The sequence below is a fragment of the Primulina tabacum genome, chromosome 14 (genome assembly GCF_025594145.1).
Source record: "Primulina tabacum isolate GXHZ01 chromosome 14, ASM2559414v2, whole genome shotgun sequence".
NCBI classification, from domain to species: domain Eukaryota; kingdom Viridiplantae; phylum Streptophyta; class Magnoliopsida; order Lamiales; family Gesneriaceae; genus Primulina; species Primulina tabacum.
In genome coordinates this window covers 19,634,597-19,699,695 of record NC_134563.1, presented here as the reverse complement: position 1 = coordinate 19,699,695, position 65,099 = coordinate 19,634,597, and the positions used below count along the sequence as shown (strand labels likewise).

Sequence of the window (65,099 nt, the reverse complement as noted above, 5' to 3'; positions counted from 1 at the left end):
GAGTACTTGATCTGCTCTTAACTGGAGCATTGTTTCTCCAAACCGTCTGGAATCCTTCATTTTTGGGTTCAGAAGTTGTCCTGAATCACCACGCTTGCTGTGAAACTGGATTGGCAATTTTCGGTAAAATGCCTCTCTTAGTCTTTGTGATCACATGGTGTTGTGAACACTAATTTTCTAGTCTCATTTTCTTGAGTATAGGACTTGAACATCTGTAGGAAATTATTTCCTAACAATATGTCAGCTCCTGTATCATAAAAATAGATTGGTGGTGTTTTTACCTTGTACCAAGGTGTTTGTCCAGCACCGCCAATCATGATTTCTGTCATCTTAATCCCTTTACATAAGATTAAGATTCTTCTGGAAAAATCTCTTCCAGCAATCTTTGGTAACTCTTCTTCCAAATTATTTGGAAAAACACCTCTTTTTGCTGTACAGATTCCAGCACCTGAATCAATATAAGCAGCAAAGTCTTCTGCTTTATATTGTTCATACAACATTCCTACTGGAATGTAGATGGAAAATGGACTTGTGGTCATTGGATTTTCCACATCTTATCCTCTGCCATAAACTTCCATTCCATACTCTAGACGTCTCCAAGGTTTATGTTCCTCGAGAAACTCTAGTCCAAGAATCAGTCGATTTGATTCTTTCCCTGGAATTCCTTGAATATGAACTTCCAATTCTCCGATATTAATCAGTCCTTGGTAAGTTCCTATCGTAGGTTGTTCCAAATAGTATATTGAATTACAAGGAAATTGATTCCTTTGCTTAGTAATATCAAATACTATTTCGGCTTCCTTCCACCCTTCTGGGCATCGGAGTTTTACTATTATAGAAAAACCTTTTAGCTCCTGTTGGGTTTCTATGACAGGCGTTTTTCCCCATCTGTAACTTGTAATTATATCTCCTTGAAAAGATAGTCTTCTTGATTCCAATCTAAGACTTTGATTCCTTTGTAGAATCGGTTTGTCTTGGATCTGGATATCTGTTTCCTGTATTAAAGGAAATTCGACTCTTTCTGGATAAATTGTCTGAGCAACTTTTCCGAATATCTCAGGGATTTCAATAAACTCATTTCTAATAAATAATTCAGAATGATGTGTATTAGATAGAGCATATGAAATTTGATAGGTAATAGAATATGGCCTATTACCTTCTTTCATCAACCTTTTTTCCTTGAAATTCTGATGCAATGTCAAGGCTCAGCTGAAATCTTGATTTGCCAGGTTGTAGGCTATCCTTGGATAGATTACTCCTACAATCTTTCCTGCACAGAGATTTCCTGAAATTGTTCCCAGTACTGAATCTTGTAGATTCCCCATTCTTTTATCGCATATAGCAATATCAATAGGTGAATCTATCCCTTCTTTGAAAGTAACCTTTATCATAATTTGGATTGCTCCAATATGAATCCAGGACATAGTCCTTGCTACTTCTATCTTGAGTTTTTGTAATTCCTCCTTAATTTCTTCGGAAGGAATTAACTGCATCTTCATTCTATTTCCTGTAAGTTCCATCGAGATTGACATTTCCCTTCTAGAAACTTTATAGATTAGATGATGCTTTCTGTTCCTTAGGCCAAGACTTCCTAAGAACTTTTCTACCTGTCCTGCAGAGAATCCTTGATATCTCTGTAGGCTAGGATTTTCTCTCATGATCCTTTGGACCATATTATGAGAGATTGTTGGCTGACTGAAAAACCCAGACAAATCTTCATGTGTTTCGTGTCGAAACACCTCATCCTCAGTCAGATTCCGATTTTGTTCCATCAGATTCATCCTGACTTAAGACTTCTTCTTCTTCATATATACTTTCATCCGAGGCAATGTCCTCGAATCTGTATACCTGAATTAGATCTTGGTAATAAACTGCTTCTTCAATATCCGGGGTAGGATCGAAGCGTTTAATACCTCTTTTTTCATTTTCTGGACAGTTGGTCGAAATATGACCTCTTGCTCCACATGTCCAGCAATTGCAATCCTTGAAACTTTCATTGGCTCGAGTATGAGCTCTTCTAAAAGTTTTCTTCGTAGGTTTTCTTCCTGTGCTTCGAGATGTACTCGATGCTTGGGATGATATCCTACTCCTTGATGGTCCGCTTCTTTGTCCAGATTTATAAGATCCGTCTTTCTGTCTAGACCATACAGTTCTTGGCTTCCAAGAACTTCTTCCACTTCTAGCATAAGGATGAGTCCTAAAACTTTTCCTCTTATGCTTCTGTGGTTTACTTCCAATAATTGTTGGAAGATCATTTTCTTTACAATACAGAGGAGTTCTTTTGTTGATACCCCTTAAGCGTTTATAATTCTTTTGTAATGCTGCCATATGGCACCATTCTGCCAATTTTTCTTTAAGGAAAGAAGCTCTTCGTGCCAACGTATCTGGATTTCCAGGTAGGTATTCCCTTATAAGCATTTCTCTCCAAGGGCTTGGCATTTTTGCGAAGAAAAGCTGCATAGCTATATCTTCTTCGACTCTTGAATTCCTATCGATATTTAGTGAATAACATTATATATTAATCCACTAAACATATACCGTGTAATTCAAGACTATACAGAGCCTGAGTATATTTCTTCCTCTTCTCTGTATCCTGACTATTAAAATAGTCTACCCCTATAAATTGTGCTTTAAATAGGGTAGCCATTTTTCCGGCTATCTCGCTCAGAGATTCTCCGGCCAGGACCGACTCTTTCATTTCTAATGAAGTCATGTCCCAAGCAATTTTCACTGATCCCATTAGACTCATTTCTAAAAGTTTAATGAATCCTTCTTTGTTGAGATCAAGTGTTCCTGCTGCAATTCTCATAGCAGACGTCCAGTCATCTATGAGTTCTTCCCTGTTTTTAAAACCTAATACATCAAGGTTAAGCATAACCCCATAAGGATGTATCGGATCTAAAACAGTCTTCCCGTAGGATGTTTGGTGCAAGGGAATTTGACTTCTCCTTGTCCTTGTACCCGCTGGGTATGATCCTCCACCAGTATGGAAATCAGATTGTGATTCTCTCATGTTAACATTCTGAGATCCCACACTTTCCCTTGGTGGTTCTTGAGTAGATGACCAGGTTATACCAGGTATTTCACCTCCTGCTGTGTTCATCGTTAATCTACAACTTTGAGATTTGCAAAAGATTCTGCAAGCTCTTGTAGATCCTCCAGACCAATCCTTTCTAAAGTTGTCATCAGATAAATTTCTTTTCTGAGAGATTTAATTAGATTGATCATCTTTTCTTCTTCAGTAAATGGTTTTGACACCACTCTGGCATTCCCTTGTTGATGTAACAAAGGTTCGGTGCCAAATGATGGTGGTAACCAACCTCCTGAAATTCTTCTACTAGAACTTTGTTGTTGTTCTAGTTTTTGAATTTTTGTTTGAATATCCTTTAATATTCCAAGAATTTCTTCCTGGGTTTTAAGGATTTCTTCAACTCGTTGGGGTACAAAGTATAGCATGTTGCCATAATTTTGTACTGTTTTCTGTATTTCTCTAAGATCTAAAGAGAGCTTAGATGAGTCTAGTACTATCTCCAGAAACTTATTTGCTTGAATCATAAGTTTATCTGAGAGTTTACCTGAGGGTGCTGTTGCTTCCCTTTCTGCTTCTTATATCTAACAATAGTTAGATTAACTTGTGTATATTCCAGAATATTGGAATAAATCTTGTAAATTATTTTTCTCGAACCTAAGTTTGGATTCATAATTTTTTCGAAATTCTCTTCTCTTACAATTAGTTACTATTAAAAAAAATAAAATTTGTGTTTGAAATAAATCAACCTTTAGCTCTGATACCATTTGGGAAAACGCGAGGATAAATTAAACTTAAAATAGGAATAAAGGTATTTTTGTCCATTTTAAAGTATTAAGGAAGTTTAAAGAAAGGTTTTGAGGTGTAGGGAGTTTGGGTAAAGTTGAGTTTGGGATTTGGGGATTTATGAGCAATTTACCCTTTGATTAAACTGTGTATACCCAATGATAACATCAACGTAAATTAAATTTATTATGATTTTAATTATAGCATGTTAAAAGTGCTTGATTGATTAATTTAATATTTATAAACTTTGAGCTCGATAAGATAATTAATATGAGAAGATGATTATACCCTTTGTTTCTTCAGGATTATGTTCATTTTTAAGATAAAGAAAGGGAGAGAAGATAATTATACCCTTTACTTCTTCAGGATCGTGTTCATTTCTAAGATAAACGGTGTGTGTGTATTGTGGATTTGAAGTTAAACAAATCATTTGTTGTATTGTGGACGAGGTAGATTGGAATTTTAATATAAACTTGACAATGTCATCAAATGTAATGCTTAGATGTTTGTAGTAATATACTTGGTTAAATCCTTTAATATACATATTATTAAGCTAAAAAATAGAAGAGATTATAATTGTTTGTAGTAATATACTTGGGACAATTATAATCTCTTCTATTTTTTAGCTTAATAATATGTATATTAAGGATTTAACCAAGTATATTACTACAAACATCTAAGCATGAACTTTTCATATTCAACCACCAAGGAAACCGTCCACCTTGGTGTTAACTGAGGAAGACAAAAACTTCATGCACATAGGTGAGTTAACCCCAGATAGAGCCAATATAGCCCCAGGTATTCCCCACAAAGAATCCCCACAGATCAATCCCGAGGCAACCGCAGGTCCATATTCCTTCGCACCCTTCTTATTCTGCCTCTCCCATAAGAACAGAATCAAGCTTCCAACACACATATCTATGGCGAAATACGCCCCAAGATAGAACGGTATTGCCATGCACATCGGGCTCGGTATGAACTTGTAAATCTTGATGTCACATTTCTTCAGGATTTCAATCAGCACATTTATCATCACAGCCAAGACAAAGAACACAATCATCAGGGTCAAGCAGTGCTTAGGCAGTGAGGAGAAACCTTCGACTCCTAAAATAGATATAGCACGATACATCATGGCGAATGGAGCAGGATACGAACCATTTTGATCCCCCACGTTGTAAGCTTTGTAGAAGAACCAGAACACGAGAGGCGACATGATGCAGCCCAGGGACGTGCCATAGACTTGGCCAAAAAACATAGAGCGAGGGGATGATAGAGTTAAGTATCCAGTCTTGAAATCTTGCATCAGATCGGAGGCTGTGGACACAATGCTCATCATCACACCGCAAGAGGCGAGCCCAGAAATGATCCCACCATGTTCTAGGCCGACCCACGAGCTGAAAATGAGGATCGCAAGTTTTCCATAGTTCGACGCCAAAGACCAGTCTGTTAGGCCACAACCCTAGGCGTTGCAGAAGGCTAGAATGGGTGCAACAGCGTACGCTACAAGTACGTGGTACCATTTTAGCTGATGAAATATCACAGGTATTAATCCGACTGATAAAGCTGCCAAAACGATGTATCCAGTTACGGCAGCTGCATTTGGGATTTGATCTTATAGAGAATCGAAAGAGAGTTATAATCCAAGTACAACTGTAGAACCGATAACTTCGGGACTCCCATTGGACATAGGAGACTAGTTTGCATGAATATATATCAGTTGACGTATGAAAATATGAATTCATGATTAATGATAATTGACTTATTAAATCAAATAAAATAAAACCGTATTGCATTAAAAATCAAATTATATATGAGAAGAAATTAATAAAAACACGCCATAATAAATAATATAAGCAAAAATTTGTGTGAGACGGTCTCATGGATCGTATTTTGTGAGACAGATTTTTTATTTGGGATATCCATGAAAAAATATTACTTTTTATGCTAAGAGTATTACTTTTTATTGTGAATATCGGTAGGGTTGACCTATCTCACAGATAAAGATTTGTGAGAACGTCTCACAAAAGACCTTCTCATAATATTAATCTTACACACACACGGAAAACTATAGAATAATATTTTTCACACCCAAAAATTAACGCGAGTCAACAAATTTTTTTTTAGATAAAAATTAAGTTTAGAAGAATGGCGCTTGCAATTTATTTTAATTAGTAGAGAAGCTGATTAGTTTTGTGTGTAGGCACAATCGTACTAGTCTTTTATCAAATAAACATGATTCAAGAATGAATATAATATTTTAATTTAATTATTTAATGTGATAAAAACTAAAGCTTTAGTGGTTGGTTTATTTAATATAATTTTGAGAATAAAAACTAAAAATAGTAGAGGGAAGAATAATTAATGCGGCACCGTTTAGGACCAAAAATATCCAAATCAAATTACAAAAGTACTCAATTTTTACTTTTAAAAAATATCATAAAAATTTATTTTCTATAATTAACATATCTTATCCACTTTCAAAAATATAAAAAATTATTTATGTTTATCTATATTTTTAAATGACTATATTCACCCCAAACAAAAAATATGAAAAAAAATCGTAATTAGAAAAAAAATTATTATCATGTTTTAAAAATTATTACAACTGTAAAAGCACACAATGTACGGACTGATAATTGTAAAAAACAAAAAATCGTATAAAAAATAATATAGATATGTTTTATAATTTTTTACACAAAAATGTTTGCGACCTAAAAATTACAGTAATAGTAATAATGGTGTAACGCCCAAATCCCTAAAAAAAAAACTATATTTAAAAATGTGGGGCCGATCGACTTTTCCAGGTAACTTTAGCTCTCCAGCAAAAAATGAGATTTGAAAATTTACGACGACGCTAGACCAAAATTGTATTTCAAAGATATAAAACATTATTATTTTATATAATAATAAAATAGGGTATCATATTATTTATGATAGTCGAGATACTACAATTAACATATTTTTACCTTTCAAAAATTAAAATTGTTTCCAAATATAATTTTAGAAACAATCAACTACTTTCCGATTTTTAAATAATTTTATCAAGAATATTTTTATCGATAATACTGATATACATATAAAAAGTACCTAGGATGACATTTAAACTTCAAAACATTAACGAAAAAATGCATATAATAATTTGATTATCAGAAAATTCACAATCAGTAAATGCAGCGAAATAACAGGTTGAGCAACAGGCAAAGCTCGTGTACATTGTCGTAGCGACCACTCCTCCGCTAGTCTAGTACGGTATACTAGTAAGCTCATAATTAGGAACTAAAGACATACTACGTTTTACCTGCCTACGATATCTCTCGAGCTAGTCGCAGTTCTGTATCATTCCAAAAATTTCCTCAATATACATATCATATGACAAATGTAAGGCCCGGATTTCCTACCTCAAATCGCATGTAGTAATTAATAAAGATAGTTGAGTACTCAAAAATATAGTTTTATTTCTAAGTGTGTCCATGTTTAATTTAAAATTTGAATACAAACTTTTATTTAAGATACTAAATACCTAATATCATTAATTAAAACTTACAATAATAAATAATTACATCTCGAAGTTCTACCAATTGATGTATCAAATAGTCTTCTTCTTCGACAATCTCTTCCACGTAATTAATGTATTCATCATTATCTAGATCATTACCTAAAGACACATTATTCAATACACTCCTGCAATAACGACAAAAGGTTTCACAATAACACATACACTACAAAAAAAACGCTAAACGACAACAGATAAAATTCGTTGTCATAGGCCAACGACAACAGTTTTGCAAGAGTTTTAAACCGTTGTCCTTTAATACCAACCACAACAGTTTCGTAACGGTTTTAAACCGTTGTCATTTAATAACAACAACAACAGTTTCGCAACTGATAGATTTAATTTAATTGTGGTGATGATAGTCAAAACCAATATATCGTGTTAGTAAAACCAGAAGATAGTATAAAAAGAGGAGTTCTCGTATCGCCTTAACAAAGTAGTACTCTTCGAGTACATATCAATTTAGAAAAACAGAAGCAGAACTTGACTTCTACTGAATTAGAACCTAACGATCTTATATTAATTGTTACCGTTACTTTACCAAGTACAAAGTATTAAATGCATCATTAATGCTGAACAAAGTCATTTAATACGTTTTACCAAATGTGGTATGAAACAACACTGATTGTGTAGAACCCGTAAATCAGTAGACGTATAAGCCATGCATAATTCTAGATTTTTTTTAAATTTAATTGACTTCATTGCATGATTATTTTAAATGCATTTATTTGAAGTTAATTATTTTATTATTTCAGTTCAGTAGTTTGATCTTTAGCATTTCAGTTATTTCAGTGAGGCCGGACCGGAGTTGGAGTTTTGATATAGAATTTAAGATTCGCGAAATATTTCCAGAAGTTAATTTAGCCAGCAACCAAGTTCATTTAAGTTAGAAAGGGAGGTTTGAGGATTTAATTTAATTATTTGAGGTGATTAAGAAATGAACTAATTTAAGTTATTTAATTAAGGGGTTAGCTCACTAAAATTATTTAAAGGATTAGTAAGGCTTTCAAGGATTATTAGTTGACTAGATAATCAACATTTCCCTTTATTTTATCATGCATTTTTCGGCCACCCTTAGTGCTAGAAGATTCATTTTCCAACTCATCAACTTTGACCAATTCTTTGCATGTAATTAGTAGGATAATTCTAGGATTTTTGGGAGCACAATTTAATTAATAAATGGACATATCCTAGACTAGAAAATAAGCAAAATTTCGGCCACTACCTCCTAGAAGCATCCACCAACTCATTTGATATCAATTCAAAATTTAAAAATTCAAAGGGGAGTGGACTTGGTCTTGATTCTTCCTTATATTGTGCACCCTTCTCCTCACCCCTCATAACCATTTTTCCCCCCCTCTCCTTTTCTAAAATTCAGAGTGAATTCACAATCATTTTCAGTAGAAAAATCGTGAGGTACCTAGCCAAAAAGAAGAGAGAAAAATCGAGAGCAAGGTAAGGTAGAAAAGAGAAGCGCTCCACCTCCTCCGTGCCGCGTCGTCGTTGTTTCGTTCGTTTTCTTTCGAAACGAAACCAGGCATGTCTAGATTTCTTTCAAACCTCAATCAAGTCATATTATCATTTATTTTTCAGTACATGATCATGTTTATTCAAGTAAAAATCGAGATCCATGTCAAAACATTTTGAAACCACACATGCAGAATTTTCGATTTCCTTGGCAAGCTTCACGGTTTCTTTAGTTTTGTGAGTTTCAGGTATTGGATCGACTCCAGGCTCCCAAGGCGGCTTTTATACATGTAGTAGGATGCATTAGGACCATGTTGGTCCATTCAAACCAGCCCCATACTTGCTGGAAAACCGAAATGACAGCAAGTTCCCCATAAGTGCAGAAATGTGATTCGAAAATTCAGTTTGGATGTCAAGGAGGAAGGATCTGATCTTGGCTGCCCCAAGGGCCTTTAGCCATGGTTGGATCACTTCCCTAGCATGTCTAAGACGTGACTAAGTTGCCCTTTTGGTGGCTTGGTCCATGGCCCCTCGGTTTTTAATCAAAACGTGAAAACAGCCCCCTCCCCTCTCGGCCCCTTTGGTTTTGACAGCACATGTACTTCGAGTTGGTTAGCTTGGTGTGGATCTTGGTTGGCCTATGGCCCTTAGCCACGGTCCATATCATGCTCCTAGATGTCTAGATCGTGCCATGGTCAATCAAATGGCCACTGGAACGACGCAAGACATCGATCATAGCATAAACACTACACACGCACGCATGAGGGCCCTCGGTGAGAACTTTCGGGTGGTTGCTGGAATGAGGCGAATTGTGGCTGGCCTAGGGCCCTTAGCCATGGTTCAAATCATTCCTTGGGACGTTGTGGAGAGGCTTTGGTCGGTGGTTCAAGCCCCAATGGCCAAAAGTCTCGCAAACGACGCGATGCAAGCTAGGTCGCAGCTGCTGGAAATTACAGCAAGTTGCTGTGTCGGTTCAGAGGCTCGTTCGAGTTCTTGGTTGACTTTTAGCCCATGGCCTTGGACTGGACAGTGCCTCATTGAGTTAGGAAGGTCATGTTTTTGACCGTTCGTCATTTGGATCATTTTTGAGGTCGTACGAGAATTTACGGTGCAATGTGCCAAATTGACTCTCGAAAGAGCGTTTCGTGTTTTGGCCTCCATTCCACCTAGATTTCGACCCTATCATTTTAGGAACGTTATTTTATGATTTTTCAGCGTATTTTAATCATGACTATACGTCGGTTCAGTGTCGGTTCAGGTTGGCTCGGAGTCATGATTAAATGCGAAGTCATTAGGCGTCATAGTCACACCTTTTGAACGTAAATTGCATAGTTGATCAAGTTTAAGCTATTGCATAATTTTCATGCCATAGTTAGGTTGCAGCGAGCCTGGGAACGATCCAATCCAATCCAGTTGGTAAAATTACAGGAATTTTCATTATGCCAGTTAATTATTTTACGTGCATTAAATAGAAAATGATTATTTTTGAGATTTATGCGATATGGCTTGTGGTTCATTCACTATGTGGGAGTGTTATTTTATACGGTCGCCAGTGACCGATCAGTTCAGCATGGTATCACCCGGTCGCCAGTGACCGGCCAGCTCAGTTCAGTTTCAGCCTCCTCGGTAGCCAGTTACCGATCAGTTCAGCTTAGTGCAGTGGCCACAGGCGTAAAACATAATCTCAACAGAAAATTTTACCAGATATTTCAGTACAGGCTCCAAGGAGCAAATATTTTTACAGTGATTTCCAGTTCAGTTATGCACGTATTATAATTGCTCAGTACAGATTATCTTCAGTATGCCTCAGGACAGGATATTTTATCCCATGCATATTTTAAATTCAGATTTTTACTCGTTACCTGCGATTTATGCATGTTGAGTCTTTAGGCTCACTAGACTTGATTGTTGTAGGTACTGATGAGGCCAGGGCCGAGGGCGGGGACCAGTGAGCCAGCTTGGGTCGGCAGTAGTGGCACCCGAGGACCTCAGTGCAGCAGTTGTTATGTTTTTCCGCAAACAATTTTTATTAGTTGATGGATATTTTTAAATTGTGATTTTTGGAAAAATTTATTTTCTTCCGCTGCAATTATTTTGAAATATTGAACTTGTTTCACCAGTGATTTTATGAGCGAGGCCATTAAGTTCTAAAAAAAAAAATTTTTTTAATTTTCCGCAAATTTTCAAGCAAGTAGTTCGAGGGCCTTTGTTGATTGTTTTGAAGCTTTTTTCAGGAACCTTTTTAGGTAATAAAACTGATTTTATCAGAAGTCAAAGAAGCCGTTTTGTTTATAGACGTTGGATTCAAGACTTCTATAAATACACAAGATCAACGACGTTTATACGTTACTGATACCGAAACAACATTTACATTCTTTCATATACGAACGTCGATTTGAGCATTCAGAACTACTTATCATCTTCAAGCTCAATATACAGAAAAGCAGCACACGTTTCACTTTAATTATCTGATCTTTTGAGATCATATTGTGCTAACTGTTTTTTACTCTCTCTACAATCATATTCAAGTTATTATATTTTTGAGAAGAGTTTGTAATCTGGAAAAGAGTCTTTTCCAGAACGTTGCTGTATTCGTATTATCGTGTTGAGAAACTAAGAGTTTCAGTAGGCGAAGGATAATTCCTGCTGAAGTGGGTGTGTACAAGTGTTGTACTGTAAAAACCAAAGTCTTTTAGTGATACCTTCTGGAAACAGAAGAAGGGGAGATGTAGAAGATTTTATCTTCGAACTTTCATAAACAACCATTGTCTACTGCCTACTGTTTTATGGTGTTTCACCATACTCCATTGGATCGTTTCCGTAGTATTTATTGTGATCTGCTGGATTTACTCTCAAACAAGAATATCTATAATTTCTAACAGGATTCTAGCACCCTTTGCAAAAACGATCGTCAAAGGAAAGAGTTTATTCACCTCCCTTTAAACTCTATTTCGATCCCCAACAAGTGGTATCAGAGCAGATTTTTCTTGTTTTATATTTATAACAGATATGGCACAATTCAGCAAGGTTCCTATGTTCTCAAAAGATGAGTTTGATGACTGGAAGATCCGGATTCAGGCTCATCTTGCAGCTCAAGACGATGACATGTGGTTTGTCATCACAGATGGTCCTTTGAAGATCTTAAAATCTAACACTGTTGTTGCTGTTACTGAGGGAGCACCTCAGATGGTGGAGAAACACAGAAGTGAATGGACTGGCAAAGATAAAAAGAAAGCCAATCTTGATAATGTTGCGAAGGATATTCTGTACAAAACTCTCGACAAAATTACCTTCAGCAAAATCAAAATGTGTTCTACTGCTAAAGATATTTGGGAAAAACTCATCCAAATATGTGAAGAAAATGAGCAGACGAAGGAGAATAAACTGTCTGTATCAATGCAGAAATTTGAGAATCTTAAGATGAAAGCTGGACAAACTCTGAATGAGTTTGATGAACGGTTCAGCAGCCTGGTTAATGAACTAGCAGCTCTTGGGAAAGAGTATGACAACAGAGAAATATCACCCAAGGTGATGCGAGCTAACCCATGGAATTGGACGTTAAAACAATGGCTATGAGAGTCTCTAAAGATCTAAACAAGTTGGAGCTACATGATTTGTTCGCTGACTTAAAAGCCTATGAGTTCAAACTGGAAGTGAGAAGCGGAGAAGAGCCATCAAAAAATCTACCTACAAAGGCTCTTGCTGCTACTACTACTACTACTACTGCTGATGCTACTGCTGTAGCTGTTCCGCAAGCATTACCGGTTACCATCATTGAGAGCACTTCTGAAAAGACTGCTGAAAAAATCAGCAATGATGCTATGTCTCTCTTTGTGAAGAAATTCTCCAGATTCATGAAGAAGAATCATCGAGCCTACCAAAGCCCTAACCGGAACTTCAAGAAGGATTCACCACCTGGTGACATGGAGTGCTTTAATTGTGGAAAGATCGGTCACTTTATTGCTGATTGTACGAAGCCCAAGAAGGATGACCAGAAGAAAAAGAAATACACGAGGAATGACAAGAAATTCAGAAGAGACCACAAAGCACCACAAAGCAATGATTGCTGAGAAAAGCAAATCTAAATAGGCGGACTCTAGCTCTGAGTCTTCTGACTCAGAAAGTCATTCCAACGAAAGTGATGCAGAAGAGATCAAATGTCTCATGACAGATATTGAACCAACCTCGACATCTGGAGAGGTACTTGACTTTGACTCTGACGAATTTACACGAACTGATTTAATTAAAGCACTGCATGACATGGTGGAATAGTACTCAAGACTTTCTCAATCATTCGAGGAAGTTAAGATCGAAAATCAAGATTTAAAAGATCAAATTAGTAAGTTCACTTGCTTGTAAGAGAACAACTACAATGATTTAAAAGTTGATATGAGTAAGTTTAGAACTGAGAATGAAAGAGTGAATGCAGATTACCAAACAATGAGGTCTGAAAACCAGAAGCTATCTGTTTTGGTAAACGCATGGAACATGTCTTCTGTTTCCTTAGAGAAGATGCAAGAATTGCAGAAGCAATCCGGTGACAGGAGTGGTCTTGGATTCAACAATATTGAAAGCACTTCTGAAACAAGTACTAAGCCAGAGCTGGATAAAGGCAAAGGAAAATTCATTCACTTTGTCAAATCCAGTGTGGTATATGAACCTAAAGCACTAACTGTTCGAGTTGAAAAGATTGTAGATCAGACGAACAGAAGGAAGCATTATGGTCTGGGTTATGTTGAACCTAAAGGAAGAGTTCACCAGAGTCCTGGATCCAGCAGAGGATTCAACTCAGGAGGTCAACCCCCTATGAAGGTTAAAAACTACCAGCACTATAATTCTAGACCTCTTCAGAAGAGATACAGACCATACAACAAAAACAGAAGGGAAGAACAACATTCTAAGATGCATTCTGTTAGAAATAGCAGACCTTCTGTTGCACACACCTCTTTGGATACCCGAAGTACAAGGTTACCTAGAATTGCACAAATGTGGGTTCCTAAAAGACTGATAAGGATTGGACCCAAATAGATTGGGTACCAGATACTAAAATTTGTGTTTTCAGGAATAGGAGAGGAAAGCCAAAATCAGCAGATCCACATGGTATATGGACAGTGGATGTTCCAGAAACATGACTGGACAGAAAAATCTACTATCAGAAATAATGATTTGTACTGGAACAAAAATAACATTTGGGGATAACTCAAAAGGTAAAACCGTGGGTAAGGGTAAGATTATCCATGATAACATTACTATCAATGATGTACTATTAGTTGAAAATCTTTGTTACAATTTAATTAGCATCAGTCAACTGTGTGATAATTGTTATTCTATGGATTTTCAGAAGCACACATGCATAGTTAAAAATGCTGATGAGTCTACTGTATTAACTGGAAAAAGATAAGGCAACACATACAAAGTTTCATGGAATATAGATCATATTAATGTTCCTATGTGTTTAGTTGCCTCTCTTAGTGATAAACATTGGCTATGGCATAAGAGATTGAATCATCTGAATTTCAAGTCAATCAATAATCTCAAGAAGCAGAACATAGTTGATGGTTTGTGTAGAACCCGTAAATTAGACTACGTATAAGTCATGCATAATTCTAGTATTTTAAATTAAAATGATTTTATTGCATGAGTATTTAAATGCTTTTCTTTAAAATTAATTATTTTATGCAGTAGTTTAAATTTTTATCTTTTCAGTTAATTCAATGAGGCCGGACTGGAGTTGGAGTTTTGAGATAGAATTTAAGAATAAATCATTCCCAGAGTTTATTTTAGCTAGCTAATAAGTTGATTTAAGTTAAAAGGAGGTTTAAGAAATTATTTAGGTAACTTGAGGTAAGTAGGAAATAAGTTCAATTAGGTTCCATAATTAAGGTGTTAATTTCTTAAATTATTTAAAGGATAGGTAAGGCTCTTAAGGCTTAAAAATTTACTAACTAAACAATTGAAACGTCCTGCCCTTTTTATTGCTTTAAAAGTACTAGAATTTTTTTTTTAAAACCTCACGTAGTATTCGGCCGAACCATAAAATATTTTTGACATCATTTTAAAATAAATCAACCAACTAACATTTAAAAATCCAAAGGAAAATATTTTGAAGCATAAAATCGTCAAATATTTTACCAAACCTAAAAAAGCAATAATTTGAAAAGAATAGCCCATACTAAACCTCTCAAAAATCTCTCAAATGCATAAATAAACAAACTTAAAAATCTTTAATCGTAAAGCATGAGTCAAAAGTCATAATGCGGAAAAAGTAGAAGCGCTGGTCCTCGGGTTGTGTGCGCCTTCAATCCAGTCAAATCACTCATCAAGTCCTCCCTCAATACCACCTGCATCCATCACACCTAATGAGTCTAAAGACTCAACACACCATAATCTTTATAACGAGTAATACGTAATACAGTCAACATATAACGGTGAAAAATATTTGTACTTAAAATATCGTTTTCATGAAGATGCATAAACTTAAACATTTTCGTAAACATTTTCATGATGCATAAAAACAGTTTCATAAAAACATAGACATATTCATATTCATATTCGTATGCATATCCACATTCGTATCCATATTCATATTCGTATTCATATTCATGTTCGTGTTTGTTGAATTCAGATCGTGATTGTAACTCGTATTCTTAAACGTATTGGGCGATGGATCCATCTACATGTAACCACAGTACTGGGCGGCGGGGACACCAGCGACACTCTCACCCGTCAACTGGGCCTTGGCCAACGTATTAACATATTCGTATTCGTATCACGTATTCGTATCCGTATCCAAGGAAACACGATCGTCGGGCTCCCACTGGGACCATAACCCTCACGATATTTCCAACATATTCAGTAGTCACAATCCCTTCACATCCTTCAACATGTCGTATTTCCATCACTTATAAAAATATGCATTTAATATCATTTTTATTTTGAAACCAAGCATGCAACATATCTTTTAAATGTCCAATTTAAATCATAAAAAAAATCATAGACATTTAAAAATCATAACTTAACATATTAAAAATCATAAACATCCATGAACATTTTAAAAATCATATATCAACGTATAAAAATTCTTAAACATGTGAAATAATCATATTAGCATATTCAACAGCAAATAGGGCACTGCCATGACGTTTACTAATTTCTAGGTGTAAAATGACTGTTTTACCCCTGGACATAAAATTTCCCGTTTTTGAAATTTTCTAAATTTCTTCTCTAACATTTCCCAAATAATTATTTAAGCTTACATGAATTTTTTCATATTTTTATTTAGCTTAATTCGACGACTTTTAAATTAATCTTTAAATATAACGTATTAATGCGTTTTAATCCCGAATTAAACCAAACATTAATATAAAATTATCAAATTGAAAACTTAGACTTCTAATAATTATTAAGCTTAACCCTAATTTTTCATAATTTTATAAGGCATAAAACTAGGCGTTTCAATTAACTCGTTAATTAGAGTTTAGTGCGGCGATTAAATCCCGAATAAATCTAAAACTCGTTATTTTGGTCCCAAATTTTTAACATAACCTTTTTATGATTTATTATATCATTCCAAGTCATGAGCCACACCCGTGGACCCATGGATTCATTTTTAGTTCTTAACATCTCGTTTTTGACCCCTATTCGAACACACCGAGCCATATCCCAATTCACTCGAGCCACGCCCGAGCCGCCTTGAACCAAAACCTAGCCAACCCATCTAGGAACCCTACTGAACCATTAGAACCCATTGGTCATGACCTTAATCTCCAAAAACAAAGCAAAACATGAGCTGCAGAAACAGCCAACAAACCCACCTAGACTACCCTTGAGCCAACTTGAATTTTCACTGAGCCATGCTCGAACCATCATGATCCAACCCTGAACCAGACCCTCTAGGCACCCTCCTGGACCCTTAAAACCAACACACTCAAACCCAAGCTTGAAAACCGCAGCCACACACCAGTAGCATGCCATGGCCGAGAGTTTCACTTGACAAAGGACTCTTCGAACTTGCTAGGATTCCAACCAATCGAGCTAGCCCCTGACCCTAACCCTTGTGTACCCTCTTAGGACCCTAATGACTTTACCTATCCCAGCCCAGAGCCCCCAGGCCGAGCCATCCCTTCTCTGCACCAGCTGCTGTACCTGCGCAGCTTTCATGGGCTTCACGGGTTGGAGTCCTAGCTTGCTAGGACTCCTTCCCAGCCTCTTGACTCGCATCCTAGCGTGGCTAGGACTCTTCCCTTGACCCCTCACAGACCCTAGCCAAGCTCTGGTCCCAACCGAACCCAAGCCCAGCCAACAATCCCATAGAACCGAACCCATGATCACATGTGACAGCAAGTTGCTTTTCCGGTTGCTTCATGATCGTGTGTGGTGTTTAGGTGATGTGCTAGGACTCTAAATTCATGAAAAACAATGCTTAATTGTGTCCTAGTCATGGCAGCCCTCTTAAACACATAATAACATGAATTGGGAATCAAAAACCTTGCTTGAAATTTCATGTGATATACAAAAACGAAAATACACAAAAGTGTCACTTTTTTTCCATATTTTTCATGCATAAAACATATTATGATGTGATGATGAGTAAAAGGAGAATATGGCGTGCCTTTGCGTTTTAAACGCACGAAAAACCGTTGACGACGAAGAACGGATCGAAACCTTGGCTTGAAGTCCCTTGAACCCTTCGAATTGCTCTTCAAAATTTTGTGTGAAGTGTCGTGTGTGTGGTGTGTCAAGGTGGAGAGAGTTTTCAGAATTTAAAATTGTGTGGCCGTGAGGTTGTGTGAAGGGTTTGGGAGAAATACATTTTAAATAATAATTAATTCACTAAATAAGGCTTAGGCCTAATAAGTCAACAATTAAGGCCCATTAGTTTTAATTAGAATTTAATAAAATATTATCAAAGTTTTTGTTTAAATAAATTTGTGAATTTAATAGCCGGGTTACCAAAAAGTTCGAGTTTTAGTTGAAAAACCAACACCGATAAAATTTACGTCCCGACGTATAAAATCACCTCAAAACCCCTTATTTTCAAAATAAGAAAAAGCATCACCCTATTTTAAATAATTAAAAACAATTAACCAATAAAAACATTTTCTATTTTTCAGCCCTCTGTCTCCGTTCCTCGATCGCAACTCGAATACCCTTTAAAAATACATTTTAATGCAACCATGTAGAAAATATATTTTTAAACATGTAAATATGCACAACATATTTAATTAATGCAATTAAAACATTTAATCAATTACAAGGGAATTTAATAAATCATATGCATGTGGTTCGCGTGGACCATTAAATTTTCGGGGCGTTACAACAATATTTCCCCTCCATTTAATTGTTCAATTTTCGGCCACCCCTTAGTTGAGTAAATAATTCTTTGACAACTCACCTTTGACCCTTTCTTTATTATTTCTTGGCATGATAATCCTTTCATTTATTAACCACCATTTATTTAATATAAGATCATTATCTTAGCCTTGTGAGGACATGTAGAATCGGTCACACCCTATCCATTTCCCTCTCCAACAAAGCATTTTGATATCAAACAAATTCAAATTTCAAAAAGAGGTAGACTTGGTCTTGCCATCCCTCTTATATTGCAACCCCTTTCCCTCACTCTCCTAACCACCATTTCCCCTCCCCCATCACCAAAATTGAGAGCATTTCAGAGTTTTAAATCGTGAGCCTCATAGCTAATAACAAGAGGAAAAATCGAGTAGCAAGCAAGAAAGAAAACGATCCGTCTCCTCCGCGCCGCGTCGTTGCGTTTCTTTTGTTTTATTTTCGAAACGAAACCAGGCATGTATATGTTCTTCTTTGCTCTTCAATCAAGTCATATTATGATTTTTAAACACTACATGATCATGATCTTTCAACCAAAACCGAAATACATGACAAAACATTTCGAAATCCAAGATGCAGATTTTCGGCCCTTCCTTGTGCTACTCATGGTTCACTTGTTTTTGGTGTTTCAGGTGGATGGCTCGTGTCCAGGCTCCCTAAGCTGCATTTAGACATGTACTAGGACATTTTAGGAACACATTTGTCCATTGGTTCTAGCCCCATACCCACTGGAATCCCGAAAATACAGCAACTTCCCCATGAGTGTCATATTGTGTTCGATTTTCTGTCATGTTGCTGTCAAGGGGAAGTGTCTGATCTTGGCTGCCCTAGGGGCCTATAGCCATGGTTAGAACACCTCCCTAGCATATCTAAGATGTGACCAAGTCGCCATTTTGAGGCTTGGTCCATGGTTGCATCGGTTTTTAAATCAAAACACAAGAACAGCCCCTTCCTCTTTCGGCCCTTCTCATTTTACAGCAAGTGTGTTTCGGGTTTTGTGGAATGGTGGGGATCTTGGTTGGCCTATGGCCCTTAGCCATGGTTCACACCCTACCTCTGGATGTCTAGATCATGCTATGGTCAACCAAATGGCCACTGGAATGGTCCATGACAGCAAGAACAAAGACAACATCCCACGCTCAGAATTAGTGCTCGGTTGGGACGTATGGTTTGGTTTCTGGTGTGATTCGAATAGTGGCTGGCCTAGGGCCCTTAAACATGGTTCAAATCATTTCTTAGGATTTTGGTAAGAGGTTCTGGTTGGTGGTTCAAGCCCCAATGGCCATTAGCCTCGCAAACGACGCAAGGAAACCAAAGCACAACTGCTGTATTTTTGTGACAGCAACTTGCTGCTTCGGTTCAGTGGCTCGTTTGAGTTCTTGGTTGGCTTTTAGCCTATGGACTTGGACTGGACAGTGCCTCATTGAGTTGTGAAGGTCATATTTTTGGCCGTTCGTGATTCGGATCATTTTTGAGGGCGTACGAGAAATTACGGTGCGATGTGCCAAATTGACTCTCGAAAGAGCGTTTCATGTTTTGGCCTCCATTCACGAAAATTTCGGCCCTTATCATTTTTGGAGCATTACTTCATCATTTTAAGTGTATTTTAATCATGACTAAATGAGGGTTTGGTGTTGGTTCGAGTTGGCACGGAGTCATGATTAAATGCGAGGTCGTTGGGCGTAATTGTCTCGTTTTTGGATTCAATTACAAAGTTTGGTCAAGAAAACCATTTGCATATTTTTCATGATAAATTTAGGTTGCAGCGAGCTTGGGAACGATCCAATCCATGTGGTAAAATAATAAAGGATATTTCATTATGGCATTTAATTATATTACGTGCATAAAAATATAAAATATTCATTTTTGAGATTTATGCGATATTGCTTGTGGCCATTTCACTATCATGGGAGCATTGTATTATCCGGTCGCCAGTTACCGGTCAGTTCAGTTCAGTTCCACCCAGTATACTGTGGCATTAGTCTGATCAGACGTTCATTATTTTACCCGGTCGCCAGTTACCGGTCAGTTCAGTTCAGTTCAGTGCAGGGGCCACTTGCGTAGACCATAATCTCAACAGAAAATTTATGCTATTTTATTACAGGGCTCCAAGGAGCAAACATTTTCCCTGTGATTTTCATTTCAGTTATGCACGTATTATAATTGCTCATGATAAGTTATTTTCACATTATGCCCCATGACATGATATTTTACTCCCATGCAATTTTACTATATTATTTACTCGTTATTTACGATATATGCATGCTGAGTCTTTAGGCTCACTAGACTTGATTATTGTAGGTACTGATGATGTCGGGGCCGAGGGCGGGGATCAGTGAGCTAGCTTGGGTCGGCAGTAGTGGAACCCGAGGACCTCATCTACAGCACTTGCCATTTTTATGCTCAAACATTTTTATCAATTGTTGGATTACTTTACTTGTTATTTTGTGAGCAATAACTTCTTCCGCAGCTATTTTTAAACATTAAACCTGATTTATCAGTTTATTTTGCGAATGAGGCATTTTAATTATCTTAAAAAGAAAATTTTTAATTTTTCCGCAAATTTTCAAACACGAATTTTCGGGCCATTATAGCTGGTATCAGAGCAATGGTTCTGTAAAGGGTTGTACTACTACTGACCACGAGAAGCTCATGAAGTCACTTCTTCGGTCTGTAAGTTTTACATTTACGCATTTTATTCAAAGCATGAATTATTTAACAGCATGTTTTCTTGAATTATTTTACGTCTAGATTTTTATTGTTCAGTATTAAAATTTAAATAAATTATGGAATTATGCATGTTGGTTACGTATGGGTTATGTATGGAACAGTATGCCCCCTAGACGCATTCTCGAGCGCACTAGAAATGATGAGCCTCACCAAGAGGACAGGGAGGAGCAGAGGCAGGAGAGAGATTTACCACCTCCACCTCCACCGGACATGAATGCCCATATGCTAGCTGCGATGACTCAGTTCTTTGCACAGTTTGCGGGGAACCATGCTGTGGCGCTAGGCCGACAGGGCCCGAGGCTGTCTATGAGAGATTCATGAAGATGCGTCCTAAGGAGTTTTCAGGGACGACGGACCCCATGATTGCCGAGGGCTGGATCAAGTCCCTTGAGGTTATTTTCGAGTTCATGGAGCTTGGAGATGCAGACAGAGTTTGATGTGCCACTTATTTATTCGGAGGAGATGCCCGCTTATGGTGGGAAGGAGCATCAGTAGCCTTGAACTTGGCTACACTGAGTTGGGCGCGTTTCACGGAGGTATTCTACTCCAAATATTTTACTGAGGAAGTGTGCACCAGGTTGACCACTGAGTTCATGAGCCTGAAACAGGGAGATCTGACTGTTACGGAGTTCATCTGTAAGTTTGAGAGGGGTTGTCATTTTGTGCCCCTGATCGCGAATGATGCTAAAGCCAAGTTGATGCATTTCTTGGTGGGTCTACGGCCGATCTTGCGCCGTGATGTTAGGGTGTCTGACCCTACTACTTATGAGGTCGCTGTCTCCAAAGCTCTAGCCGCAGAGCAGGATCAGCGTGATATCGAGAGAGATCACCAGGGCAAGCGCCCAGTCCAGGTACCGCACCGCCCTCCTCCTCAGCAGCATCAGCAACAGAACAAGAGGCCTTTTCACGGGCGGCCTAGAAACAGAGGTCAGCAGCAGCAGCAACAGCGGGGACGCCCAGCCCCGAGGACTTTTGAGCACCCAGTTTGCCCTAGGTGCTCACGCCGCCATCCTGGAGCATGTATGTTTGGTTCAGGGAAGTGTTATAAGTGTGGTAGTCCAGACCACTTACTTCTACAGTGCCCTCAGAGGAATCTGCCTACCCAAGGCAGAGTTTTTGCCCTGCATGCGACAGAGACAAACCCGGAGACCATGCTTATGACAGATATCTTACAGCTTTAAGTTTATATTTGAATTTCAATGTTTTGGGAATCGGGATTGAGATTTTGAACTTAGAATTGCGATAGGATTGCATGCTCTACTCAGTATTATTTTCGGGAATTAAGTTAGAAGAATTTTGACCTTTGCATGTCTATAAGTTAGTTCTTGTGATTATTGGGTTCCGCTTATTATTCCAACCTTTCAGGGAGAATATTTATATCTGGTTCCGCTACGAAGACCTTGATAGATTCAGGGGCCACTCACTCATTTATTTCGGAGGTCTTTGCTAATTTCCTCAAGGTCAAGACCTTTGGGCTAGATGTAGCCTATTCAGTAGTATTGCCTTCTGGTGAGGAGATGGCAGCTACCAATGTGATCCGAGACATAGATCTTGAGCTCCATGGAAACCTCGTTTATGCAGATCTGATCGTGTTGCTGATGCCAGAGTTTGACATCATCCTAGGGATGGACTGGCTATTGCGGAACAGAGTTTTGATTGACTTCCAGCGGAGATTTGTTCTAGTTCGACCGCCTGGAATGACGCAGTTCTTATTCAAGCCGGACAGGTACTTTCTCTTACCGCGCATTATTCCTTATGTCAAGGCTAGGAAGCTCATGCATAGAGGGTGTCGGGCATTTTTAGCAACTTTTATATCTATCCTCAAGGCGCCCAGTCAGTCAGCCGCAGATGTTCCGATTGTTAGAGACTTCTTAGACGTTTTTCCTGAGGACGTCTCTGGTATGCCACCCGAGAGAGATGTGAAGTTTTCTATTGAGCTTATGCCAGGTACGGTCCCAATCTCCAAAGCACCGTACCGACTAGCTCCGACAGAGATGGCAGAGCTTAAGAAGTAGATTCAGGAACTTCTGGATAAGGAGTTCATTTGCCCGAGTTTTTAACCATAGGGCGCGCAAGTCTTATTTGTGAAGAAGAAGGATGGCTCTATGAGACTTTGTATTGACTACCGGGAGTTGAACAGGGTTACAGTGAAAAACAAATACCCACTTCCGAGGATCGAGGACTTATTTGACCAGTTGCAGGGAGCTTCGGTATTCTCCAAAATAGATCTGCGTTCCGGTTATCACCAGATGAGGGTGAGAGATGCTGATGTTTCCAAGACTGTCTTCAGGACTCGTTATGGCCACTATGAGTTCCTTGTGATGCCGTTCGGTCTGACGAATGCGCCAGCGATCTTCATGGATATCATGAATCGCGTATTTCAGCCGTATCTTGACCAGTTCGTGATAGTATTCATAGACGACATTCTCGTCTACTCCAAGAATCAGGAGGATCACAGCAGACATCTGACCACAGTGCTGCAGACCTTGCAGAAGCACAAGTTATTCGCAAAGTTCAGTAAGTGCGAATTTTGGTTAGAGAAGGTGGCGTTCTTAGGCCACATTGTTTCTAGCAGTGGTATTGAGGTAGACCCAGCGAAAGTTGCCGCAGTCAGAGATTTGGTTGTGCCGCAGAATGCATCAGAGATCCGCAGTTTTCTTGGACTAGCAGGATATTATCGGAAGTTCATTAAGGAATTCTCCTCTATTGCCGTTCCACTCACATCATTGACCAAGAAGAATGCTAAATTTGTGTGGAGCGAGGAGTGTCAGAAGAGCTTCGATACTTTGAAGCAAGCTCTTATCTCAGCACCAGTTTTGGCCATGCTGTCAGGGCCCGGAGATTTTGTTTTTTATACTGATGCTTCGAAGCTCGGTTTGGGCGCAGTATTGATGCAACATGGGAAGGTGATAGCATATGCTTCTAGACAGTTGAAAACTCATGAGAAGAACTACCTTACCCATGATCTAGATTTGGCCGCCGTGGTTTTTGCCTTGAAGATTTGGAGGCACTATTTGTATGGGGAGAAATGCCAGATCTTTACCGACCACAAGAGCCTCAAGTATTTATTTACGTAGAAGGAGCTGAACATGCATCAGAGGCGTTGGTTGGAGCTTGTGAAGGATTATGACTGTGACATTAGCTACCACCCGGGTAAAGCTAATGTAGTTGCGGATGCATTGAGCAGAAAAGTCGCAGTGATGGCTCATTTGACGATTCAGAGACTTCTTCAGCTTGAGATGCAGAGGTTTGATCTAGAGTCATATCCTCGAGGTAGAGTTCCCCGTCTATCTACCTTGACTATTCAGTCCTCTCTTCTTGACCGTATTCGTAGTGGTCAGTCAGCAGATGAGCAGTTAGCAAAGTGGAAGCAGAGAGATGAGGCCAAGGGCAGTATCTTGTATTCAATCAGCGACGGTATTGTGAGATATCGAGACAGGATGTGGGTTCCCAGCAGTGGTTCTATTCGAGCAGATATTCTATCAGAGGCCCACATGTCGCCGTACTCTATTCATCCAGGGAGTACGAAGATGTACCGAGATCTGCAGTCATTGTATTGGTGGCCTGGGATGAAGAAAGACATCAGACGATTTTTATCCGAGTGTCTGACTTGCCAGTTAGTGAAGGCGGAGCATCAGAGACCAGCAGGTTTGCTCAAGCCTCTTCTTATTCCCTAGTGGAAGTGGGAGAATGTTACCATGGACTTTTTGACCGGATTGCCGAAGTCAGTCAGAGGATCAAATGCTATCTGGGTGATTGTTGATCGTCTTACCAAATCAGCGCATTTCTTGCCTATTAAGACGACTTTCACCATGATTCAGTATGCAGAGTTGTATATCCGGGAGATAGTCCGACTTCATGGTATTTCAGTTTCTATCGTATCTGACAGAAATCCCAGATTCACTTCCTCATTTTGAAAGAGTTTGCATTCAACTATGGGTACGAAGTTGCTATTTAGCACAACTTTCCATCCGCAGAAAGATGTGCAGTCAGAGCGAGTTATTCAAATCTTGGAGGATCTTCACCGTGCTTGTGTGATGGATTTCTCTGGGAGTTGGGAGTCGAACTTGCCATTAGTAGAGTTCACCTATAACAACAGTTTCCAGTCGTCTATTGGTATGGCACCGTATGAAGCACTATATGGCCGCAAGTGCAGATCTCCTGTTCATTGGGACGAAGTAGGGGAGAGATCAGAGTTGGGTCCGGAGATTATTCAGTAGGCTGCCGATGTAGTAGTCAAGATCCATGATAGGATGAATACTGCTCAGAGTCGACAGAAAATTTATGCAGATCAGAGGAGGAGAGACCTAGAGTTTGCCGTGGGCGACCATGTCTTTGTGAAGGTAGCACCTATGAAGGGTGTCATGCGATTCGGGGAGAAAGGGAAGCTCAGTCCGAGATTCATTGGACCATTTGAGATCCTCGACAGAGTTGGGACGCTAGCTTATCGTGTGGCTCTTCCGCCGAATCTGGCCGGAGTATACAATGTGTTCCACGTCTCTATGCTGAGGAAGTATATGGCGAATCCTTCGCATGTCTTGAACTTTGAGCCGTTGCAGCTTACTCCGAACCTGTCTTATGAGGAGAGACCAGTGCAGATCTTAGACAGATAGGAGAAGAAGCTTCGGAACAAGCTAGTTAAGCGAGTGAAAGTCAAATGGCTCAATCATTCAGAGGAGGAAGCTACGTGGGAGTCTGAGTCAGAGATGAGGAGTCGGTACCCCGAGTTATTCGGCAAGTTCTAATTTCGAGGACGAAATTTCTTTTAGGGGGGAGGATAGTTGTAGAACCCGTAAATTAGACTACGTATAAGTCATGCATAATTCTAGTATTTTAAATTAAAATGATTTTATTGCATGAGTATTTAAATGCTTTTCTTTAAAGTTAATTATTTTATGCAGTAGTTTAAATTTTTATCTTTTCAGTTAATTCAATGAGGCCGGACTGGAGTTGGAGTTTTGAGATAGAATTTAAGAATTAAGAAATCATTCACATAGTTTATTTTAGCTAGCTAATAAGTTGATTTAAGTTAAAAGGAGGTTTAAGGAATTATTTAGGTAACTTGAGGTAAGTAGGAAATAAGTTCAATTAGGTTCCATAATTAAGGTGTTAATTTCTTAAATTATTTAAAGGATAGGTAAGACTCTTAAGGTTTAAAAATTTACTAACTAAACAATATTTCCCCTCCATTTAATTGTTCAATTTTCGGCCACCCCTTAGTTGAGTAAACAATTCTTTGACAACTCACCTTTGACCCTTTCTTTATTATTTCTTGGCATGATAATCCTTTCATTTATTAATCACCATTTATTTAATATAAGATCATTATCATAGCCTTGTGAGGACATGTAGAATCGATCACACCCTATCCATTTCCCTCTCCAACAAAGCATTTTAATATCAAACAAATTCAAATTTCAAAAAGAGGTAGACTTGGTCTTGCCATCCCTCTTATATTGCAACCCCTTCCCCTCACTCTCCTAACAACCATTTCCCCACCCCCATCACCGAAATTTAGAGCATTTCAGAGTTTTAAATCGTGAGCCTCATAGCTAATAACAAGAGGAAAAATCGAGTAGCAAGCAAGAAAGAAAACGCTCCGTCTCCTCCGCGCCGCGTCGTTGCGTTTCGTTCGTTTTCTTTTCAAAACGAAACCAGGCATGTATATGTTCTTCTTTGCTCTTCAATCAAGTCGTATTATTATTTTTAAACACTACATGATCATGATCTTTCAACCAAAACCGAAATACATGACAAAACATTTCGAAATCCAAGATGCAGATTTTCGGCCCTTCCTTGTGCTACTCACGGTTCACTTGTTTTTGGTGTTTCAGGTGGATGGCTCGTGTCCAGGCTCCCTAAGCTGCATTTAGAAATGTACTAGGACATGTTAGGAACACAATTGTCCATTGGTTCTAGCCCCATACCCACTAGAATCCAGAAATGACAGCAATTTCCCCATGAGTGTCATATTGTGTTCGATTTTCTGTCATGTTGCTGTCAAGGGGAAGTGTCTGATCTTGGCTGCCCTAGGGGCCTATAGCCATGGTTAGAACACCTCCGTAGCATATCTAAGACGTGACCAAGTCGCCATTTTGAGGCTTGGTCCATGGTTGCATCGGTTTTTAAATCAAAACACAAGAACAGCCCCTTCCTCTTTCGGCCCTTCTCATTTTACAGCAAGTGTGTTTCGGGTTTTGTGGAATGGTGGGGATCTTGGTTGGCCTATGGCCCTTAGCCATGGTTCACACCCTACCTTTGGATGTCTAGATCATGCCATGGTCAACCAAATGGCCACTGGAATGGTCCATGACAGCAAGAACAAAGACAACATCCCACGCTCAGAATTAGTGCACGGTTGGGACGTATGCTTTGGTTTCTGGTGTGATTAAAATTGTGGCTGGCCTAGGGCCCTTAGACATGGTTCAAATCATTCCTTAGGATGTTGATAAGAGGTTCTGGTCGGTGGTTCAAGCCCCAATGGCCATTAGCCTCGCAAACGATGCATGGAAACCAAATCACAACTGCTGTATTTTTGTGACAGCAACTTGCTGCTTTGGTTCAGTGGCTCGTTTGAGTTCTTGGTTGGCTTTTAGCCTATGGACTTGGACTGGACAGTGCCTCATTGAGTTGTGAAGGTCATTTTTTTGGCCGTTTGTGATTCGGATAATTTTTGAGGGCGTACGAGAAATTACGGTGCGATGTGCCAAATTGACTCTTGAAAGAGCGTTTCATGTTTTGGCCTCCATTCACGAAAATTTCGGCCCTTATAATTTTTGGAGCATTACTTCATCATTTTAAGTGTATTTTAATCATGACTAAATGAGGGTTTGGTGTTGGTTCGAGTTGGCACGGAGTCATGATTAAATACGAGGTCGTTGGGCGTAATTGTCTCGTTTTTGGATTCAATTACAAAGTTTGGTCAAGAAAACCATTTGCATATTTTTCATGATAAATTTAGGTCGCAGCGAGCCTGTGAACGATCGAATCCATGTGGTAAAATAATACAGGATATTTCATTTTGCCATTTAATTATATTACGTGTATAAAAATATAAAATATTTATTTTTGAGATTTATGCGATATTGCTTGTGGCCATTTCACTATCATGGGAGCATTGTATTATACGGTCGCTAGTTACCGGTCAGTTCAGCTCAGTTCCACCCAGTATACTATGGTATTAGTCTGATCAGACGTTCATTATTTCACCCGATCGCCAGTTACCGGTCAGTTCAGTTCAGTTCAGTGCAGGGGCCACTTGCGTAGACCATAATCTCAACAGAAAATTTATGCTATTTTATTACAGGGCTCCAAGAAGCAAACATTTTCACTGTCATTTTCAGTTCAGTTATGCACGTATTATAATTGCTCATGATAAGTTATTTTCAAATTATGTCTCATGACATGATATTTTACTTCCATGCAATTCTACTATATTATTTACTCGTTATTTACGATATATGCATGCTGAGTCTTTAGGCTCACTAGACTTGATTGTTGTAGGTACTGATGATGTCGGGGCCGAGGGCGGGGATCAGTGAGCTAGCTTGGGTCGGCAGTAGTGGAACCCGAGGACCTCATCTACAGCACTTGCCATTTTTATGCTCAAACATTTTTATCAGTTGTTGGATTACTTTACTTGTTATTTTGTGAGCAATAACTTCTTCCGCCGCTATTTTTAAACATTAAACTTGATTTATCAGTTTATTTTGCGAATGAGGCATTTTAATTATTTTAAAAAGAAAATTTTTAATTTTTCCGCAAATTTTCAAACACGAATTTTCGGGCCATTGTAGTTTGCTTGATATAAAATTCATTAAGAATCATGTTTGTTCTGCATGTCAACTTGGTAAGCAAGTCAGATCTAGCTTCAAGAATAAAGGTAGTAAATCAACTTCAAGGTGTTTGGAATTATTGCATATGGACTTGTTTGGTCCAATCCCTATCATGAGCTTAGGGGGAATGAAATATACACTTATTGTTGTTGATGACTTTTCCAGATTTGCTTGGGTCATATGTCTTGTTGGAAATGATCAAAACAGTAGTCTCCTGATCAAGCTTATGAAAAAGATTCAAAATGAAAAATCTATTTCTGTCATTAAAATCAGAAGTGATCGGGGAACTGAGTTTACTAAAAAGATTCTTGAGTTATACTTGGATGAACAGGGCATTCATCATGAATATTCAGCTGCTAGAACGCCTCAACAGAATGGACTAGCTGAGAGGAGAAACAGAACTCTTAAAGAAGCCGCTAGAACAATACTAGCAGATGCAGACATCTCTCAGCGCTTCTGGGCAGAAGCAATCAACACCGCATGCTATACAAAAAACAGAACCATGGTCAACAAGAGGCACAATCAGACTCCATATGAAATATGGAAAGGGAGTAAGCCTAACGTATCTTATTTTCATGTATTTGGTTGCAGATGATTTTTTCACAATAACGGTAAAAGTTATTTGTCTGCATTTGATTCAAAATCAGATGCTGGACTATTTCTTGGTTATTCAGCAGTAAGCAAAGCTTTTAGAATTTTCAACAATAGAACTCTTAATGTTGAAGAATCTATTCATGTTGTCTTTGATGAAGATAGCTCCTGGAATTTCTAACGTGTCAAATTTAAGTAACAGGTTAGAAAGGATTCATCTGGAATTGGATAGTGAAAATGATGCAGAACCTAGTGTTAAAGATGCTCAAAATCCAGAACCAGACATTCCTCTGATAGAACCAATTGCTTAGACACAGGATATACCAAAACCAGAAGTGAACATTCCAGAACCTGCTACTGCTTTAGCTGAGCCTGATTCCATTCTATCAAACCAGGAAGAAATTTCATTAAATCTTTTTGTCTAGAGGAAATCACATCATCTATCTTTGGTTATTGGTAATCCTGCAGCTTCATTAAGAACCAAAGGCAAATAATTAATGAATATATGCATGCTGCCTTTATCTCTAAGGATGAACCAAAGAAAATTGAAGAAGCTCTTCTGGATCCCAGTTGGATCGAAGCCATGCAAGAAGAACTGAATCAATTTAAAAGAAATGAAATTTGGTTTCTTGTACCCAGACCATCTCATCAAGCTGTCATTTGAATACGGTGGGTATTTAGAAACAAACTAAATGAAGAAGGCACTGTGGTCAGAAATAAAGTAAGAAGGAATAGACTATGATGAAACCTATGAACCAGTAGCAAGGCTTGAAGCGATCAGAATATTTTTAGCCTTTGCTGCTTTCAAAAATATCAAAGTATATCAAATGAACGTGAAAAGCGCCTTCCTAAATGGTCTACTGCAAGAAGAGGTATACGTTGAATAACTTCCAGGTTTTATCGATCATTTCTTACCAAATCATGTATTTAAATTACACAAAGCCCTGTATGATTTAAAACAGGCGCCTCGAGCTTGGTATGACACACTTTCACAATTTCTTGTTAATCATGATTTTACTAACGACACAGTAGATAAAACTCTGTTCACTTTAGTTAAGAATAAGCACATTCTGTTAGTACAGATTTATGTTGATGACATTATCTTTGGGTCAAATAACCCCAAATTGTGTGCAAAGTTCTCCAAATTGATGCAGGAACAATTTGAAATGAGCATGATGGGAGAATTAACATTCTTCCTAGGACTACAGATCAAGCAACTTGATACTGGAATCTTCTTAAATCAAGCCAAGTATACTAAGGAACTACTGAAAAAGTTTGGCATGGAAACATGCTCTGCTGCTTCTACTCCCCTATGAGCTCATCTACTAAACTTGACAAGGATGAAAATGGAATTTCAGTAGAGGTAACTCAGTATCGTGGTCTTATTGGTTCACTATTATATCTTACTGCCAGTAGACATGATATTATATTTGCTGTCTATGTTTGTGCAATATTTCAATCTAACTCTAAGCAGTCACATTACATTGCTGCTAAGCGCATACTGAAATATTTGAAGGGCACTCAAAATCTCGGCTTATGGTATCCCAATGATTTATCTTTCAATCTTATTGGATATTCAGATGTTGATTATGCATGTTGCAAATTAGACAGAAAAAGCACAAGTGGTTTTTGTCAATTTCTTGGTGATAGGCTGATCTCCTGGTTTAGTAAAAAGCAGACTTCCATAGCTACGTCTACTGCAGAAGCAGAGTACATTGCTTCTGGAAATTGCTGCTCTCAAATTCTTTGGATACAACAACAACTTAAAGACTACGGAGTTCAAGCTTCTGAATCACCCATCTTCTGTGACAATACCAGTGCTATAGAAATCACGCAAAATCCAGTACTTCATTCCAGAACAAAGCACATTGATATCAGACATCATTTCATTAGAGATCATGTGCAGAAGAAGGACATTCGTCTGGAATATGTTTCTACTGATCAACAAGCAGCATATATCTTTACAAAGCCTCTCCCTGAGAATAAGTTTTCTTATTTTCGAAATGTTCTTGGTTTAATTGATTTAACTTGAGTAAATTGATGTTTTCAGTTGCATGTTATTCAACTCATATCAATTCGTTTATAAGTAAAAGGAGACAATTTGTGGCAACTACTGATATTTTATTAAGAATAGAATCGACGTCTTACAACTTGATTCAAACCTCTTTCTATAGCATCTTGCCACATTCTAAACCAGTTGTTCAAATCATGACTTCTAATATTCCGTAAGTTGCTGGAATTAGCTGTTATATCCAGCAACTCCCACTCTCTTGACAGCAGCATATAGTTCAGCACATCATCTTTGACCAGCTCGGATATGTGATCAACATGAGCAAGCCTCTTGAATCTTCTTGCAAGTGACCTCTGTTTAGCAGAAGCAGAAAATTCTCCGGTATTGATTGATTGGAAGTCATGAGCAGTAGTCCAAATGTACATAACCTCCGCAAAGATGAAGTCTTCTGCACCTTGTTTTAATTCTGGCAAAATTTGAGGTGTCCATGAAGGATGAGGAACATGAGTGCTGCTTTCACAATCCATTGGAATACAAATGCTACTACAAGCAAAAGTCATCTCCTTTTATAGATAAGATTTGAGGAAGACGAAGAGTCATCGAGCATTAAATTATCCAGACTAAGTTTTTCTCATCTTTTCTTCTGCTTTTTTTTTTTTTGTTATTTGTTTATTTACTTATTTATTTGCATTAAGTAAAAATCAGTAGATAAATAGCTATATGACAAAATGGAATATTTCATTCATAAAACCAGATGCATTATATTATCCTATCTATTACAATTTGTTGATATCAGCAGCTTGAATTACTGAAAAGTACTTCAACAAGAACCTAACTAAGCTCTGCAGGAATCCCCTCTTTTCGCGTGATCGTGGTTTGTGAAAGGGATGATTCCGCAGCTTAGTCCTTCTAATAAAGAACAATCTAACTGATTGTTCATATTACAGGCCAAGAAATTTCTTCCAAGTCTTCATATCTTGAAAAAGGATGTCTTCAGACATCATCTTACGAGAAGCTTGAAATGGTCCTTGCAACTCCTCTGCTGAATCAGTCTCTGGAGAAGACTTCGAGAGCATTTGTACATCATCCATTTAAGATTTGTTATTATTTGTGTAAATAACTTTATTTGTGAGATTGCAGGTACTTATATAGAGTATTGGGAAGCTAAAGAGACGTCCAACCGGTCACATCTTGCACGAATATCAAGAGGCATCTATCATTCCCTCAGATATCGTATCTTTTGCATTTATTAGTTGCATTAATTGAGGGGGAATATTATTTTATTCTGTCTTTTCCTTTTCCGTGCTTTATTAGAAGTAGAAGAATGTTTGTCTTTTCGATAAAACAATGTGTCTACTGGTTTTTATCCAGATGCTGAAAATATTTCAGCACTCCATAACTTCCAGTAGATATTATCATAAGACGACAAACTCTATTCTGATTTTTTTAGTAGCCGCTTTGGACAACCCGCCTTTTATTTTACTTTTTAAATTTTTGACGTATCTGACACTCTCTGCTCAACTTTTCAAATTCAACCGTAAACATATTGACACGTGTCCTTATGTTTCACTGACGGCTGTACATTCTAGACTTTAACCGTCTCTTCTCAGCCTTTTTACCTTTACGCTTTCAAATCTTTCGCATACTAACTACTTTTTTCTCTTGTATACACAGTCTACTGCAAAATCTACTTCGAACTTAATTCTACTTGCAGAAAAATGGCTGGAGCTTACACACTCAATGCCTATCAAGTTAATTTTGCTTCAGTGTTGACAATCAAAGATGAAAATCTGGTCAACATGTTCAAAGCCATCGAGAAATCTGGATTTAGAAGGTTTCTGGAAGCACCAGCAATTATCTACAAAACTGCTCTCCTGGAATTTTATGCAAAAGCTAAGGTTGACGAAGGGAAAATCGTCTATTCCCAAGGAGATGTATCTATTTCAATTGATGCTGCCCTTTTGGGATCGACCTTCTTCCTCCCATGCTCAGGGATCTCAGATTTTTCTGATACGTCTAAGGAGGAGATGTCGGCTACCCTCGTTAGTTTCTCAGCTTCTGGAGAGAAACTCTCTCCTTCTTGCTTCAAGAAGCTACTCAAGATGGAATACCAGGTGCATGCTGATATTGTTGCAAAAGCACTATTGGTCAAAGCCGGTACTTTTGACAAATTGACCAATGATGCTGGCCATCACCTCTGAATTTAAAGTGGATTGTAGTGCATTCTTGTTTAGAATCCTGAAGGATATGGTTCTGAGGAAGAGTTCTGGGTTGGCTGTTCAGATCAGCAAAATGCTTAAGGATGCTGGTTTTCCTTTCACTACTGATCAAGACGTTTCTTTTGTGACAATGGCCGATGCTGATAATGTGCTCGCCCTGAGGCCAAAGCCAACTGTGGCAGAATTTGTGTGGGGACCCGAACCTAATTAATTGCTTAATCATTTTTGGGTACAATTAAATCAATTATGATAAACAAGGTCTAAATTTTTTTTTTAAAATACAAGAGTACGCAACATATGAAATAAATCTTATTTCATTTACAAGATCAATATCCCGATCTAAGTACAAGTCCTGTACAACAGTAAATCATAACAACTACTGTTCATTCACTACATTTAAGGTGATGAAACAGATCTACTTCTAAGTCCGGATCTCCACGCTAACTGTCCTCTCTCATCCTTTTTTGACCCTGATCCTGTCCCACCTGTTGTCATGCACACATACAAACAAGACAACAGCCGGACAACTCCGGTGAGAAATACATCCCAGTATAAACAATGTATACATGCAATCATATAAACAGATATAAAAGCATGAAACATATATCAATAACATGTATCAAATCAGAAAGACATGTATCGATATAAAGCTGTAAATAAAACTCTGGACTCATCATTTCAGACTCGACTCATCTCTAATCTAGGGATCCCGGTTGAATAAGAACGCAACATTCTCCCACCTATTTTCCCCAGCCAGATGGTGGTACGTTCTTATTCCCAGACTTTGGCTATCTATATCGAATATCTGCAATAGAAGTCGATTTACTCCTAAGCACATCGATATATACCCAAAAGTCCAGTGACTTGGCGGCTCTGCCAAAGACTAGGCACATCTGCCCAAGACTCTAACTCATGCTTTGCTATAAATCAATAGAATAAGCATATCATCTCAAACATTGCAACATATCAAGGCAATGACAATTCAGTATGTGATTTTGGGAAGCTCAAGTTAAATCGAACTCGAGTTGTGCAATCCCAGATCAACACTGATTTATACCTTTCTTTCTGTTAATCTGCTGAAGTCGAAGTCTCGAATCCAAATCTGTCAATACTCAATCTGTAAATGACAATAACGTGGAATATAATATCAATACACCACTCAAATCAATACTGGATATAATCAGAATTCAATCAAATTCTGTTTCAACAGCATAGCTGCACAATCTCAATATACCCAGCGATACAATATCAGTCAGATATCAATCCCAACGTCTCATAATCAATAACAACACAAATCTGATATCACATCTCAATCAAATCAACTCTGAGAATCATAAAAATTTCATACGGTATCCATTCTTCAATCTGGTTTCGATTATACGATATCTAACATATCGAGAACACCATATATGAATCATATCCGATTCCTTCTATATCATATTTTCGAAACATAACAAAACATAATAAAACTTACGTCCAGTTGAAGCTCTCGTCGATAGAAACACAGCACTGAAGTCGGATTGAAATTCTGACGGGCAGATCTTGCACAAACTTCAAATTCCTAAAATAAAAGGAGTAAGGATTTTCAGCACTTTCTCTGAAGCTTTCTCTGGAACCCTCGTTCTTGTTTCTGAATTCTGAAGGCCAAAATTTGTTTTTGATATATATATATGCATGTGAAGGCTAGGTTGCTCGATCTATATGTTGCACGTCTCGCGCATATGCGCGACCCTCCTCGGCGCATATGCGCGAGACACTATGTCTCGGCGCGTCCTCATCACGGCATCTCGCGCATATGCACGCCCTCGCTCGGCGCATATGCGCGAGGTTCTTCACAACTCTCTGCCATCCTCGCGTACATGCGTGGATCCATGTCGCGCATATGCGCGAGGTTCTCTGCCTACCTCGCGCATATGCGCCCGGCGGGGTTGCGCATATGTGCGAGGGCTCATCCTCGCACAAAATTCAAATCTTCTTTCCGGCTTTCCCGGTCTGATCCGTTCTGTCTATAATCACATCAATTTATCAACAAATCATTTCAGATTACAATAATCAAAATCTCGGGCATTACAATTTGTTGCTCTAAAAAGAGAGATTAGAGATGCTCCGACTGAGGTGCAAGGACCTCAGAAGAAGATCAAAAGAAAAAGAGTGGTTATCTCCACTGATTCTGATAAAACAATTTCTGAGGAGTCTGCTGCTCCTACTCAAGCATCTGTCCCTACCACCCCCAGCAAAAAGAAGGCTCGCACGGTAGCAGCAATTGCTGATTTGGACACTGTCCCGTTGAGACAAGTGTTTCTAGAAGCCACGTCTTCTTTGCTAGTTTCTGCTCCTGTCACTAAACCAGCAGTCACTTCTGCTACCACCTCTTCTAGTGCTCCAACCTTCAAACCCTCGTCTGGAGTTGTTATTCGTGAATCAACTGCAGGGTCTTCTGCTTTTCGACCCGTGTTGCCTGCCTTATTTTCAGTTAAAGGTAAAGGGAAACTCGTTGCAGAACCACAATTTCATGGCGCCAAATCATCTGTTTTAACTGGTATTGATCTTCATCTGGAAGAGATTGAATGATCTGCCAATGAAGGGATAACCTTCTTTGATGATTGGCATAAGATTCGAGTTTTCCATCCTCTCACTTTCTTCAAAACACGAGGTGCATTCAGTAAAATGGTAAAGAATAAAGAAAATTTGTTTGAACTTGCCAAGACTGAAAATGTGATTGAAGCCATGAAACTTCGAGGTTTCATTCTTGAGCAGTTGAAACGACAAAAGCTGGAATCAGTTTTGAAGACTCTTCAGTCTAATTTTGATGCTATGATTCTAACTGCTGCTCAGGATCAGAATGTGATCCACATTCTATCTGACCGTTTGAGAATAATGAATGAGCAACTTCTTGCTCAAGAAAAGACTTTTGGAGAACATATACCGTGTTCAGTAGACTTCATTCCAGACTCTGCTCAGACTAAGCCAGTTGAGGAAAGGACTACAGCTCCACCAGAAGCTAAAGTCTCTAGTACTCCTACATCTCCGAAGCAGCCTACTCAGTCTTCTTCTCTCCTCTCTGTTCGTGAATTGGCTTCAGTGGATGAAGTCATTCAGTCTCTCGTTGTTACTGTCTCTGCTGCATTAGAAGCCGCTCAGGCTGATGACTTAGTTCAACCAGTAGCTCTCTCAGCAGAACACCATTTACCCGAATCAGACGCTGCCCCATCTCAATCATTGCCAAATTTAGAGATTTTTTCTGCAGAACATCAAGCAGAAATGGTAGCCATTATGAATTATCCATTTCCAGCAGCTGAACAACTAGAGGCCATGGAAGCCGAGCAACCATAAGAATGAACACTTCCTGAACCCTCTACTGCTGCTGAAGGATCTTCTGCTGGACAGACTACTGCTGTTTCTACTGCCCCTACAGATCCTGTTTCTTCTACTGCCCTTGTTGTCCTTCCTACTGATTCACCTTCTTGCATTTCTCATATTGTGCATATTGCTGAAATCTCGGAACGCTTACTCGCAAGAACTCCATCACCGTAAGAAGAGCACTTCGATCTTCAGTCTGAGATTGATACTCTGAGACGAAATATTGAAAAAGTTTCAGAGATCATCAAATGTTTGTCTTACGATCATGCTGGTGAAGTCAGTGCCACCAAATTTTTCCGTGACCGCATCTCAAAACAAGTTTTTAACACGGCTGAATCTTTGGCAAAACTTGAAGTTGACTCAAGCCTTTTCAGGAAAAACGTTTTGTCCAGTCATGCTAACATCATGCTCAGTCAATCAGATGTTATTCAAACTGTCGCTGATCATGAGTCGTCTCTACGCTCCATTTCCACTAAAGTGGAGGCTACTGATTTGAAGCTGAAATCTATTGACGCCAAGATTGAGTCCCAATCTCAATCCTTTCAAGTCCTAAATGATCGTGTTTTGAATCAAGTCCCATTCTTGGAGATGATGAATGATAGCATTATCAGTCTATCTGGACGAATGAATGAACTGCTTACTCGCATTGATGCCAAAAAGGGGGAAGCAGTAGAACGGGTAGAACGGAGGACATATGAAAGGACAGAGGAAAGTAGATCAGGAGCACAGCATCAAGCAGAATCATCCTTCAGAAACCAAGATCCTCAGGATGATGATGATGCACTATTCAAAGATATTGGAACTGATGATTAATCTTCTGATTAATACTCTCTTGAACTCTGCTTTACTGCTTATTGACTTTTCAAATATTTGGTTATTATTGCTATCTGTTTTTTATGTTCTCTTTGACATACTAACTTCTAGGTTTTGGCATCACCGCAAAGAACGAAATTGATAGACTTAATTTAATTGTGGTGATGATAGTCAAAACCAGTAGTCGCGTTAGTAAAACAAGAAGATAGTATAAAGCAGAAGTTCTCGTATCGCCTTAACAAAGTAGTACTCTTCGAGTACCTATCAATTTAGAAAAACAGAAGCAGAACTTGACTTCTACTGAATCAGAACCTAACAATCTTATATTAATTGTTACCGTTACTTTACCAAGTACAAATTATGAAATGCATCATTAATGCTGAACAAAGTCATTTAATACGTTTTACCAAATGTGGTATGAAACAAGACTGATTGTTCTGAAGCTTTTTGCTGGAACCTTTTTAGGTAATAAAGCTGATTTTAACAGAAGTCAAAGAAGCCGTTTTGTTTAGGGGTGGGACGGTACGGTATACCGTACCAAACTACGATACCGTATACCGTACCGTAAATATCGGTGATACCGATACCGGAAATTCGGTATATCGCATATTCGGTATACCGAACTTTCGATATGAAAAAGTTCATACCGGATACCGTACCGACACCGAAAATTTGTCGGTATACCGACATTTTTCCGGTATACCTACCGAACTTAAATTTTTAAAAAAATAATAAAATAAATTATTTTCCGTATTTCGGTCGAAAAAAATATAATTCCGTAACGATACCGATACCGAAAATTTCGATACGGTATCATACCATACCGAAATTTTCGGTATCTCGATTTTTTCGGTAATTTCGGTATTTTTTCGGCACGGTATTTCGACATTTCGGTATTTTTTCCCACCCCTAGTTTTGTTTATAAACGTTGGATTCAAGATTTCTATAAATACACAAGATCAACGATGTTTATACATTACCGATACCGAAAAAACGTTTACATTCTTTCATATACGAACGTCGATTTGAGCATTCAAAACTACTTATCATCTTCAAACTCAATATACAGAAAAGCAGGACACGCTTCACTTTAATTATCTTATCTTTTGAGATCATATTGTGCTGACTGTTTCTTACTCTCTCTACAATCATATTTAAGTTATTATATCTTTGAGAAGAGTTTTTAATATGGAAAAGAGTCTTTTCTCGAACTTTGCTGTATTCGTATTGTCGTGTTGAGAAACTAAGAGTTTTAGTAGGCGAAGGATAAGTCATGCTAAAGTGGGTGTGTACAATGGTTGTACTGTAAAAACCAAAGTCTTTTAGTGATACCTTCTGGAAACAGAAGAAGGGGAGACGTAGAAGATTTTATCTTCGAACTTCCATAAACAAACATTGTCTACTGCCTACTATTTTATTGTGTTTCACCGTACTCCATTGGATCGTTTGCGCACTATTTATTGTGATCTGCTGGATTTACTCTCAAACAAGAATAACTATAATCTCTAACAGGATTCTAGCACCCTTTGCAAAAACGACCATCAAAGAAAACAGTTTATTCACCCCATCTAAACTCTATTTCGATCCCCAACAGCAACGTTTAAAGACCGTTGTCTTTTAGCACGATTGAAAATAGTTTTGCAACGGTTTTAACCCGTTGTCATTATATATCAACGACCACAATTTCACCATGTTTGGAACCATTGTGTTTTAACACAATCGATAACAATTTTGCAACGTCTAAAAACCGTAGTGTTTTGTTGAATTTACAACAATTCAAGACTGTTGTCTATAATAATTTCTTTCATTAGGTAAAAATTATTGTATTAAATTTTTTTAATTTAAAATATATATAATAATAATTAAACCAAAAATAACAACCGAAAATAAAATATTTACCACTTTCAATTCGTGGCTATGTTATGTTCAAAATCCATCATCCAAAATATGCCAACGATTAACAAAAATTTTATAAATTTGAATTTATTACTACAATTGACCTTGATACATGTTCGTCATCAACGTGGCAATGTGGCAGTAGAGTCCCACAATATCAAAATTTTCCAAACAGAAAATACGGATATACTACAATCTTTTGTCATCGTCGACCTCGATCTCCTCAAACATCATCAACATTTCTGCATCAAAACCTTCCCATGCCATTTAATCCCTGGCATATAATCCATACATAGAAAGCCCATTAAAACCTCATGTAAGAGATGAGATTGCAAGCAAAGACATGCACTGGAAGCACAACTAACACAAATGGTGCATAGAGACGATAATACATTTTTTCCCATAATAAATATACCCACACATTGGAATTTGAAAGCTAAGTGAATTTTGATATTGTTTACAACATATCAAATTAGTTAATGATATCAAACTGAACCCAGATTTTGCAGCCTAGCTTTGACAGTATCCAAATGCGCTGCTCAAATAATCAACAAATACAATCGCAACACTAGACTACATACAAAGACAAACAGTATTGACATGATTAAGAGTACACAAACAACGTTTATATACGTGAGATAAAGTCATAACTAATATGTACTGAAGAAAATATAAATTTCGGCATGACCTCCCCATAAGTAGGACATCCCAAAAATGTTCAAACAAAAAAAACAAAATTTATATACACGAAATAAAGTCATAACTAACATATACTGAAGAATATGACATTAATGTAATTCGTAAATATGGTGAAACATACCTGCAAGAAACTGCCGCCGTAGCTTTTTTACCGATTGTAAACTTGAAAGCAAATTTCCTACCCCATTGTCACCTTCAATTTTGTGCACATAAAGCATGAAAAATTCATATCAGGCCCATCAAATGATACAAATACACTTGAAAAACAACCATAACAAAGGAATTACCGCTCAAATCTGTATCAAAGAAGCTTGCTTGTGATAGCTTGTCACCTTTGAAATTGGTCTGTCGCAGTAAATACTAGTCAAAATAACTGCAATCAAACAGTGAAAACTAGTCAAATTACCAACTTGGTTTAATCAACTTGCTCAACAATTAAAGATCCTATGGCCGATTACATTATGTGGTTATTTACAAAATTCAACATTTACAAGTTAAATAACATTTAAAGAAGAAGTGAAAAGTAAATTTTAAATGAATTGGCCTGTGATTGAAGTTTCTTGTTTTGAAACTAGAAGGCATTGTCATCCGATTTCAATGCTCTGCCTCATGATACTGCGTAGTAAGAGAATTTCTTGTTAGAAAGAAGAAAAGAACGCGTAATTCTCAAAAAAACCATAAAGTCAGAAACATTAAGTTTCAGAAATATAACACTAACAAGATAAACTAGAAATTTCACCAAGGGAACGACAAAAAACTATGACCATTTGATACCTATCATAAAAAGACAGAGCATCAAGTGTGGAGTGGATCCCAAAATTGATAACAATTTTTGATCAGTGAATCATCGACAAATTTTTCAAAGAAGGACAAAAAGATTCCAACTTTACCAAAAAACCTTTCAAATCTCTAAATATACACTTGCACAAGATCTGCATTTCCAGTGACACAGAATACAGGGGTGGTTTTCTCCACCAAACAACAGTCTCGATTAAAATGGGACTCAAGGAGGAATTTCGAGTCTAAAGCCAATTCTTCACAGCGAAATCTTAGACTAAATGTCATTCAGTGCAAAAAACAAAAACTATAACTTGAATTTTAAGAGGTTAACCTCTTTGTATCCCCATAAATTAGCCATATTTCCCATCACCATTCTTTGTGAAATGATTTGTTCTTGAATAACAGTGAGAAAGAAAAGGAAATATCGAAAATTTTGTCTTTTTAAACAAGTTGTCCATTTTTCTGACGGTTCGTATAAAATTGCACCCCAAAACAAAATAAACAAGAACTACAAGTTAATATTTAGCCATCTAAACAACTCCTTGATACATACATCCAGTATATTAGCATATTTACAAGCAAAACTAAATAATACATCCACATAATCAAAATGAAATAAAATGCGCAATATGAGTACTAAATGAAGGATTTAAGAAAATTTCGTCACCGATTACCGTAATCAAACCGGTCGAGAAATCAATTACTGCGGAAGAGTGGTAGCAGAGACCTGGCCGGTTAGGGTTTTACAAAAGGCAAATACTCCGCGACCTTCTTGTGGTAGAAAAACTTCAAATTAAGTATTAAAACAAATAAAATATAATATAAGCCATTGATTTCATAGACCAAAACGTGGCTGAAAACGCAGCTGAAATTGGGAGAATACTCTGTCTATTCACTAAACACAACAACCAACAACGATAACTAGGAGAAATAGAACCAAAACTCACCTAAAACGATAATCAAATCGAGCAAGAAACACCCCCAAACGGCAGCTTCAAGCAACTGAAAAATCGGTTGGAAACTTCGATTCAGAGTTTAACCAAGGTCGCGAAGTTGATGGGTAGATCGCACGGTGGTCGGCCGGTCTTCCTTGGTGGTGAGAAGCGGCGGCGTCGGCTTAAGAATTTGGAGGGAAAGAGGCGGCGTACAGGCGGGAATGGGTTGGGTTTTCTTTTCTTCTCTCTCTTATTACAAGGGTGTGTAATATAACTACAAACTTTTTTTAAAATAATTAGAACTACGACAACGTTTTAAAACCATTGTCTTTGACTCTTGATAAAAACAAATATAGAGAACAATTTTTAAAACCCGTTGTTGTATCCCAAAAAACACGCTCATAGACAACGGTTTTAAAAAACCGTTATTGTATCCCAAAAAAACACGTTCATAGACAACTGTTTTTAAAAATCGTTACTGTAGAACAAAAAACACGCTCATTAAAAACCGTTGTCGTAGATATATCAAAGACAACGGTTTTTAAGAAAATGTTGTCTATGAGCGGGTTTTTTGAAGCTACGACAACGGTTTTTGTTGAAACCATAGTTAAAAGAAAAAACACAACGGTTTTAATAAAAAACCGTTGTCTTTGATGTGTTGTTGAAATAAGATTGTCTTGTAGTGAGTTTTGGTAATAATAAATAACATCGTGTTGTTTCAAAATCTACCAGTCATTTTAATTTAATTACAGTTTTGAGCTGGATATCTTGAACTCAAGCCAGATCATTTAAAGTCTCTAGATGGACCGGATATTCTTCCAGCTAGACATCATATAGTTAGGCCGAATATCTCTCTGTAAACTCATGGTGTATCAAGACTAAGGCTAGATTGCTCAATGAATATTAAGCTGCATATTGATCTCTCTCTGGTATGCTTGTGCATGAAGATATTCTGTATACATGCCTGTTAGACTTTTAAGAAGATCTTTTCACCAATCAATGCACATTAATCGATATATATCTCAATTTGTTCAAGAATGTCTTTTAATAAGATAAAGATACACGTATATTTTTCTCTCTTATAAATGAACTTTTCAAAAGCCTTTATTTACCATATTTGGATACATGCCTAAGAGCATTAATTCTGGCATAGCATGGAAGGCAAGGAGACAAAAGTCAGTTTACTTTGTGTAATGCTCCAAATAGTAATATGACTATATGAGATTAATGGTAATTATTGGACCAAGTCAAAATTATAAGAAAAATGTGTAGTAGAAAAAAATGGGAGCTTTGACCACTAAAGTATACACTTTGACCACACAATTAAAAATTACATATTATACATACTTTATACATACACACCCAAATTTACTTTAATTAGAGAGAGAAGAGAGAAGAACCCATTTCCCCAAATCTTATCTCCTCCAACCATTTTCGTCACCACTGTAATAGCTGCTGTAGAATAGCCTTAAATTTTCCGTCCGATTCCGAGACTCAAAAATTCTTGAACGGTTGTGTTATTAACATCCTAAGATTCTATTGAAGTAAAAAATCGTAATTTTTGAACAAGGATTCAGCTGGATCGAAGCTGCTGTTTTTCAATTCGTTTCTGAGCAGCTTCTTGTCCGATTCGGTGAGCTTTTGTCTTTAATTTCTTTGTTGAATAATGGCATATAATGTTAATTTGTAGTATGATCTAAATTGAACTTTTAGTTGTTTGTGTTGGTTGTCCCTGACCACTGGAATAATCGAATTCCAGTTAGTAATGAATTTGATATGAATTTTATACAAAAATGTGTCAAAACCATATTTTTTGTTTGAGGTCTGTACCAAAGCTACTGTATTTTGGGCATATGACCTTTGTACATTCGGATTCTGGATTAAAAAAAGTTAAAGAAAATTGTTTTTTCTTCGAAATGGTACCAGGTTGGTTTGATTCAATTGGGTATTGAGGAAGTTATGCTCAAAATACTAAAATGTACTAGATATGTACTGATGCAGAATTCACGAGAATTATGTTGTATGTTTCAGATTATGAACTATTGGGTAAATTGCTTTCTTTGTCAAAACTTTGTGAAAAATAGTCCATAGACTTTTAGTTTCTTGCATATCCAATTTGCGGATCTTGATTTGAAGCAGTTTGAATTAATTATGAATTTTGTACAAAAACTTCTCTGGTTGGATAAATGATCTGAGTTCTTGACTGATGTATTTTCAGATTCGATTGTACTATTGACTTGGTTTTTCTCAAGATTATTTACTTTAAGTTGTTTAGTATCAAATCGAGGTTTGTTTATCGGTATATCATATTTTTAGTTGTTTTTCGATCGAAATCTTGTATGGAACAAGAATTTAGTTGATATTATATTTTTGTTGATATTATAGTAGACTTTGGGGGTTCAAGACTTCTCAACCACACCTTTCGATCCTTTTTGGTAATATTTGAAAGATATGTTATGGTTGATAACATAAAAGGTAAAAGTATTGTTAGGATCAGTTAAGGTAGTTGAAGTGTTTAGAATGAGGGGCTGAATAAACACTTATGATTTTTGTATTCTTTTCTAAAATATAAATCATTTCTTTGAGGAATTGATTCTAGAATCTCGTTTGTCAATATAGATCAGTTAACTGATAAAAGAGCGGTATGAGACTGAAAAATAGATTGAATACTTAAGGTAGATATTTGTAAAATTGAAATGATAACTGAAATGAACACAATAAATATTTCTGGATGTTCGGATACTTCAAATGCTCCTACGTCACCCCTTCTATCATAAGGATATGATTTCACTAAAAGACTTTAATATATTACAACAGATTGTAATAATCCACTTCAGTTGGTCTTACACACTGCCAAACTGAAACTCTTAGTCTAACAACTCTTATACGATTATAAACTGAAAGGTGCTCTAACTGGTAGCTTGAATGATAATGATAAATATAAAGAGTTTAGAGCTTAAATGTGCAATTTGTAAACATGAGAAAATACTCGTGAAGTGTATCGCAAAGGATTGAAGGTTGTATTTTGATTGCTTCGTGTGTTCGCTTGTTTATCCGTCACCACCATTTTTCAACTGACTCGATCAGCTATAAATAGTCTTCGATCTCAACGGTCGTATTTAATGCATTTAATGACAATTTAATGACAAAATTCGTTGAATCATCGTGTAGTAACTTTATCTGACAATAGTATGAGGTATTCAGGCTGTTCTGTTCTGATACAACTGTTCTGCTTCAGTACGACCTGTCACTCTGTCTGCTGATACTTCAACTGATGACGTGACCAACTGATTAGAAGTCAACTGATCAGCCGATCAGTTCATTTGGGCATTATCAATTGTAGCTGATGTCCTATAAGTTACGAATATTTCATTTTGAAAAGGTTATTCCGGTTCAGTTCAACCGAAGTATTTAGTTACAAATATTTGACTGTTCGATTGATTATATTCTTCATTTCTCTTTGGATTAATTTGTCAAACTCGGAAATCTCTATTATTTCAACAATTTCCCCATTTTCGGTATTTGACAAAACATAGATTTCTTGAACTGATGATACATAATAAAACTGATTATTGATAAAATAATATACAGATTCGTACATGTTCAGCAATAACAATTTAATTGATTTTGAAATAGGTAAGTACTGATTCATACAAACATTTCAAAATTTTAAAATAAGCCTTCAGACTAACAACTCATTTAGGACTCTTAGAAAATTATTTCTTAGACTTCTTCTCAGTTGGTCCTTTTCCAGTTGGCTTGTCTGGTTCAGTTCTCTTTTCCTGCTTGCTCCTGCTGCCTGTGTTTTATGTCCTTCCCCCTTTTTGTCAAAACCCGCAACTTTTGTGAAGAGGAAGAATGCTGAACTAACTTGAGCAGAGACCTCAGCCAGTTGACGTTGCATAGAATCAATCTTCTTGGAGAGACTTGTGTGAACAAATTCAATCCGATTGCTGAGTAGTTCTTGGGAGGAGAGCAGGTAGGAATTGTGATTGATTCTCGCTTAATCTTTTCGACTGAGTATGTAACGTCCCAAAAATTATTACCTAAAGAAACATTATTAAATACACTCCTGCAATAACGACAAAAGGTTTCACAATAACATATACACTACAAGAAAAAAGCTAAACGACAACGGATTTAAAACCCCATTTAAGAGATGAGATTGCAAGCAAAGACATGCACTGGAAACACAACTAACACAAATGGTGCATAGATACGATAATAAATTTTTTTCCCATAATAAACTGGTTGAACCACAACTGATTCTGTTTCAGCTGGAGCCATCAGTTGTTCCTCTGCTATTTCAGCTGGAAAGTCCTCCATAGCTGACTCAGTTTGAATTTCTTTCCTCAGCTGATTTTGAACCGCTGGCCCGCAATGGAACATATAATTTATGTCCCATCTCCTAATTTTTCACTTTTATCTGAAGAGAGATGAGATCAGAGTCCAGTTGTTGAAAAACTTCTATGTCTGCATAGGCAGTAGGAACAACTATATCATAATTTGACTTCAGTTCAGTTGTCACCACAACCAGCCTTTTGATTCTCATAAGCTCAAAGAAGTATGATCTTCTCCCATGGCTTGGGCGACTATAGTGGCTTTGACAGCCTTCATGACAGCTAATTCTAAAGAGATGAACTTCTCCAGTACTTTTTTATTCTTCTTGGCAAGTGTAACTGTCCGGAAGTTCACCCATTCATCGTAGTGTTCCAGCTTTAGTTCAGCATGCTCATTGATAGCTTTCATAATTAGATCAATTTGCATTTGAATGGTATTGCTGGGTCTTGGTTCCTCAATTATCTTTGTCTTGCCCTTCGATCAGTTAGGACATGAGGTAAGTCTATTGCTGAACCAGTTGTGTCCACCGCTTCTTTGATGATTATGCCTTTTGAGCATGCTGGAGGTTGAACCATGGGGCGAACAAAAGTTGTGAGAGGAACTGGGATTACTGTCAGTTTCAGCTTCTCTCCAAAATCAGTGATTATAGTGGAGGGGTAGTCAGCTGCAGTCTTCTGCTTTGGTGGGGCGGCTGGCTGAACCGACCGAATTGGAATGGCTTGGAGAGGTTGCTCAGCTCCTGAAGGCAACAGTTTGAGCTCCAGGAGTAGCAGTTGGCGTGGTCTTCTGTGACCTTGATTTCTTTAACAAAACAGAAGAAATGGTCTTCTCTGAATCACTAGTTGACATGACCAGTTTTCTCTTTGACTTGGTGTAGCAACTGGTTTGACCTTCTCAGTTTTCTTAACCTTAGTTGCTGACTTGTCAGCCTCTGTCTTCTTCAGCTGCACCTTGGAGGCTGTGAAGATCTTGAATTTGATAATTGAGGAGGAGGGTACTGGAAGTATTCCCAAGTCCTCAACGAGTCTATTCAGCTGAAGTGCGAAGCCTTTGGACTGCTTCGAAGTTTGCATCATGTTTTTCAAAATTGTGAATATGATTGTTGACCAGTTCATCTTTATCCACTTGACAATAGCAGTCATAACCTGAAATTTCTCGAGAGTGAGGGCAGCAAAGGAGCAAATGTCACGCCCCGAGTCCGAAGCATCGGTGACATCCGGCATTGTTTAACAATTAAATGGAAAACAAGAAAGCCTCGTATCAAATCAAACTAATCTTTTTCATAAATAAAATATTGTCTTACAATGACAATGGAATAAAATACATCAGATTTTAAAATAGCGGAAACGAAAGAAAAGTAAAATCTTGAGTTCTGATCTTGATCTCCGGTTCACCAACCCCAGAAAGCATCTTGCTCTTCCTCATCCAATTGCTCCTCATTTTTATCTGAAATTGGTAAGGGGTGAGTTTTTTGGGAAACACTCAGCAAGTGAGGGTCGATCGATTCCAAAGATACATATAGAACTTATTTTTCTTCAAACGTTATTTTAACAGATTTTCAAAACTTAATATTCTTAACTTAATAAAACGGAAACGAATCGAATAAGAGACAAAACTTATCAAATGATTCAGAACAAAACAGAAGCAATTCAGATCATTTCAATTCAGAACAGAACATATCAGAACAGACAGAACACTATTACTCATCTCATTTCCATGGTCAAATTGTCCCCAATATGTTAGTCCTCTAAAGGGTGAGGCCAGAACATGGTTTTATACCCACCAATGGGGGCCAGAACAGAACATGGTTTTATACCCACCAATGGGGGCCAGAAAGAATTATAATTCTCGTCCCATTTCAAATCGAGTAGTAACAGTGCAACACAGAATTCTGATTTATCGGACAGAACTTATCAGAATTTTCAGATATCAGAGTTTCAGACGGATTCAGCGGAACCAAAGAATTTCGAAGCATAGAAGAAACACATAATCGATCGAAATTTTAAAAGACGGACATCATGCTGCTTTCGAAAATGAGGACACACATTCATGCATGTCATAACTTATATATTCAAGATTTAAAAATACAAACGAATTTACATATAAAAAACCCACTTACTGAATTTGCAGATTTTCGGTACGAATTTCCTCTCGGAAATTGGGCAGTATTTCGACGTAAACTTTTTGAAGATTACGTCTTCAAACTAGCAGCACTTTGACGTAGAATTGTAGCACTTGAACCGCACGAACAAAGCTTCCTCCTTGTTGAATTGGCCGAGAACTCTTGTGGTGGGGGAGAGCCGAAATTTGAGTGCTTTTGTGGTATACTTTTCCATTAGCCCTCATGCTCTATTTATAGGTGAATTTGTGACCTTCCTCCTCCCCTAGATTCACGCCAACTTGGGCTCCAAGAAAGGATTTATTGTGCTCATAATATAGGTACAAAGTTTCATGCATGAAAATCCAAAATCCCATGCATTCTTCAAGTTCTAAATTAGTCATTAATGTGGCTCAAAATCTCATGCACTCCTTAAATGTCATCTTGATTTTCTAAAGGGTCATTTCTTGCATCATCAATATGTCTTAGTCCTTTAGCTCCTCCCTTAGCTCCTTCATGGGTTTACTCAAAGGTTATTTCTTGCACACTTAATTTGTCCAAACTTTTGGCTCAACTTATAGCTCCTTTTTTGGTTTTGTTAGGACAAACTTGGTTGTGCTTCTTTGAGCTGAAAGATCGAGCTCATGAGCTAGGGGTTTTCTCCCCAAGAATAAATGAACTTCCTTGAGCTGAAGGTTTTAGCTTGTGAGCTGAGGGTTTCCTATTCCGAGCGACGTACCCTTAATTCTCAAGGTTTTGCATTGCCTCGACTTCTTTTTGAGATACTTTCCGAGCTTTTTGAGGTGCTTTGCTTCGAAAAATCCGGGTTCTCAAATCCCACCCTCCTTATTGGAAGTTCGTCCTCGAAACTTTAGTTAGCTAGATCTTTAAAGTGATGAGGGTGCCGAGTGCGCATACTTTCTTCAAATTCCCAAGTTGCTTCTCATTCCATATGATTTGACCATTGTATCTTGACATATGAAATTGTTTGGCATCTCAGCACTTGGTCTTTGGTGTCCAATATTCGAATAGGGACTTCTTTCCTTCGTTTAGTAGCTATGCAACTTTAAAATTCTGACTTGGATCTGAGACATACTTCCTTAGCTGTGAGACGTGGAAGACGTTGTCAATCCTTGACATGCCTGGTGGTAAAGCCAGCCGATAAGCTAGGTTTCCCACTTTTCCCAGTATTTTGAAGGGTCGACATACCTTCGAGTTAGCTTTTTAGATTTGCTGAATCGAACCACTCTTTTCATAGGGAAACGTTATCGTAAGCTTTCTCACCGATTTCAAACTCCAACGGTTTTCACTTTAAATCAGCCCAGCTCTTTTGTCGATCATGAGCTGCCTTGCGTTTTTCCTTGATAATAACTACTTTATCAACAATTCAAGTATCATGATAGCTTTCTCTCTGATTTCAATACTTCCATGATAACTATTGTTATCAGAAAATTCAATCAAGGGGGGGTGTTTATTTAATTCCTCCTAGGTCCATGGCACACGCCCTAAAATATCTTCAATAGTTCGATCCACCATCTTTGCCTCATGTTTAATTCCTTTCGTGTGAACTGTATTTGAGGCTTTGATGATCGATAAATTTCACACATTTGCCACCAAAGAAATTGATTCTCTGGACCTTTGGCTCAAATATAATTGTGGCTAATTCACTATCATGTGTTGGATAATTTTTCTCACATGATTTTAATTTCATCGTTGCATAGGCAATTACTTGCCCTCTTGAATGAGAACACATCACAATCCTCTTTTGATGCATCATTATAAATTGTAAAATTCTTGCCTTCTTCGGGAAGTACTAATACTAGCGTAGAAACGAGTTTTTTTTTCAAGATCTAAAAACTCTTCTCACATTCTTCACTCTAATTGAATTTAGAGTTCTTCTGAGTGAGCTTGGTGAGCGGAAGAAAATCCTTCAACACATTTTCTTAATAGCCAACTAATCCCAAAAACTTCAAATTTCTATTCCAGTATTCGATCAAGGCCAGTCTATGATTGCCTCCACCTTATTGGTGATCCACTGATATGCCCATTTCATAGATTATATGACCGAAGAATGTGAAATTTTTTAATCAAAATTCAAATTTCTTAAATTTAGTATTTAGTTATTTTCCTCAGCATCGGTAGAGCAAGACGAAGATCTTCCTTACGGTCTTACTCACTTGTTGAATATGCAAGAATGCCATCAATAAATGCTACCACAAACTTGTCGAGGAATTTTCTTGAACACTCTGCTCATGAGTTCTATGAATGTTGCTGGAGCATTGGTCAGGACAAAAGGTATTATCGTGAACTCATAGTGTCCATACCCTTTTCTTTTTAAGGCTGTTTTAGGAATATTCTCTGCCTTAGCCTTCAATTGTGGTAGTCTGACATTAGATAAAGCTTTGAAAAGATCTTAGCTCCTTTTTACTGATAGAAAATGTCATCTATTCTTGAAAGATGACATTTGTTCTTGATCCTATTGAGTTCTTTATAGATCGACACACCATCTTGTGCTTTCACCATTCTTTTGTGTCAATAAGACTGAAGCTCCCAAAGGAGAGGCACTTAGTATGATTTGTTTTTGACTAACAAATCTTGGAATTGATCTTTTAGCTTCTTGAGTTTAACTGAAGCCATTTGCTAGGGTTCCTTAGATTTTAGTGTAGCACAAACCCATCAAGTTACTTTCGAATTCTACTTCACAGTCTGAGATAATTCAAAGTAACCTTTCCGAAGCTCGCTACCACAGGAATATTTTATATCTTGAGCTTAATTACTTCTTTTGCTTCTCTCATTATTGCTAGTTAGACTTCTTCCCGTACTCCATGCCTTTCTAGATCTGAGAGGCAGAAAGGAAGGATTTCGGTTCCTTATCCTTACCATAAAATATGATTTATTCTTGGATTGGAGTTTGGCATTCTTACCCCGAACCATTTACCATTGCATGATTCTTGTCCAACCAACCAATTCTCAGAATGACGTTGAAATTTACCATAGTACACTAAATAAAATCGGCACTGAATATATGCGTATCCATACTTATTTTATTCTATCTTAAAATTATCACGATTATTATCTCAAAACTTAAAACCAATATAGAATCTTAGAACATAGCTCCTTATCAGCCTATTGACTTAAGTCCTAATAACCTAGTTAAAATTTCTTTCAATCTTGTACGGAAGAAACTAATTCCTCAAGCAATTATTCTTTTACTAAATCTGTCTTAATCAAAACTATGAGGCTAACATGCTTTAATACAAACAAGTTTCATTGGATGTCTTTCTCCACAAATCTTTCCCCTATTTTTCTTTTTACTATAAGAAGAGTCAGAACCTATTATGCCTGCTACATTTCCCTCGATGTCCACCAATATCTCATAACTCTCTTTATTTACCTAAGGTAATGACCTTAATTTCTCAACTTAAGTTATTATTTCTTACCTTTATTAAATATTCCAAAATCTTAAATATTTAAATTTATCGCTTAATATCCCAAATTTAAATGTCCATACCGTTAATTATTGACATAAAAATCAACTTTTATATCTGAATATCAAAACTTATATAATTCTTATCTCATATTTTCATAAATAATTTATTATCCCCGAACCAAACATTTCATCTTAAGTCGGAAGCTTATCTTCGATAAGTAAATTCCCAAATGTAAGTCAAATTATATCAGAGTATTTGTATTTCCAAAAATATAAGTCAAATTATCTCTGATAGGTATGTTCCCAAAAATATAATTCAACTTATCTCTGTATATTCTCAAAGAAATGTTACGCTTCTTTCTTATCGTATCATATAACCATAATACCAGTCTAGCCTACCTTATCATTTCTTCATCATTACTGTTCTTTTTTTCAACTACTTCCATAGGTGCTTCTTCTTCTTCTTCTTCTTCTTCCATGTTTTCCATGACAAGGTGCATATAATTATGTTGTTCTTGCATTCTATCCATAACACCATGAAGCTTGGAGATGTAACGTTCTTGCTTGCTAGAAAGGTCTTCATGTTGATAAAAAGAGCGGTTAGCTAGATCCTTCTCAGTTTCAATCTTTACTATCAACTTTCGATTAGGGGTCGTATCACGTGAGATGGGTTACGTAGTGTTAGGGCGAGCTGGCTCTTTGATCTATCATGGCGATAGGTGAGACGTTGTATATCAGTTTGAAGTAGGTTCTTGATCTTTACGAGTTCTTGTTCTCTTGTTTTTCTATAGCGAGTTGATCCTTTAGGGTTGCAATCTCTCGTGTTTGGTTTTCAATGGTATGTTGATGCTTGCGAAGGACGGATTGAGCACGAGCACGAAGGCATCCGTTGAGGTAAAATTTCAGAATCGAATAAAGAATAGAAATGCATAAACAAAGTTGTCGTGGGATTTTCGATAGTAGGAGTTTTCAGAACGATTGAAGGAAATAGATTTCGAATTTCTCAAAGAATTTTGGAAACAATGAGAGTTTGTTTCAGAATTTACTAGGCTTTTGCCAAAATTTGACTTCTTCAAATTTTGTCTGTCAAAATCCCAGCGAGATTATGAACCTGGCGGCTCTGATACCACTTAAATGTCACGCCCCGAGTCCAAAGCATCGGTGACATCCGGCATTGTTTAACAATTAAATGGAAAACAATAAAGCCTCGTATCAAATAAAACCAGTCTTTTTCATAAATAAAATATTGTCTTACAATGACAATTGAATAAAATACATCATAGTTTCAAATGGCGGAAACGAAAGAAAAGTAAAATCTTGAGTTCTGATCTTGATCTCCGATTCACCAACCCCAAAAAGCATCTTGCTCTTCCTCATCCAATTGCTCCTCATTTTTATTTGAAATTTGTAAGGGGTGAGTGTTTTGGGAAACACTCAGCAAGTGGGGGTCGATCGATTCCAAAGATACATATAGAACTTATTTTTCTTAAAACGTTCTATTAACAGATTTTCAAAACTTAATATTCTTAACTTAACAAAACGGAAATGAATCGAATAAGAGACAAAACTTATCAAATGATTCAGAACAAAACAGAAGCAATTCAGATCATTTCAATTCAGAACAGGACATATCAGAACAGACAGAACACTGTTATTCATCTCATTTCCATGGTCAAATTGTCCCCAATATGTTAGTCCTCTAAGGGGTGAGGCCAGAACATGGTTTTATACCTACCAATGGGGGCCAGAACAGAACATGGTTTTATACCCACCAATGGGGGCCAGAACAGAACATGGTTTTATACCCACCAATGGGGGCCAGACAGAATAACAATTCTCGTCCCATTTCAAATCGAGTTGTAACAGTGCAACACAGAATTCAGATTTATCGGACAGAACTTATTAGAATTTTCAGATATCAGAGTTTCAGACGGATTCAGCGGGACCAAAGAATTTCGAAGCATAGAAGAAAACACATAATCGATCGAAATTTTAAAAGACGGACATCATGCTGCTTTCGAAAATGAGGACACACATTCATGCATGTCATAACTTATATATTCAAGATTTAAAAATACAAACGAATTTACATATAAAAAACCCACTTACTGAATTTACAGATTTTCGGTACGAATTTCCTCTCGGAAATTGGGCAGTATTTCGACGTAAACTTTTTGAAGAATACGTCTTCAAACTAGCAGCACTTTGACGTAGAATTGTAGCACTTGAACCGCACGAACAAAGCTTCCTCCTTGTTGAATTGGCCGAGAACTCTTGTGGTGGAGGAGAGCCAAAATTTGAGTGATTTTGTGGTATACTTTTCCATCAGCCCTCATGCTCTATTTATAGGTGAATTTGTGACCTTCCTCCTCCCCTAGATTCACGCCAACTTGGGCTCCAAGAAAGGATTTATTGTGCTCATAATCTAGGTACAAAGTTTCATGCATGAAAATCCAAAATCCCATGCATTCTTCAAGTTCTAGATTAGTCATTAATGTGTCTCAAAATCTCATGCACTCCTTAAATGTCATCTTGATTTTCTAAAGGGTCATTTCTTGCATCATCAATATGTCTTAGTCCTTTAGCTCCTCCCTTAGCTCCTTCATGAGTTTACTTAAAGGTTATTTCTTGCACACTTAATTTGTCCAAACTCTTGGCTCAACTTATAGCTCCCTTTTTGGTTTTGTTAGGACAAACTTGGTTGAGCTTCTTTGAGCTGAAAGATCGAGCTCATGAGCTAGGGGTTTTCTCCCCAAGAATAAATGAACTTCCTTGAGCTGAGGGTTTTAGCTTGTGAACTGAGGGTTTCCTATTCCGAGCGACGTATCCTTAATTCTCAAGGTTTTGCATTGCCTCGGCTTCTTTTTGAGCTACTTTCCGAGCTTTTTGAGGTGCTTTGCTTCGAAAAATCCGGGTTCTCACAGCAAAGACCCTTGGAAACAATGTCAGCTAGTTGCTGGTATTCTGGCTTCAGTTCTTTCTTGGGGTCAGATACTTTGATCTTTTCCCTTGTTGCGGACAGAGTGGTCTGCATTTCTTCAATAGAAGCAGCAGAGACCTTTGAGAAGCTTGAGAGGCCTTCAGTTGGGAGTTGAAATAAACTCCTGAAAAATTCCTCATCCACGATCAGAACGTGGTCATTCACTTTCTTTTGAATTTTCCCCTCATCAGTGATTGAGCTAGATTCTTAAATAGATAGGATTTCAGCAGAGTAGATTTCTTGGGTTGCCAACCCTAGGAAGGTAGGAAGCCCAGATGCTTCGATCTTTTCGAACATGATGCGAACTGATTCTTTTGAGTGTGCGAAGATCGATTCAAGATCGATTGCAACAGAATTGGAGAGATAAGTAGGTGTTTGAGATGCCATTTGATTGATTTTCACTGAAAAGAGGGAAGAACACAAATGATTTGTTCTGAAAATACAAAATAAGCTTTGAAAATGGTGAGACACTTTCTGAGAGGCGGTTTCTATTTATATCTCGTGACCGTTCAAATTTTGGACACATGGCAGTCTGTGAGAGGCTTTGACCAAATAAATAAGATATTCAACTGTTGATCATTTAAATTTAGTTTGAGTAGTTAGATTAAAACGAAAATAAGACGTTTGAAATTAAAAATTTAAATTGATAAAATGTACTTGGTAACGATTTCAATTAAGGAACTTAAAACGAATTAAAGTTGGTCAACGTATGGGATAAGATCAGTTTATTCAGATACCAACTGATTAGTTCGAAACTGATTCTTTTCAGTTTATGAACAACTGACTACTGTCTTATCAGTTGACTTACTAAAATTCAATATTTTCCCGAAATTAAGCATTTATGATAAATCAATAAGCCCTAAGATATTTCTAAAGTAAGAAAACTTAGTCTCTGGTAGTGACTTGGTGAAGATATCAGCTGCTTGTTGTTTAGTTTATATATACTCCAGTCTAATATCTTTCTTGAGAGCATGCTATCTGATGAAGTGATGTCTGACATTAATGTGTTTGGTTCTGAAGTGAAGAACTGAATTGTATGTAATCGCAGTGGATATAATGTTATCACAGAAGATCGGCGACTCTTCAGCTACTACTCCATAATCTTTCAGTTGTTGCTGAATTCAGAGCAGTTGAGCACAACACCTGCTTCAGTTGTGGAAGTGGCGATGGATGTTTGCTTTTTGCTGAACCATGAGATAAGTCTGTCTCCTAGAAACTGACATGATCCACTTGTACTTTTGTGATCAAGCTTACATCCTGCATAGTCTGTATCTGAATAACCAAATAAATTGAAAGATGAGTCTTTAGCATATCATAAGCCCACATTCTGTGTGCCTTTTAAATATTTCAATATATGTTTGCCAGCTAGGAAATGTGATTGTTTAGGATTATCCTGAAATCTAGCACATAAACATATAACAAACATAATATCAAGACGGCTAGCAGTTAGGTATGATAAAGAACCTATTAAATCTCCGTATAATGCCATTTCAATTGATATCCCCTCTTTATCTTTGTCTAGTTTAACTGATGAGCTCATGGGAGTGTATGTAGCTGAAAATGTTTCAATGCCAAACTTCTTCAACAATTACTTCATGTTTTGGTCTGACTGATAAAATTACCAGTCTCCAGTTGGTTCACTTGCAAGCCTAAGAAGAATGTCAATTCACCTCTCATGCTCATCTCGAATTTTTACTGCATTAACTTTGCAAATTTATCACATAATTTGGGGTTAGTTGACCCAAATATGATATCATCAACATAAATTTGAACAATTAATCAAAGATATTTCTTGGTAAATTTGAACAGTGTTTTATCAGCAGTTCCCACTGTAAAATCATGATCAATCAAGAATTTTGATAGGGTCTCATACAAAGCTCGAGAAGCTTGTTTGAGACCATATAAGGCTTTATTAATAAGATAAACATGATTAGGGAGTAAGTGATTAAAAAAACATGAAGGCTGTTCTACATACACCTCTTCTTGTAATTGACCGTTCAGAAATTTGCTTTTAACATCCATCTAGTACACTTTCAAGTTTTATTAGGATGCATATTCTAGGAATATCGTGATTGCTTCCAGTCTAGCAACTGGAGCGTAGGTCTCGTCATAATCTATTCCTTCCTCTTATCTGTATTGTTGTGCGACCTATCTCACTTTATTGCGCACAACTGAACCATATTTGTTCAGTTTGTTCCGGTATACCCGCTTGGTACCTATAATAGATTTTGAAGAGGGTCTTGGAACTAATGGCTAGATATTTTTGTGCGTAAACTGATTAAGCTCTTCCTGCAGAGCAATGATCCAACTGGGATCTGTTAGAGCTTCTTCAGTTTTCTTTGGTTCCAGTTGCGATATAAAAGAAGATTGAATAAATAAATTCAACATATTATTTCTGGTTTTCACCGGATTAGACGGGTTACCTAATACCAAATCCTTAGGATGGTTCCTGCTCCATATGTAATTAAGATCTACTGGACACTTTTGCAAGTCTAGTTCAGTTTGTAACTGACCAACTCCTTCTGCTTTAGTTGGAACAACATCAGTTTGAGGTTGAATATTTTCTAGCTGATCATCAAAATGATTATAAGGAACTGTATTTTGTCCAACTGGTGGTTCCATCACTTCTGGTTCTGGTGTTTGAAGGGAATTTTTGACAATTTTATTTTCATCTTCATTGTCATCCTCCAAATTTATATCTGTTAAGCGATTAATCAACTCAACTGGATTAGTTGGCTTATCAATTAACACATTCTCATCAAATATAACATGTATGGATTCTTCAACATTGAGAGTGCTTTTATTAAAACTCTTTATGCTTTGCTAACAGATGTATATCCCAAGAATAATCCTTCATCCGATTTAACATCGAAGAAAATTATGTTATTTTTACCATTGTTATCAATGAAGCACTTGCACCCAAAAATTTTAAAATAAGTAACCACATTTTTATTTCCATGCCAGCTCTCATATGGCGTTTTCAAATGATTTTTGTTAATAATTGATCTGTTTTGAGCATAACTCGTGGTGTTAACTACCTCTGCCCAAAATCTTTGACAACTACCAGAATCAGTTAGAATTGTTCTTGCTGCCTCCTTAAGAGTTCGATTTCTCCGTTCAGCTACACCATTCTGTTGTGGTGTTCTTACAGCAAAGAACCCATGCTTGATTCCTAAATTTTCAAGATATTGGGAAGTCTGATTGACAAATTTAGTTACTCAGTCGGATCTTATTGTGTCAATCCCGACTGATTTTTCATTTAAAAGTCTTTGAAAGAGTTTGATCAGTTGTGAAGCAGTTTCATCCTTTGATTTTACAAAAAATGAGGCAAATAAATATTGATAAAGCATCAACAATCACAAGAGTTTATTTCATTCTCCCTAAGCTCATGACTGATATTGGACCAAATAAGTTTATATGCATCAGTTCTAAGATCGGGTTGAAAGTCTACTTCCTTTATTTTTAAAACAGGATCTAACTTGCTTCCCGAACTAACAATCTGAAAAAATTTTATCTTTAGAAAAATTACATTTGGTCAGACCAGTTATGTAACGACCATGGGCTATCCCGATCTTGGGCTCCCTCGGGGGCCTTTTCCCGTCTTGGGTTCCCAGTGGGGCCTTTTTCCTCACGGGCTTTCAACTAAAATACGAGCTTTTTGGCAACCCGGCTAATAAATTCACAAATTTATTTTAAAAAAAAATTGATAATATTTTATTAAATTCTAATTTAGGCTAATGGGCATAATTTAGGGGATTATTAGGCCTAAGCCTAATTAGCAAATTAATTAGCTATTTAAAGTTTTTATTCACCAAAACCCTCACTTTGGCAATTAAATCTCTCGGCAACCCACTTATTGAATTTTGAAACTCTCCCCATCACATTCAACACCACAAGCCCTACACCATTCAACTCACGTCACTTTCTAAATTATTGAGCACCAAACCTCACTTAGCATCAAGAAAATACACGGCCACACACTTCTAAATTTCAGAAACTCTCCCCACACCCCCTTTTCACGATACAACTTGCACACCACAAAGGAGAAAAAAAATTCGAGGGGTTGAAGGAGAAGATAGCCTACGTTTCGTCCCATTCTTCGACGTCAACGGTTTTTCGTGCGTATATAACACAAAGACATGCCATACATCTCTTTTTCTCGTCTATCACATCGTATTAGTGTTTTAAATTATGTTTGCATGAAAAGTTTGAAGTTCATATGAAATTTTCGTATTATTGCATAACCATGTGTAAAATTCATGATTTAAATTTTCAAAAACATGTTTTTATGCGCTTCAAAGGGCTGCCATGATTAGGACATGATCAAGCCAAGTTTTTACATGAGTTAGAGTCTTGGAATCACACCCTAAACACTACAGAATTGAAGGGAACCTGCCGGTGCAAAAATCTGTTGCATGATCGCAAGGTCAAGGTTTCACGAGGGAGGGGTCGGTCAGGGTCTTGGCTTGGGCAGGGCTCGGCCAGGGTCTGTCATGGGTCAGGGAGAGAGTCCTAGCCAAGCTAGGACTCACGATAAGGGCTGGGGAAGGAGTCTTAGCCATGCTAGGACTCCCACCCGAGAAACACGCAGCATGAGCGTGGGAGAGTGCAGGTGTCCAGGAGTTGAGGGGCTCGGTTTGGGGGTTAAGCGCTGGGTTAGAAGGAGTCCCTAGGGTCCTAAGCAAGTGCAAATGGGTTTGGTTCAAGGGTCGGGGCGTTGGCTAGAGCCACATGCACCAAAACTTAGAGTCCTAGCAAAGTTAATCTCTCGGCCAGCTTATGGGTGAGGGAGGGGTTCACGTATTTGGGTTTTGGGTTGGTTTCTTAGTGAACTTAGGGTACAGTAGGGTACTCTAGGATGTTGGTAAAGTTTTGGATCAACATGGTTCGGGGGTAACTCGCGAAAATCGAAAGTTGGCTCAGGGTCGAAGTTTAGGTGTCAATTAGAGTTTTTAAATAAAGAAAAATTGGAAAACGGCTCACGGGGGTCGAGTCATGGTCCATAAGGGCTAAAATAATATAAAAAGACTAAATTTAGAATTTAGGAATTTTATATTAAAGTTTGGGATTTTTCAGGATTAAAACACCGTCAAAACAATTAATTAAAGATAAATGAAAAAGTCTAATATTTAAGCTAAATAAAATTATGGAAAAATTCATGTAAGCTTAAATAATTATTTGGGACATGTTAGAGTCTTGAAATCAAGAAAAAAGTCGAAAACGGAAAATGTCGAGTCCAAGGGTAAAACGGTCTCTTTTTACACCGGGAAATTAGTAAACGTCATGGCAGTGCCCTAAATGCTATTTTTAATATTATGGTTATTTTTAAATGTTTATGAAATGTTCATGTTTAAATTAGGATTTTTAAATATCTAAGGGATTTTTATGATTTAAAGAAGACATTTAAAAAACATGTTGCATGCTTGGTTTCAAAAACAAAATGTTATGTTATGCATGATTTTTATAAAGCGATGAGAATGTAAATGCTGAAGGAAGTGAAGTGATTGTGACTAATTCGTTAATGTTGGCGACGTCGTGAGGGTTATGGTCCCAGTGGGAGCCCGACGATCGTGTTTCCATCATTACGAATATGTGGTAACGGTTATGTGGTAACAGTTTTGTGGTAACGGTAAGAATGAGAATATCGTGAGGGGAAAAGGCCCCAAAGGGAGTCCATTTATGGGAAAAGGCCCAGAGGGAGCCCCGACGATCGTATTTCTATTAGAAAAATGATAGGCCAAGGCCCAGTTGACCGGTGAGAGTGTTGCTGGTGTCCCCCGCCGCCCAGTACTGTGGTTACATGTAGATGGATCCATCGATTTATGATCATGATCAGGAAAGTCACAATTAACGATCTGAATTCAACAAAGGAAAAAGAAAAGGAAAAGGAAAAATGTTTATGATCTTGAAAAATGTTTTATGTCATGTCATGTTGAGGAAAAATAAAAAAGGTTAAGGTTTATGAAATGCATGTCATGGAAATGTTTATGCTTAAGTTTATGCATCTTCATGAAAACGATATTTTAAGTACAAGTATTTTTCACTGTTATATGTTGACTGTATTACGTATTATTTGTTATTAAGATTATGGTGTGTTGAGTCTTTAGACTCACTAGGTGTGATGGATGCAGGTGAGGTTGAGGGAGGTCTTGACGGATGATTTGACTGGACTAATGGCGCACACAACCCGAGGACCAGCGCTTCTATTTTTCCGCATTTACGTTTATGATTCATGATTTAAGCTAATGATTTTTAGACTATTTATTTATGCTTTTGAGAGATTTTTGAGAGGTTTAGTATGAGCTATTCTTTTCAAACTATTGCTTTTTAGGTTTGGTACAACAGTTGACGATTTCATTTTATGGCTATTGCACTTGATTTTTAAAATGCTAGATGGTTGGTATTTTATTTTAAAAGGGGAAAATATTTTAATATTTTCATGTGGAAAATGTATATGGCCGAAAATTGAGTGTAAATAAAAAAATTTCTAGTACTTTAAAGCAATAAAAAGGGCAAGACGTTTCAAGTTACCAGCTCATGCTTGCTCAGTTTTGCAAAGGCTTTGAAGTTTTGATGGTTTATTCTCTTGTGCAATAGCCAATTCTAAGATTGATTAGAAGCTACTAAACAAACTTGCTTATCGGGTGGATTGCTCCAACTAACTTTGTAGGTGTTTCCACATCGGTTTCCTATCATGATTAAATCACCAGTTGTATTTCTAACTGAACATGCATGCTTTCTGAATTCAACTGAATAATTATTATCGCATAGTTGACTAATGCTGATTAAATTGTATTTTAAGTTGTCACCAAGTAATACATAATTGATGATAATGTTACCATTGATAAGCTTACCCTTACTGATATAGGTGGATTTTACGTGTTTTTCATATTAGGTGAAAATGCAGGCAATTCGTGAATTAACTGAAAAAAGTGGTCGATTTGCGAGAGACCTTTGCCCGGGCAACACTTATGTCCGCCCGGGGGTAAAATTATGTCAGCCCCGGCGCGTCGATTGAAAAAATAGAAGATTTGCGCAAGCCATCTGCCCGGGAGGAAACTTATGTCCGCTCGGGCGCAGTTGATTTTTTGGAAAGATTCTCGGTCGATTTCTTCTCTTATTTCTGAATGGGGAAGATGTAGAAATGGACTTTGGACGAATTGGAGGGCATTCAGACATTATCCAGCAGCCACCACAAGCCTTTGAGAGGATTTTTGCGCTTGGAGTTGAAGATTAGAAGATTTCCGGTCACCGTTTTTCGCATTTTCCTCCACGACTAGTATTTCTTATTCAGAATTTTGTCGTTTAAACATTGTGTTGTTTATTTTTACTATGAATTTGAGTAGCTAACTTACATATTTGTTGGGATTGAAAGGGATCCTACCCCGAACTTTGATTTAATTAATTAACGTGTTGATTGTTGATTTATTCTTGAATATGCTTTTGTTTTATCGTGTTGTTAAAGCGTAGCTAACTTTAACAACGATCTTATATTGCCAGTGAGTTCGAGAGAATAGCCCGTGATAAGAACGAGTAGTATAGTCTGTGGATTTACAATTTACATAAACGTATGAAATTGGATACGTGCCGATAGTCATAGTCCGGTAGGGCGAAAACTTTGGTATTTCATTGATCAATATGGGATTCACTCTTGATAAATAATTAAAGAAATTTATTTTCTTCATTGAGTAGAGTTAGTTTGGCATAGCCTGAGAGGGCATATTCAATTGAATAGGAAATCCTATCGGAAGCGTAGGTCACTATCGAATGAATTAAGTAAATAACAAGGGGTAGGTGAATCGATATTCCCAACAAATTTATTTCTCATTGAATTTTAATTAACCATTCTAAATATTATATCTCATTATTTAATTCTTGAACCTTTTTTATTTGTATTTTTATTTAAACATAGTAGTAATAAACAATCATTCAAAATTCGTTGCTAAAGATTTAATAACTGAAAATAATAATTGCCAAATACAGTCTCCAGTGGAACGAACTCGTACTCTAGTACATTATATTATAACTTGACATCGTGCACTTGCGATCATTTCGAGCTTGAATATTATTAATTTTGACCAAGAGTTTTACATTGCAAGTTTTGCTCGATCAAGTTTTTGGCGCCGTTGCCGGGGACTGTTAATTCTCAATTTTATTTTTAGTTATTTTCTTTAGCATTTTTTATTTTTCTTGAGCTAACACTACGTATTTTATTCTAGATATCTTTTCCAGTGCATGCCAAAGTCACTTCACGTGAAGCTTGAGTAGTTTGACCATGAAATTGAAAGAACTTGCCGCAGAAGAAGACAACAACATAGACTTAAGGAACTGATGCAGAGGCATGAGCACGAGCATGAGATGGAACACAATGAAGATAGACATTAAGAGGTGCCACGCCGCATACCGATGCTAGAGTATGCCCAGTCTCCGTTGGATGGTGCACGCCCCAGTATTGTTAGGCCTATTGTGCGGGAAAACCACTTCGAAATCAAGCCAGTTATAATTCAGATGATTTAGAATATGGTCCAGTTTGGAGGATCTGCTTTGGATGACCCAAACGTGCACATCGCAGATTTCTTGAAATTTGCGATACTTTTAAATTTAATGGAGTTTCTGATGATTTTGTTAGGTTGCGTTTATTTCCTTTCTCCTTACGTGATAAAGCTAAAGCATGGTTAAATTGTTTGCCTGTAGGTTCGATCACCACATGGGAGGACATGGCAAAATAATTTCTCATTTAATACTTTCTTCCATCTAAGACCATGAAGCTGCGGGCAGATATCACTACATTTTCTCAATTCGAGCAAGAGTCTTTATATTAGGCATGGGAGCGTTTCAAGGATTTATTGCGAAGATGCCCTCATCATGAACTGCCACTTGGGTTAGTCGTTCAAACATTTTATTATGGCTTTCTTACTCCTAATCGTACTATGATAGATGCTGCTGCTTGTGGAAATCTATTGAGAAAAACTGCCGAAGAAGGATATGAGTTGTTGGAGGAGATGGCTGCTAGAAGCTATCATCCTCAATCTGAAACGAACAACTAGCGGATATGTATAGGAGTTCACCAGGTAACTGACCTTTCTACTATTACTGCGCAACTTGATGTCTTGAACAGGAAATTGGACGGCTTGAATATGGGAGGCACAACTATGCGTCTTCAAGAGATATTTTGGGATAAGTGTGGAGGTGAACAATTTGTGAAGGACTGTGAAGATGGCAATCCCTTCTATGTGTAAGAAGCGGCACCAGTGAATCAAGTGGTAGTCCAAAACCGTCCAAGGAATGATCCGTATTCAAACACATATAATCCTTGATGGAGGCAACATCCAAACTTCTCATGGGGAGGTCAAAGCAGTCAGAATAGGCCACAGGGAGGACAGCCGTATGGAAAACAACCGATGTACAGATCTGACCCTATTAGAGAAGAAAAGTCCAACTTGGAGCAGATGATGTCTAAGCTCATCTCATCCATCGAAACTAGATTCCAAAACCAAGATGCATCAATAAAGGGCTAGATAATTAGATTAGACAGTTAGCTAAGATGATAACAAGTAGAGAGCCAGGCACCTTGTCAAGTAACACAGAGACCAATCCAAAAGAGCAAGTGAAGGCCATCGAGTTGAAGAGTGGGAAAATTTTAGAGTCTAGAGAAAATGAAAAATGAAGTACAGGATGAACAGACTGAGACATCAAAAGGTAAGTCTTCTAACTATACACCATCACCCACTGCATAATCAAAAATTGTTATACCTCCTCCTTTCCCTGAAGCATTGAAAAAAGCAAAACTTGATGCGAAATTCGGTAAGTTTCTTGAGGTATTTAAAAAATTGCATATCAATATTCCTTTTGCCGATACTTTGATGCAAATGCCTAATTACGCAAAATTTTTGAAGGACATCTTAGCAAAAAAGTGAAAATTGGAGGATCACATAATGGTAAATCTAACTGAAAATTGCTCTGCTTTGGTGCAAAACAAGATCCCACCGAAACTTAAGGATCCATGGAGTTTTTCTATTCCTTGCATGATTGGTGATGTTATTTTTCATAAAGTCCTATGTGATCTTTGTGCAAGTATTAACCTCATGCCTTTGTCTGTGTTTAGAAAACTTAGATTGGGAGAACCTAAGCGAACGAGAATGTTGTTACAGCTAGCAGACAGATCTGTCAAGTATCCACGAGGGTTTATTGAGGAAGTG

The 65,099-nt window shown here is 37.5% G+C and overlaps 2 long non-coding RNA genes, 1 other non-coding gene and 1 pseudogene across 5 annotated transcripts; 1 reads left to right on the top strand and 3 right to left on the bottom strand.

The window, feature by feature from the left end:
- Window positions 1–4,511: 4,511 nt before the first annotated feature.
- LOC142523830 (putative metal-nicotianamine transporter YSL14) lies at window positions 4,512–32,440 on the bottom strand (annotated as a pseudogene).
- A 7,251-nt stretch (window positions 32,441–39,691) lies between these two features.
- Window positions 39,692–42,292, bottom strand: LOC142525652 (uncharacterized). Of its 3 annotated transcripts, XR_012815116.1 has the most exons (5): window positions 42,064–42,292; window positions 41,791–41,902; window positions 40,624–40,951; window positions 40,458–40,529; window positions 39,692–39,911 (listed from the first exon to the last, which is right to left on the bottom strand). It is a non-coding gene; the product is annotated as an uncharacterized LOC142525652 (long non-coding RNA). The 3 variants fall into 3 exon arrangements; XR_012815114.1 differs by having other exon boundaries at window positions 41,791–42,292; XR_012815115.1 differs by lacking the exon at window positions 40,458–40,529 and having other exon boundaries at window positions 41,791–42,292.
- On the top strand, window positions 40,958–41,904 carry LOC142525653 (uncharacterized). The gene is made up of 2 exons (XR_012815117.1): window positions 40,958–41,135; window positions 41,177–41,904. It is a non-coding gene; the product is annotated as an uncharacterized LOC142525653 (long non-coding RNA).
- A 21,374-nt stretch (window positions 42,293–63,666) lies between the features above and the next one.
- On the bottom strand, window positions 63,667–63,772 carry LOC142525684 (small nucleolar RNA R71). Its single transcript, XR_012815135.1, has one exon. It is a non-coding gene; the product is annotated as a small nucleolar RNA R71 (small nucleolar RNA).
- Window positions 63,773–65,099: the final 1,327 nt, after the last annotated feature.